Raw genomic sequence first — 72,089 nt, forward strand, 5'->3', positions numbered from 1 at the left:
CTGGCTATGTTATACAGTACTGCCGTGGTTGCGAGGGGACATTCTGGGGCTGTGGAATTGTTTGTGGTGGGAAAAGGGGTATATTTTTATAGATGTGTGTGTATGTGACATGTGTGTGCTACTCGATGTATAATCAGTCACATTCCGGTAAGTAAACATGAGCGTTTGTGTATGTTTGTAAGAATGTGTGTGCATATGTACTTGTGTGACTGTGTATGTGTGTGCGTGTGCACCCTTGTGGACGTGTGTGTGTGTGTGTCCACCACTACTGTACCTGCTGCCATGTGGATGAGGATGCTCTGTCCGGCTCTGACGTTGGCCATCTCAAAAGCATAATGTAGGCCGTCAGGTAGTTGATGGGGAGGGCCGCCGCTCTCCCTCGAAGCTCATTGACTCAGGCATGATGATGTTAGGGCTAGCAGGCACAAACCACCACCTCCTGCCACAGACCGTGACGACTCAACACAACACAACGGTCACCCACCTGTGAGAGAGGACATTTCAAGAGTGGGTCATAAGTCACAACACACTTAAACACCTGGAGAAGCCTAGCAAACCGCTATTTGTTGAAGGGCGGCAAACGGTTGTGGGATGAAATAGAATTGTGGTGGTTGCCAACTGGAAGTTTCCTTTCTACGGTCCATGTGAATATTATGAACGAGAGGAGGAGATGTCTTTATTGAGATGCACTCCTGCAATAGCTGAATCTCCCATGTCAGGAGAGCACTGCTGACTTACTTGCCTGGGCCCAGATCAATTGTTGCGGTCTTGCCCGACTCCTACGGTCATTGTCTAACTGATCTGGGACCAGGCAAGCCGTAGACTTTTTATTTGTGTTTCGAAAGAGGCCAAGAGGCGGAAGACGCAGGAAAGTCGCCCAATCGGTCTCTGAATATTCTAACATTTCCTGTATGTAATTCCTCAAGATGTGCGGGCTGCTTCTCTTCCTGCTGCACACAAACACATGACATAAAGTACTCATGACTCACAGATCACATTGCCGCATTGCATTTTATGCAGTCAGTGACCTCAAAGTCTGCACAAAGGGTGCATGACCAACTGAGACCTAAGAGAACCTGTATGAAACTTCTATTTGAAAATGTACCATTGTTGAGGAATATTCTGTGGAAGTGGTGGTTGAGTATTTCAAAGAACCAGTCAATAACACATACCAGGAAAGAATGAATAAAAAGAAAAACAAGAGAACATGGAAAAAAAACAAACGCCATGGAGGAAAAGGTTAAAATATGGGTGGGGCTTTATGCTCGAAAAGTGAATATGTTAACTGTTGACATCATTTGATCACCGACCAATCTGATCACATCTATCTGGTCTTTTTAGGATGGGCCAAGAGGATTCAACAAGGCTGAAGATTTTACAACAGGGTCGTATTAACAGATGAACAGATGAAAACTGACTGAACAGAGAGGGACTAATTGGATTTGTCCAGTAAGAAGCGCTCATTTCTGTTTTTTCGTTGCAAAACGTTTTAAAACATTGCAATGCTTGCCCTGATGAATACGACCCAAATCTGGTGTCTGTTTCAGCCCGGAAAATATCCCATGTGACCTCATCCGAAACAGCCACGCCCTCAGTTCACCTCTGGATAGCTTCACTGATTGGGCCAAAGCGGCCGTTCGGAACAAACGTTGATAAAACAGTGAGTTGTTGAGACCATGTTGTCCAAAAGACACAAACCTTGCTCAGCATAAACAGAAACAGGAACAGGAACAGGAACAGGTCCAAGCCTCGGCTACTCCCAAAACAGACTCTAAAGGCAGCAGCTGGGTCCTGCCTTTTTATTGTCCACAGATCGTGCAGCACTCTGACTCGAGGCTGTTGTTGTTGGTGGTGGTTAGGTGTCTTGGAACTAGAAGCACAAGCATTTCGCTACACTCGCATTAACATCTGCTAACCATGTGTTTGTGTCCAATACCATTTGATTTGATTTGTGGCCAATTGTGCAGAAAGAATGTGCTGTCCTTCTATAGGATTCTTCTTGCCATTTGTTCGGGGGAAGGGAGGGTGGAAAGGGGTGTGGCAAGGGGAGGAGAAGAAAATGAAGAGGGAGGAGAAGGAAATATCAAATGTAACTGACCATGTTTTGTGGAACAGTGAAGGGTTATGATGTACTTTACAAACAGTACTGACTATATGGGTCTGATAGACAGACAGACTCACACATAGGCTTACCTTGCACATCGGCAAACAATTGCACACAAACAGGGGGCCAAAACACACACGCACACACACACCAAGGGAAATATTGCTGATATCAAAATATTATATCAGAGCCCTTTATCAAATAGATTGGGTCATGTCATTGCAGTGTTACGCCCACATGAGTTGACAGCCCTTGGGGGAATTCTCATTTCACATCTCATCCCACTTTGGATATTCACAGTCTGGAAGTATCAGAGAGGGAACAAATGGAGACAGGGGAGAACCAAGCTCTTAACCCCAACCTCTGATGATCACTTCTCAACAGGTTCTTGGAGGAGTTATGACAAATCGAGATAGAGAGCAGGAAGGCACGTCACCTGACCACAGGATATGTGACTTTCATTGGGAAGACAGAATACGCTCACTGCTATTATAGTCGCCCAATATTTGCTACTAAAATCAAGACAATATTGCGGCCAAGGATGAAAACAACTAAAATGTTTATTATCTTGTAATAACGCTGTCATACAGACACACAATGTTGTTTCAACCTTGTGACTGCATGAATAACTAACAAAATGATATGAAGGCAGAAAGGAAGATATTAAAGAGATAAATCACGTAAAAGGAGCGCCCAAAACAGTGCTGTCATACTGTACTGTTAACCATGATTTGTGCACGGCCCCTCAATAAAATATTATAGCCTACATAACGGTTCTGTGCCTGGACAAAAAGGGCCACGTTTGATGTATTGATTGGGCGGGCCTCGCCCATGAATTTGATTTGAATCGAAATGATGAGCAAAAGGCTACCATAAAGAAAGGGAGAAAAGGCTTGAAAGAAACATGACGCTAGGTTTTTAGACTCACTTTTCTATCCGTCACCTCTTCCCCTATGGCTTCAATCACGCCCGAGCATTCCATCCCGGGCGTGACGGGCGGCGACGGCAGCAGCTCATACAACCCCTGTCTCCCCAACAACTCGGCGAAGTTCAGACCACACGCCTTGACCCGCACCAGCACCTCTGCGCTTTTCAGGCTCGGCTTTCCCTTTTTCATCTGGAGCTTCACTTTGTCATAGCCTCCATAGCCCGTTAGGAACAAAGCACGGTAGCTGAAAACTTCCTCCTCGGGCGCCACGGGCGCTTTGTCGGGGGTCGCCGCCGCAGGCTCGTCTGCTGGCTCTTCCGCGGGGGATGGCTCACCCTCTTGGGCTTCCTCCGATGAGGTTCCTCAGTAGGTGGGTTCTCTGTCTTCTCCTCTGCGGGTTCTTGCTGCTGTCGTGCCGGTGCCTCTTCGCCAGACATGATCGGAATCACAAAAATAGCCTATTTTCTTTTTTGATAGTTCTGTTTCTCAGGTTTCCCTGATTGCCTAAAAAAAACACCTTACAGAAGTTGCAGTAAAATTGTATTTTTTTCGTAAACTAGCCTATTACAGTCCACAATTCCACTGTAAAAATATAGATAGCCTATTACAACAGGTAATACCAGGAGGTGATTTTGGTGCGTGCACCCTAGCCAGGAAAGTGACAGATATTCTACTTGGCAACGGAGAGCAGTGCGCAGTCAGACGGGATGTGGCCACGGTTAAAGGGCGGAAAGTGGATTTTTAGTCAGAGGAGGGGAGCTAAAGCAAGAGGTCGGCGGAGCTCTCTTAGCAACAGGTGGCGTTGCCAACAAGGTGCATGGGGCTTACAAGCCTATGTTAACAGTGATATAGAAAGGATGCTGACCAAAATATAGCCTAGAGATAGGTATGCATTGGAAAAAAAGAAGACCAATTTTCAAGAAGCTTAAACATTTTGGTCTAGTTTTGCAATCTATTATTGATCTCCAAGACATTCTCTGGAAACAACAATAGGCCTAATGCAGCAACAGGGGCAAGTTTTAAATGACATTGTGTCAAATGACTATTAGATCCAGTGTGGAAGCATTGGCATAATGGAACCTGTGGTTGAGTGGTCCTAAAACTGCAAAGGCAGTCATGAAAGTTTTTGTGTTGTCCCAGTCTGTGAAACAGGAAGTCACTAGGTGATAAAGATGTGGCCAAGGGGGCATGGCAGGAAATGCCTGAGTTAATCGAGAGCCTGGCTCTTGCAGGACAGGGCTGCCATTTTCACTTCCTACTCCTCTTGTTTGTAGGGTCTGATTGAGGGGCAAACAAGCCACCGTAAAAAAAAAACTGAAAATTGCCAGAAAAAGTTGAACCAGCTCACCTGCTTTTACACTATGGTATGACTATTATATGTTCAATGTTTCTTTAGAAAAGATATTTTTTAAAGGAATATTTTCACCATATTAAAACGAAAATTCAGTTCACATAACAGGGTTGACCTTAAAATGAGGGACAGACATAAATTAATCACACAAAATAAACTATCTTCAGAAGTGACTTTGTCAAAGCAAGAACATAACTAGGGGTTTGCAATGAGGGTGACAACTTGGAGCCATTTTTGGATCAAGTGGGTCAAAATTCAAAAGGCACTCGCACATTTGAGCTGTCTTTGTGGCAGGTGCATAGTAACAATTGAATAACATGAGAGAGAAAATAAGAAATCGACACACTGCTCTCGCGGGTATCAAATCAAACTTTATTGGTCACATATACATTGTTAGCAGATGTCAATGGGAGTGTAGCTTAATGCTTTATGTTTATTAAGCTTGCTTTTGGACTTCAAATGAGTAACAGTTCATGGTTGGGTTTCTAGGCCAGAAACATTATTTTTGGAAAACACATGTTTAAGTTTCATTTTGGGAAAGAATTTCAACAGATCTACTTTCGTATCAAAGGGTTTGTCTGTACACGTAGAAAAGATAGGCCCTTAGGTAAGACTGAGACTTGTGCGTCAGTGACCTCTTTTTTAGAGAGGTTAATTACCGCGTGCTGCTGTAGCTCCGTGTCCATGGCCTGTGGGTAAAAAATATTCTTAGAAATCGGAAAAACATGACGAGACATGTCAAAATTCAGATTTTTGGCACTAGAGCAAAAAAATGGATTTTAAGAATGTTCTATTGAAGGGCACTTCATTTAATATAACATCAATTTAAATTTCATTATAGGTGCACCGTTTCTACTTAAAATGTGAAACGGACGCACAATGTACTCGTGGAACGACCCAGTTGCTATAGGTCAGAAAGAGTGGACAAGGCGCAACACACGCACGCACGTGAAACTGACGTCAGTGTGCTGCTAACAGTATAGCTCCTCCACTGTCCATGTCCCCATGGTGGCTCGAAGCAGTCATCCTCTGCCCGCAAATACACATGACCCCGCTCCTTCAAAACTTACAAACATTTGAGCTATCGAAAAATATCAAAATCGGTAGCTCCATCAGCGACATGTCAAGCTAGCTGTTGAGTGAGCTTTCGGTATATGCTTCACTCCTGCGCGCACGCATGCACACGCACACACCAATGACTTCATAGAAGAGTCCAATTTCTTAAGCTATGAAAACTATACAACACTAATGTAGACTACATATGAAATTAGACCCTCCCATAGGTGACCATGACATGCGTAATATTATGTGTCCATAATACCTTTGTTTTTACAGGCGTGTGGGGGGGGAGAACGACGACATACACTATATATGATATAAGGGAACCACCCTTCAAAGTCGTGCCTTCTCAGCCACACCCGTTACTGACCGGTGTATTAAATCGAGCACACAGGCATGCAATCTCCATAGACAAACATTGGCAGTAGAATGGCCTTACTGAAGTGCTCAGTGACTTTCAATGTGGCACTGTCATAGGATGCCACCTTACTAACAAGTCAGTTCGGCACATTTCTGCCCTGTTAGAGCTGCCCCGGTCAACTGTAATGCTGTTATTGTGAAGTGGAAATGTCTAGGGGCGACAAAGGCTCAGCCGTGAAGTGGTAGGCCACACAAGATCATAGAACATGACCGCTGAGTGCAGAAGGGTGTCGTACTTAAAAATCGTCTGTCCTCCGTTGCAACACTCACTACTGAGTTCCAACATCAGCACAAGAACTGTTCCTCTGGAGCTTCATGAAATGGGTTTCCGTGGCCGAGCGGCCGCACACAAGGCTAAAATCACCACGCAATGCTAAGCGTTGGATGGAGTGACGTAAAGCTTGCCGCCGTTGGACTCTGGAAAGAGTTCTCTGGAGTGATGAATACACGTCGCTAATATTGTGCACATTGCTTTGTGCATTGTCTTGTGCTGCCACCTGCAGCTGAATGGATGTCATGGCATCCTCTTTGTGCAGGATGCGCACCAACAATGGAAAGAATGGCCTTTGGAAAAAAATAGCTCCATGCAGCCTATAGCCTCTCCTCGAGTGTGATATTATAATGTCTGTCTACACGAGATGGAAAGTATTCTTATCCCTTTTCTCAAAACATATTTAACTCATGTATGCCCTGGCTTCCACGGTGTAAGCCCTAGCTACAATGTGGGACCCACGTCTGACAGTCCTGTTCTGTAATACAACACAACACTGCATTGTGAAACAGGCCCATGTGAAAATGTATGCACGCACTACTGTAAATCGCTTTGGATGTAACCGTCTGCTAAATGGCATATATAACATAATACAAAGTGGGATTTGGAGTTGGACGCTCAATATTATTTTGTGCCCTTACTCCCCAGCAGATGGCGATAGAAACCTGGTCATTGTATCAATGCAAGACCAGTGCAGACATGTTGCGTCTGATCCCGGAACCACAGAAGTAAATCTCTGCAGATGTTTGGAGAGATTGCCCTGTAGGCCAGAGGTGTCATGAAGGGAGCACTGATGAAGATAATTGTGCTGATGTTCATTTTAGAATCACAGAATACTAAACCTCTACTGGATTCAGTATGTCAGTCCTTTTTCACGGCATGGCATTTGCGTTAACCAGCTAGCACCAACCACTACTGCCAAGCATGGCAAGGCTCAGTCAACTCTTAAAAAGGGAAATCACCAGGGGATTACAGTATACGAGAGCGGGGAGAGAGAGATAAGCGTGTGTTTGTGTCTGAGAGAGAGAGAGAGAGAGAGCATAGGGGTATGTGTTCTTGTAAAGGAGGGGATTTATTTCACAAAGAGGGGGAAAAAAACTATTCTGCAGATTTGATCAAAAGGTGTTGTTGATGGATGATTATGACATTATCCCGAACAGTTGGCATGCAAATAAACGTTATCTCCTCAGTCCTTCTCATTGGTTGTTAGTGGCAGATGGGCGGGTCTAAAGAGGAAAGTGAAAACACAAACTCACGCTCTGTCAGCATCCAGCCGTGGCAAGCAGACACATTGTGGAGTAGGCTATGCAGGCGCGCTAAAGAGTTATTTATTACACTTCTAAGTCTGACAGTCAAAGCTTCGGGAAGGCACACACAACGAGGACTAAAACTGAAAACAGGGAGGAAAATCTCACCGGTATCTACTTTCTACACTTTGACTTTGGGACTATTCTGGAGTGTAGCTAAATGAAAAGAAGGCGACGCATCATAACCAAATAGACGGCACTATGGAGAGCAAGGGCAGCCGCTGTAAGATCGTGGTGGTCGGCGATACGCAATGTGGCAAAACGGCATTACTTCATGTATTCGCCAAAGACTCGTACCCAGAGGTACGTTATGGAGACTGTATTACGAAGTTTGTACGATTGTAATAAATAAGTCATTCTTTTAATTTCAAAAAAATATTCGTTTAGCGTTCGCACCATGCGCGCATCAGGCTTCTCCATAAACTGTTTTAAAACATTTAAGGATTCTAAAGTTTTAGGCTTTAGATCCTGTCTATAGCATAGGATCTATAGCCTAAATCTATGGCACATATTTTTCATTTAATGACACACATTTTGCCTTATCACTATACATTCTAGCTGGCCATGTGTGTCTTAGAATTGGCTCAGAATGAATATGGTGCCTGCCATATGCACATAGCCTACATGTGATATGTGATAGAGGAATAGGCCTACACCAGACTTTATCCGCCGAGATGAGTGGGAATGGAACATGGTATCATTTTGAATCATTGGGAAGATTTAGGTTTTCATTTTGCCATTTGAAATGTTTCTTTTCAGAATTATGTCCCGACTGTCTTCGAGAACTACACGGCAAGTTTCGAGATCGAGAAACAGAGGATTGAGCTGAACATGTGGGACACATCAGGTAAGGACTGTGGCTTCAAGCGGGACTAATTTAATAAATACATGTTGACACTTGGACTCGAAGATGTCACAACTCGCACAAGTAATGTGGACAGTGAGCCAGGTCTCTTTTAGTCTGCTAGGCTCCGCTCAAGGTGCAGACATTGGCAATGATGCGACAGTTTTGAGCATTCAGAAAAATCCAGATTTGTTCAAATTAATTATATTTATTCGGATTATAATGCTGGATTTTCCCAACAAATTACGCACAGAAATTTGTGTATTTTTGCTTACAAAACTACGCACAGAAATGACATATTTTCAAGGGAGGCTACCTTTATTGGACATTTCTTGTTAATTCCTGCTTTTGACAGTTGAGTACATATTGAATGTCAAGCCTTTAGTCCTCCTGCACAGTTGACCTGGTATTTTATTTCACCAATTTGTCTTTTTGAGGGATTGCCGCTTTCATGTCCAATCAGAGTTATCAGAAGCGCCTAGTTCCCAGTGGGAAGTTTCACTTGAATCCCAGCTAACAACAAACGTTCCCACAACTTTAGAGAAAGTTAGCTTAAGAGTCTCATTAGGTCATTAACTAACGTTTTCACAGGAATGTTCCCGTGATGGGCAAGGATTTTTTCCAAGAGACCATTCCCTTAATGTAAAATAGAATTTACCCAGAACGGTTTACCATGTTCTCAGAACTGAAAAATATGAATGTTCCAGACACGTTTCATGCGGACGTTGCAAGAACATCAATGTGTCCAGTTTTCTGTAGGTTAGGAGAAAACATGACTAGAACATGAATATCTTAAATTCTGAGAACATGGCAACCATGCTCTGTGTATGTTTGGCGGGACGTTGATGGAATATTCTCCTAACCTACAGAAAACTGGACACATTAATGTTCTAGTCATGTTTCATGGGAATGTGGCCAAAACATTTGTGTCCCCCCCAAAAACACACATCACGTTACTGATGCCAAGCCAATCAAGGCCCCTCCATTCACAGCTCTTTGTCTGTTGGCAAGGTTAGGGATACTCACAAACACTGTGCTTTTAAGACACAGTGTTTTCAATTGACATATTTGACACACTTTGACATACATGATTACATTGTGCTTGTTCAATGAATCAGTAAATATTATTCAACATGACCTCACCTGGGATTTGGACTCACAACATCTTGGTTAACGATATTCTGATCTTCCGGCTACGCCACCTTATCTGTTTAAGGTATTAATCTGACTATTCTCTCATCATTGATTTTGTTGATTTATTTCAGCAATTTAATGGCTTTCTGTATAGTTGTCTAATGTTGGTGGGGCATCTTGACCTGTTTTAATGATAATCCTGAATCACTATGATCACTAAAATATACTGAACAAAAATATAAACGCAACATGCAGCAATTTCAAAGATTTGACTGAGTTATAGTTCATATAAGGAAATCAGTCAATTGAAAGAAATTCATTAGGCCCTAATCTATGGATTTCACATGAATGGGCAGGGGTGCAGCCATGGGTAGGCATACGCCCACCCACTTGGCAGCCAGGCCCACCCACTGGGGAGCCAGGCCCAGCGAATCAGAATTAGTTTTCCCAAACAAAAGAGCTTGATTACAGACATAAATACTCATCAGCACACCCACCCCTCCTCAGACGATCCTGCAGGTGAAGAAGTCGGATGTGGAGGTCCTGGGCTGGTGTGGTTACACGTGGTCTATGTGAGGCCGGTTGGAAGTACTGCCAAATTCTCTAAAATGACGTTGGAGGCAGCTTATGGTAGAGAAATTAACATAGAATTATCAGGCAACAGCTCTGATGGACATTCTTGCAGTCAGCATGCCAATTGCACACCCCCTCAAAACTTGAGACATCTGTGGCATTGTGTTGTGTGACAAAACTGCACATTTTAAAGTGGCCTTTCATTGTCCACAGCACAAGGTGCACCTGTGTAATGATTGTGCTGTTTAATCAGCTTCTTGATGTGTCACACCTGTCAGGTGGATGAATTATCTTGGCAAAGGAGAAAAGCTCACTAACAGGGATGTAAACAAATTAGTGCACAAAATTTGAGAGAAAAATGCTTTTTGTGCGTATGGAACATTTCTGGGATTTCTTTTTCTCCAGCTGATGAAACATGGGACCAACACTTTACGTGTTTCATTTATATTTTTGTTCAGTTCATTTTCTTGAATGTACTTTTATCAGAGCTGAGATTTATTTCAAGGTTTATTCACCCTATTGCTTACATTATCAAGTTGTTTCAGATCCACACAAGGACCTAGAGAGGAGGGGGTAGAGTTTCTTCTGGACAGGGCCTAACTATACTGGCCCAATAAGCACATGCCCTAGAGATATCCCTTATTGGGACAGGGGTTAGGTTGTTTGTCATTGGTGCTTGTGGCCTGGGTTTGAGACCAGCTAGAGCAGTCACCCTACTGTCCCATTCTTAGCAATATGTGTTAATGGCATTATTTGGCAGCAGTTATATACTTATCTGATTTAATTAAAATGAATTTCTTATTAAAAGACAGGTAACAAAAACATTCTCTCTCCATAGATTAGTTAGCTTGGATGACCATCCAAGTCAGATCAATGTTAGCAAGCTTATCAAGCTAGCTAAAATCTTATTGAAGAATTGTTCTGACCAAAAAGCACATGAATGAAGCAAAGTCGTATTTCCAACATCACAACTAGGAAATAGTGAACGTGGCACTAGGCCCTGTGACTGTCCCACATTCTTCCTCTTACAGTGAGAGAAAAAAGTATTTGATCCCCTGCTGATTTTGTACGTTTGCCCACTGACAAAGAAATGATCAGTCTATAATTTGAATGGTACGTTTATTTGAACAGTGAGAGACAGAATAACAAAAAAATCCAGAAGAACGCAGGTCAAAAATGTTATAAAATGATTTGTATTTTAATGAGGGAAATAAGTATTTGACCCCTCTGCAAAACATGACTTAGTACTTGGTGGCAAAACCCTTGTTGGCAATCACAGAGGTCAGACGTTTCTTGTAGTTGGCCACCAGGTTTGCACACATCTCAGGAGGGAATTTGTCCCACTCTTTGCAGATCTTCTCCAAGTCATTAAGGTTTCGAGGCTGATGTTTGGCAACTCGAACCTTCAGCTCCCTCCACAGATTTTCTATGGGATTAAGGTCTGGAGACTGGCTAGTGTTTGACGGTGGGGATGGTGTTCTTGGGGTCATAGGCAGCATTCCTCCTCCAAACACGGCGAGTTGAGTTGATGCCAAAGAGCTCCATTTTGGTCTCATTTGACCACAACACTTTCACCCAGTTGTCCTCTGAATCATTCAGATGTTCATTGGCAAACTTCAGACGTGCATGTATATGGGCTTTCTTGAGCAGGGGGACCTTGCAGGCACTGCAGGATTTCAGTCCTTCACGGCGTAGTGTGTTACCAATTGTTTTCTTGGTGACTATGGTCCCAGCTGCCTTGAGATCATTGACAAGATCCTCCCGTGTAGTTCTGGGCTGATTCCTCACCGTTCTCATGATCATTGCAACTCCACGAGGTGAGATCTTGCATGGAGCCCCAGGCCGAGGGAGATTGAAAGTTCTTTTGTGTTTCTTCCATTTGCGAATAATCGCACCAACTGTTGTCACCTTCTCACCAAGCTGCTTGGCAATGGTCTTGTAGCCCATTCCAGCCTTGTGTAGGTCTACAATCTTGTCCCTGACATCCTTGGAGAGCTCTTTGGTCTTGGCCATGGTGGAGAGTTTGGAATCTGATTGATTGATTGCTTCTGTGGACAGGTGTTTTTATACAGGTAACAAGCTGAGATTAGGAGCACACTCTTAAAGGGAGTGCTCCTAATCTCAGTTTGTTACCTGTATAAAAAACACCTGGGAGCCAGAAATCTTTCTGATTGAGAGGGGGTCAAATACTTATTTCCCTCATTAAAATGCAAATCAATTTATAACATTTTTGACATGCGTTGTTCTGGATTTTTTTGTTGTTATTCTGTCTCTCACTGTTCAAATAAACCTACCATTAAAATTATAGACTGATCATTTCTTTGTCAGTGGGCAAACGTACAAAATCAGCAGGGGATCAAATACTTTTTCCCCCTCACTGTATGTAACAACAATGCCTCTGAACATGTTTTCACACTCATTAGAGTGACGACAAGACGTTGACAATGAAGACAGACAGACAGACCAGCTAAAGCCTTAAGACCACGAAACCTGTGTGCTTGTTTAGATACTGCTTGGTGGTAATGGGTGTTGTTAAGATGCGGTTCAAGAGCTCACTGAAATGGGTGTTGCTGAAATGTCTAACTGCATTTCAACAACACCCATTTCAACCACCCAGGAGCTATTCGCCTGGCTTTTTGGAACACTGTCGTGGATAACAACCTGCGTTGATGGATGGCGTCAATAAGGAATTCTAGTCATCTCAGACGACTGTCTCAGTGTTTTCTCCTACCAGCGATCCTATACTGAAGCTATACTTGCCCCAAGCCTAAAAGAAAATTGCCTCAATTGGTTTGAATCACAACTTCAGAAGGTGGCCCCGGCAACTCCAGACATTTCTTCTTTCCTAGGGAGCCGCCTATACGAAACAAATCAATGGGAAACAGATGAGAGGCAGACTTGGTGAAAGTAGATGTGGCTAAGTGGATTTCTCCCAGCTATACAGAAGGAAGGTACTATATGACCGACGTCTGACCCTACCTAGCCTCCTATTAGTTGTATAAATAGATTGTTCGGAAGAGGCAGGTTCTAATCTGGGTATATCTCATTGGACAGGTGTATTTGCTCCCACTCACACTACAATAGCATAAGTCCCCTGGCACCGAACCTTTTGTTGCTAACTGGCTAAATGAGGGTTAGTTACTTGGCGCATGTAGACGGGGCAGTGTTTGTGTGCATGCGTGTGTGTGGAGCGTTGTTTCTGCTATTTTCTGCCCGGAAGTGCTTTGCCTCTTTGTGTGTGTATTGTTAGGTATCATAACAATAGGATTTGAAAGATAAACAGGATTGGTGAAATAATGTTTGTGTGTGTGTGTGTGTGTGTGTGAGACCCTGTGAGGTATGGACATGCTACCTGCAATACTCAGGAGTCTTTATTTCTATCCATTCACTCATGACTGAATTTGTTATGGAATAGATCATTTGTTTTGTGTGTGTGTGTGTGTGTGTGTGTGTGTGTGTGTGTGTGCGTGTGTGTGTGTGTGTGTGTGTGTGAGTGTGAGAGAGAGAGAGAGAGACAGCCAGCCATGTAAATGTGTATGTAAATGGATAGATGTGCTAGCCTGGCACGTAATGTGTTAGCTTTGCATGGCAGCAGGTGAGTAGATGAACCAAACCAGTGAGTGTTAACAATGACTAAGGTCGAGGAGAATGAATTAATTACAGGAGGATAGCTCACCCTGTCCTGCTCTTGCTCTCTCTCATTGTCTCTCCCCCCCCCCCCCCCCCCCCACCCCCTCACTCCCTCTCACAGCTCATTAGCCGGAGAGGCAGCTGCTGGGTGTGGCTGATAGGGCGGGGACTAGTGCAGTGAGGGAGTAGAGTAGAGGAGGAAGAGGAGGAGTGTAGAAAAAGAAGAGGAGGGGGAGAAACTGATGGCAGATGAGGAGTGGTGGCGTGAAGACCGAGGAGAGGAGGAGAAATCGAGGAGAGGACAAGTGGAGGAGAATTTAGAGTGGAGGAGGAGCAGAGAAGTAGAGGGGAGACGCAGTGGAGAGGAGGAGGGAGACTAAGTGAAGACGGATGAGAGGAGTGGAGGAGAGGAGAAGTCAAGCAGAGAGACTAAGGGGTGGGACTTGAAGGAGACAGACACACGGAGGGGAGGCTAGAGTGGCCAGCCATTCCACTGGAGCCCGAGCTAGTCGCCTGCTTGCTGACAGAAACAGAGTGGCAGTAATTAACCATACACTTATCCCCACGCTCGCTCAGTGACCAAACACTTGCCCCCTGTCTCTCCCTCTTTCCCTCCCACCCACCCACCCTCTTTTTCATCACCTTCTCCCTCTCTCCCTTCGTCATATTCTTTTTTCCCACCTCCTGATTGGTCTCTCGCTCTCTTTCTCTCTCTTTAAAAAAAATAAAAAATCTTCCTCTCGCTCAGTCTAAACAAGGTCAGGACTCCCACTCTGTTGCGCTAATGCCCCTTATGATCATTGCGCTTGATTAGCCTAGCATCTCCGCTAACCCCTCTCCCCTCTTGATCCTCTATCCTCGCAGCGGTGTAGATAGCAGAGATAGCTGATCCACACTCTCTCTATCACGCCACATCAGCCATATAAGGCTCAACAAAATCTGTTTATGCAGTGTGACAAAAGAGCAACACATAAAAAAAAAAACACAGGCGGATGAACTAACGAATGAGTGGGGGGGATTTGGATGGGATTGAGATAGAGTGTGTGTGTGTGTGTGTTGTTGTTTTGGGAGGGAGGCTCAGGGATTTTATCCTAATTCTGTTAATAGCCAACCACTCCAGTGTTTGGTTATATTTCAAAAGTAGCACATAGAATTCAAATCATCAGTTTGTTTCTCATCAGATGTCCCAAAATAACAGTATACAATACCAGAATAAGTAAATAAGTTAAGTACAGAAGAGGTACAGGATGCACTAGCACAATGCTAGGCTTACATCTCTTTTTTCTAAGTGTTAGCTCTAGCTTTTAGCTGTTCTCAGTCTCGGCCAGGGTATTCAAATCTGACCGTCAAGGTCTTGTAGTTGATGTATTGGTTAATGCCATTCGTTATTGAGAGAGTCCACTAACCGGGCTTGTCCCAGGTCTGAATCCGTCGCTGTAGAGGGAAATATTAAAAAGATGAAAAGTAGTAGCAGCGCTGTGGAGCTTCAGGCCTGTATAAGTCTGCTCTAGGCCAAACCTAATGCATCAAACAACTTGCCTGCTTCAAAGTCAACTGTGTGAAAGGTAAGAGTCCATAGAAACCTGCTCAACCTGCCGTGTCACATACACACAAAACAGCGTAACACCAAGAAGGAACTCGACTGGGAGGTGCGCCTGAAGTCTGTCCCTCAGGCAACTTCCTGCTCAGGAAGACTTTGGCGCAGGTTTGATCTCAGCTCAGTGAAACTTATCTAGAGCCCTGATTTTATTCTCTCCCTCCCTCCCTCCCTCCCTCCCTCCCTCCCTCCCTCCCTCCCTCCCATCCTTACACCCATCCTTACACCCATCCTTACACAACCACACAGTATATAGTATAGATCTCCCCTCTCCACGCTCCCTGTTGCATTTCTCTTAGACTGAAATGGAGTCCCACTCTGGTATTGGCACAGCAGGCTCTCATTAATTAATGAGGAGATTTTATGACCTCTATCAGATGTTGGCTCGCCCAGATGAGATGAGAGACAGAGAGAGAGAGAGAGAGAGAGAGAGAGAGAGAGAGAGGGCAAAAGAGAGGGACACCTAGCTCGGGTTCATGCTCAAGTCTAAAAGTGAGCGAGAGTAGTTTGAGTTAAAAAGTAACAAATGAAACTCAAAAGCGCTATGTAGTCGGTGTGAGTGGGTGTGTGTCTGGTTGGCTTGATCTAGTCCTGGTCATGGTGCCCATTAAAAGCACAGGGAACATTGAAAATCAATGGCCTAGATGCTTCTCCACCTCATCCCCATGGGAAACGCATCCATCTCCTCCAAACTCACTTGCTTTCACTGACAGACCTCAGACTGTTCAGTAACCCATTCCTAGAACGTGTGCACACACACACACACACACACACACACACACACACACACACACACACACACACACACACACACACACACACACACACACACACACACACACCAAAGAGGGTCATGCAAGGATCCATTCATCTACCCCCTATGCCAATTCTACCCCTCATTTATAATTCAAGACATTTGCTATGACCGCACCGGTCTTTCCTCACAATAGCCAACCATTATTGAGTGAGGAGCGACCCCATGTCTTCCATGATGTTGTCCAACTGGAAATGAAGTGTCCCTGTTTCAAAGTTCCTCGTTCCTGTGTTCAGTGTGAATTACCTCTACACTGTATGACTGTAGGACTAGGGATGTAGTGGAGGGTATTTATTTAAAGCTCTACATAGCGAGGTGAATCATTGAGAACACATTTTATTTTACAAGCAGTGCTTTCACAAGCGCTGTGTGCTCTCTTTCAGTGTTGCAAATAGCGTTGATGCACCTACTACGCTAAAGTAGCACTTATGCCGAGCGCCACCGTATCCCGATCGCCTTTCAGCATTTACCTTTATATTCACCAACACTTCCCAGAGTAAAGCCTTGGGACATGACGTCTTACCAGCTGTAAACTGTATCAGCTGAATATTTAAAAAGTGTTCAATTCAATAGAACGACGGAAACAGCAATGACAAGTGAAAACTTTTGTATTGCTCAAGTGCAAAATCATAATTGTGATTACCCAAAAATAGAGAGAAAAATATATAATGTCATGTTGCTCAACGATGTTTCCTCATTGAGATCAATCCACACCCGACTATCAGAGCGCAGTGGTGCCTGTACTTGCGGTGCCTGCTCTCTTTTTACTGGCCTTTGGTGATCTTCACTTTGACCTGATTGGTGTTCACAGCAGCGACAGCGACTGCATCAGGAGCTCCAGTGTTTCCCTTATGGGTGTTCTTCAGGCGGGGTTGACTGTCCATGTCCATCTCCTGAAGGATCTCTGGCCTGGTGAAGCATTGGAAGCATCTGTGATTTCTCCTGGCTCATCTGAATGTAAACCGGTATGGTTATTTGGATGATGATGCTCATATTTATGCAGTGGTGATTTTAGCATGTAAATCTTGGTGGGGCAAAACAAATAAATGTTTCAGGTGTATGCCAGCAAAACCACTACACAACACTAAACAATACATTAATTGCACTATAACGGTGACAAACGGTGCCCATAAACTGTTAGGACCTACATAAAGTTGTCCCAATGGCAAAGTCCCAACAACTTACCACTGATACACCTGGCTATCATCGGAGTCTTGTCTGGTAGAGAAACAGCTCATTCAGCCTAATTAAAAAAAAACGTAGCTGATATGGCTGACTTGCTTAAACAAATGTGGTTTCTACTGACAATTGAGATGTACAAACTATGGCATAAGGGGACGACGAGCGGATAACAGGCAATCCGTAATTCCGATTAAGACATTAATGAGCAAGCTAGGACAGACATAGTTGATATAACTATTTGTTCATCACTTTTGAAATGTACAGTACAGAATTCAGAACATGGGCCGTTCTTACAGTATTCTCCCTGTACACCAAGGATAAATTAAGGGGGCATATAAGCAGACAATGAAAGCTCTTACAATATTTGATAATGACATTTCTCTAAAACAGGCAATAGGCTACATCTGCAACACCAAGATCACAGTAGGCTATATTATGAGGGGAAAAGGGACCAAATTATTAGGGTGAGGCACATGAGCTACTAACAGCTTACTACACAACATAAACTTAGTCTTACTTTCTTAGCGACAGTATACATATCTCCCTAGCATATTACATAATTTATGCAGCACCATACAAAACATTTTTGGACTCACCTTGTTGTGCTATGCTCACTTAAACAGGAAGGTGGCGCGACGTTCCTTCATGGGCAAATTTTGTTATCAAATTTTTGTCATCAAAGTCTGGCATTCTCAGGATTTATGGTGCTTTCAAGACAACTGGGAACTCTGAAAAAAACAAGGTTGAATCATGATGTCAGTGATCTTCAGTTCAGAGTTCCGAGTACCTGACTTGCAATTTCGAGTTGGATGACCGTTCAAAACGTATTTTCCCAGTCAGAGCTCATTTTTGTCAGAGTTCCCAGTTGTTTTGAACTCACTGAAGTCTGAGATTTCCCAGTTTTCAGTTGTTTTGAGTGCGGGAGCAGTCATGTTGGATTGACAGCATGGCCAATGTTGAATGTTTATCCTTTTAAGCTTGGAAAAGAGACCCTTAAACCCAGACTTAGACCACACACCCATTCCACTGAATAGTAGGCTAGTGATTGCTTTGCAATGCTTGCAGCCACCGATTCCTTCCAAACCACTCATTGTTGAATTTGCAATTTCCAACTTGTTGTGTAATGTTTATGTCCAATAATGTTTTATCTGTTTATAATTTATCTTCATATGACAAGGATTGAAAGGGATTTGCCAGTAGATTGTCAACTTGATTCATGATGATGACTGTTAGCTAAGAGTTTGAAAGTATGATGTTGACACGATCAGTCCAATCAAAGCTACGCTAGATATAACGTGATTTCGACGTCATTTTATCAGTGGCCAATGACTTTAAGCCTTCTTGGATGGGCACTTCTAATGTAACTCTATGGCAGCACCCAAGGGGCTCGGATTTTCGATCTCTCCCCGTAGATTTTGTGGTGACGTAGTGTTCCCATGAGTGACAGAACACTGAGCCAATCACGGGGCAACTAGAGAACATTACCAACCCCTACGCGCCGTATTTTCCGCTGGCCACCCCACCACCACAGAAAGCACTGAGCTAGGCTGAAACACCTGCATTTTGGAGCTGTGTCACTCAAGAAAGCATAAAAAGAGACCAAGTTTGTATGCAGTTTTATTGACTCAATACATTTTTTTGCTAAACAGGTGTGGCTCTGCACCACCTGCCCTGAATGATGGGTCACCATTGCATCTATGATGCTCACATCTATGCTCACAAAAAAAAATGTGGCATTAAAACCAGTTAAGGGACAGTTTGCAAAATGTATCCATAGAAATAAATTAATTAATAAATTATTACTGAATAAATACAATGAAGAGCAGGTTACAGAATTGTTGATTGTCCACTGTCAACATTCTAGAACTGGTGACGTCATAATCAATTCTTCTATTACATCATGTTGGGTCCATATCTTGTGTATGTTTGACAGTGAACAGTAGACCCAATTCACTTTTGCAAAGCATAGCTAGCTAGCTAACTAGTAGTTTGACTTGTAATTTGTACTGCCTACCTTTGAAAGACGATTTCATTTCTTTCATAAAAATGGCACAGCTCTCCCAGAAGATGTTATTTTTGGCTGTTATTTTCTGTCTCATATCCCCTGTTCCTGCAAATGTGTTGGCGTCTTCGGAGTACAAGACTTTGATGCCAGTGAAGGACCACTCTGTTCGGAACAACCCTGACGCTACAAAAGAGACCAATTTTAAGACATTGCTGGAACAACTTGAGAGTTTACGGGTGAAAGACGATTCTTCTCCAGGTAATGTGGGCCAGTTGACAAAAGGATATTCCTCCAAAATTGCCAAGTACCCCTCGGAGCTTGTGGAGCCCCTGATTTCTGTTCCAGAGCACAAGCCTTTGATGCCAGTGAAGGACCACCCTGTTCAGGACATCCCCAATGTTGCAAAACTGACCAAAATGGTGCAAGTGGACCAGATGCTGGAACAACTTGAGAGGGTGAAAGATGATACTTTCCCAGGTAAAGCTAAAGTCCCCCAGAAGATTGTGGAGAAACTTATTCCTTATCTACTGGCTTACAAGCAAACAGCATTACATGGTGACGATGACGTCTTCAAAGAAAATGTTCAGGCTTCAGCTCCAAAAGCTCAGAAGAGCACCCTGAAGATCAAACCCAGAGTCAACATATTGACCGACCCTTCTTACTCCGAGCCACTTGTGAAGGTGAACCTGATTTTGGGGCTCTTTTTCTATGGCTTCATCGTAATAGTGGTTCTCTATGATGCTGTGAGAATCTCCAAGGAGGCTAGAAGGAGATCTGATGCTATGGCCGCTGCCTGGCTGAAGAAAAGACAACCAGCCACCGATGAACCACAGACACTGGTGTCCAGAGTTCGGGAGAGCATATCTTCACACTTTGGTTTGAAACAGGCATCATCCACACCACAGTGTGCCCACATTTCTGACATGTCGGCAAAAGAGTTGCACAAGTCAAAGGAGTCAATCTCCACCAAGGACAAATCTGAAACGGTAAAGAGACCCGGAAAGAGTGCCGTCAGCCTGAGAGAGTGTGAGCCACCTCTGCCTAGCATCCCAGAGAACTTTCTTGTGCCTGACTCTGAGCCTGCCATCCAGGTGGCATTGAACCCATTCGACACCAAGCTAGCCGAAGTTGTATCTCACAATACTGAGGCATCCAACTACGAGGCAACCAAGAAGCCCTGCTACACACATTCCGGACTCACTGAGGTTTGTGTCGATTAAGACCGAGGACTACTTCTTAAACCAAGTGACATTGAATAAAAGCAGCAGATATTGAATCACCAAATGAGATCACATGGAGACTGCCACCTTTGAAGACTTATTTTTTCTGTTTGTAATTGAATATAATTACTTTAGAATAGTAATAAAAATATATTGCATTTAAAATGTATGTTTAAAGTCATTTTTGGGTATTTTGATTTGTTGTTGTACATGAATAAGAAACATTATTTAATTGATAAAATAGATTTTTCGGAGAAAAAAATGGTTTAACAAATGATTCTTCTGTACTGTTGTATAGTTTTTTGCCAGTAGTTCTGAATATAGCCCTCACAAGCCCAAAGTGTCCCTGAAAATGTTGTGCTATGTCAGATATGTGCAGATACAGTGCCTTCAGAATGTATTCATACCACTTGACTCAATTCACATTTTGTTGTGTTACAGCCTGAATTCAAAATGGATTAAATATTTTTTTATCTCACCCATCTACACATAAGACCCCATAATGATAATATGAAAACATGTTTTTTTGACATTTTTGCACATTTATTGAAAATAAAATATACAATATCTAATTTACATAAGTATTCACACCCCTAAGTCAATACATGTTATAATCCCCTTTGGCAGCAATTACAGCTGTGAGTCTTTCTGGGTAAGCCTCTCAGAGTTTTGTACACCTCGATTGTACGATATTTGCCCATTATTCTAAAAGAAAATCTTCAAGCTCTGTCAAATTAATTGTTGATCATTGCTAGACAACCATTGTGAAGTCTTGCCATATATTTTTTGTATTCTTTTTTTAAAAAATTTACCCATGTCATAGTGGTTTATAAGTCAGTATTTGTGAATCGGGTTGTGTTTTTCTGTGGATTCATGTTTATTGTATTGCTATTGAACTTTGACCATTGAAATCTGAGAGACCCTCAGATTAAGATAGAGTTAGGTGCACCCTAGTAAACTATAGGCAGGATATATGGCCGGTATCTAAGTCTATTGTACTATTGATGTATTTCATTCATATTGAGCTCATTGTACAAATTTCACATATCAATATTTCCTCAAGGTGATTCATTTTTTTGTAAGTATTTTTATTTACAAAATACAAGCCGGCATTCTTTTTCTAAATTATTCAGTTGTGTGGTTTTCATTTCTCCCTACTGCTCCAGTAGTGAACCTAACTGGTCCAATAGAGTTTAAGCTTAAACATAGTGTTTAGCAATTGTTACATAAGCAACTCCAGTATAGATTTGGCCTTGTGTTGTAGGTTATTGTCCTGCTGAAAGGTGAATTAATCTCCCAGTGTCTAACGGAACCAGGTTTTTCTCTAGGATGTTGCCTGTGCTTAGCTCCATTCCCTTTCTTTTTTATCCTGAAAAACTCCCCAGTCCTTAACTATTACAAGCATACCCATAACATGATGCAGCCACCACTATGCTTGAAAATATGGAGCGTGGTACTCAGTAATGTGCTGTATTGGATTTGCCCCAAATATAACGCTTGTTTTAAGGACAAAAAGTTAATTGCTTTGCCACATTTTTTGCAGTATTACTTTAGTGCCTTGTTGCAAACAGGATGCATGTTTTGGAATATTTTTTATTCTGTACTGTCTTCCTTCTTTTCACTCTGTCAATTAGGTTAGTATTGTGGAGTAACTACAATGTTGTTGATCCATCCTCCATCACAGCCATTCAACTCTGTAACTGTTTTAAAGTCACCATTGGCCTCATGGTGAAATTCCTGAGCAGTTTACTTCCTCTCCAGCAGTGGTGTAAAGTAGTTAAGTAAAAACACTTTAAAGTACTACTTAAGGAGTTTTTGTGCGTATCTGTACATTACTATTGATATTTTTGAAACTTTTACTTTTACTTCACTACATTCCTAAAGAAGATAATGTACTTTTTACTCCATACATTTTCCCTGACAGCCAAAAGTACTTCTTACATTTTGTCAGGAAAATGGTACAATTCACACACTTATCAAGAGAACATCCCTGGTCATCCCTACAGCCTCTGATCTAGCGGACTCACTAAACACAAATGCTTTGTTTGTAAATTAATGTCAGAGTGTTGTAGTGTGCTCCTGGCTATCCGCAAATAAAACAATAAAATATAAATTGTGCTGGCTGGTTTGCATAATAAGGAATTTGAAATGATTAATACTTTTACTTTTTATACTTAAGTACATTTGAGCAATTCCATTTACTTTTGAAACTTAAGTATATTTTAAACCAAATACTTTTAGACTTTTGCTCATGTAGTATTTTACTGGGTGACTTTCAGTTTTACTTGAGTCATTTTCTATTAAGGTATCTTTACTTTTACTCATGTATGACGTTTCAGTACTTTTTCCACCACTGCTCTCATTTACATTTTACATTTACATAATTTAGCAGATGCTCTTTTCCAGAGCGACTTACAAATTGGTGCATTCTCCTCATGATATCCAGTGGAACAACCACTTTACAATAGTACATCTATATCTTTTTTTGGGGGGGGGGGTTAGAAGGATTACTTTATCCTATCCCAGGTATTCCTTGAAGAGGTGGGGCTTCAGGTGTCTCCGGAAGGTGGTGATTGACTCCGCTGTCCTGGCGTCATAAGGGAGCTTGTTCCACCATTGGGGTGCCAGAGCAGCGAACAGTTTTGACTGGGCTGAGTGGGAACTGTGCTTCCGCAGAGGTAGGGAGGCGAGCAGGCCAGAGGTGGATGAACGCAGTGCCCTTCTTTGGGTGTAGGGACTGATCAGAGCCTGAAGGTACGGAGGTGCTGTTCCCCTCACAGCTCCGTAGGCAAGCACCATGGTCTTGTAGCAGATGCGAGCTTCAACTGGAAGCCAGTGGAGTGTGCGGAGGAGCGGGGTGACGTGAGAGAACTTGGGAAGGTTGAACACCAGACGGGCTGCGGCATTCTGGATGAGTTGTAGGGGTTTAATGGCACAGGCATTCCTGTGTAAGGCAGGGTCGTACTCTGCGAATGTTGTAGAGAATGAACCTACAGGATCGGGTCACCGCCTTGATGTTAGCGGAGAACAACAGGGTGTTGTCCAGGGTCACACCAAGGCTCTTAGCACTCTGGGAGGAGGACACAATGGAGTTGTCAACCATGATGGCGAGATCATGGAACGGGCAGTCCTTCCCCGGGAGGAAGAGCAGCTCCGTCTTGCTGAGGTTCAGCTTGAGGTGGTGATCCGTCATCCACACTGATATGTCTGCCAGACATGCAGAGATGTGATTCGCCACCTGGTTATCAGAAGGGGGAAAGGAGAAGATTAATTGTGTGTCGTCTGCATAGCAATGATAGGAGAGACCATGTGAGGATATGACAGAGCCAAGTGACTTGGTGTATAGTAAGAATAGGAGAGGGCCTAGAACAGAGCCCTGGGGGACACCAGTGGTGAGAGCACGTGGTGCGGAAACAGATTCTCGCCACGCCACCTGGTAGGTGCGACCTGTCAGGTAGGACGCAATCCAAGCGTGGGCCGCGCCGGAGATGCCCAACTCGGAGAGGGTGGAGAGGAGGATCTGATGGTTCACAGTATCAAAGGCAGCAGATAGGTCTAGAAGGATGAGAGCAGAGGAGAGAGAGTTAGCTTTAGCAGTGCGGAAAGCCTCCGTGACACAGAGAAGAGCAGTCTCAGTTGAATGACCAGTCTATAAATTTCTCACTAATTTCTCTCTCTCTCTGCTGTGTCCTCTGAGCTGTTTGCCCTGCAACCTCATTGGATAAAGCTGGGCAGGCCTCTTGCTAGCTGTCATTCAAATGTGAGGGGCTGAAGCTCATTGGCTAGAATTCTAATTGCTAGGGAGCTGGCCCACATGGATGTAAATGTGGAGGTAAATGTAGGGAAAATGGTGTGGTACAGCTTCAAGAAAACAGTCGCTTTCAAACTAGGGATTTTGTGGCTAATTGAGGTAAGACAGTAATTCTTCTCTCAGATTATGCATGTATGAACTAGATATTGATGCATCCAGCTAGAGCGAGGAGGTTTAAAAAATACTTTCATCGTGACCAAAGTATCAGAGCTTGTTTTTAAACATTTGGTTTCCAAGGGGGGCGGTGCGGGCCATGAGGAAGGCCCAAAAGTGTCTCACTCCCTTGGTCAGAAAGCTCATAATTAGCTGGGTCATCACAAGCACCAGCGTAGATATCATGATCTGGTAGTATACGAGGAGCTGTAGGTTACAGGGGCATTTGCCAAAGTTGTCAGAGAAAGCCGTTAAGGGACAGGGACTGTACGTCAAACAAATTGCCAAATGTCTCCAAAGAGATGAATTAATTATCTGAATTAATGAATAAAATGAAGAGCAGGTTACAGAGTTGTTGATTGTCCACTGTCAACATTCTGGAACTCTTGATGTCATAATCGACTCTTCTATTACATCATGTTGGGTCCATTTCTTATGTATCTTTGACAGTGAACAGTAAACCCAAATCACTTTTACAAAGCACAGCTGACCAGTTAGTAGTTTGACTTGTAATTTGTACTGCCTACTTTTGAAAGACAATTTCTTTCATCAAAATGGCACAGCTCGCCCAGAAAGGTGGGCTGTGCAACATGAAGATGTTATTTTTGGCTGTTATTTTCTGTCTCCTATCGCCTGCTGCTACAAATGTGTTGGCTTCTTCGTCTTCAGACCAGAAGACTTTGATGCCAGTGAAGGACCACTCTGTTCGGAACAACCCTGACGCTACAAAAGAGACCAATTTTAAGACATTGCTGGAACAACTTGAGAGTTTACGGGTGAAAGATGATTCTTCTCCAGGTAATGTGGGCCAGTTGACAAAAGGATATTCCTCCAAAATTGCCAAGTACCCCTCGGAGCTTGTGGAGCCCCTGATTTCTGTTCCAGAGCACAAGCCTTTGATGCCAGTGAAGGACCACCCTGTTCAGGACATCCCCAATGTTGCAAAACTGACCAAAATGGTGCAAGTGGACCAGATGCTGGAACAACTTGAGAGGGTGAAAGATGATACTTTCCCAGGTAAAGCTAAAGTCCCCCAGAAGATTGTGGAGAAACTTATTCCTTATCTACTGGCTTACAAGCAAACAGCATTACATGGTGACGATGACGTCTTCAAAGAAAATGTTCAGGCTTCAGCTCCAAAAGCTCAGAAGAGCACCCTGAAGATCAAACCCAGAGTCAACATATTGACCGACCCTTCTTACTCCGAGCCACTTGTGAAGGTGAACCTGATTTTGGGGCTCTTTTTCTATGGCTTCATCGTAATAGTGGTTCTCTATGATGCTGTGAGAATCTCCAAGGAGGCTAGAAGGAGATCTGATGCTATGGCCGCTGCCAGGCTGAAGAAAAGACAACCAGCCACCGATGAACCACAGACACTGGTGTCCAGAGTTCGGGAGAGCATATCTTCACACTTTGGTTTGAAACAGGCATCATCCACACCACAGTGTGCCCACATTTCTGACATGTCGGCAAAAGAGTTGCACAAGTCAAAGGAGTCAATCTCCACCAAGGACAAATCTGAAACGGTAAAGAGACCCGGAAAGAGTGCCGTCAGCCTGAGAGAGTGTGAGCCACCTCTGCCTAGCATCCCAGAGAACTTTCTTGTGCCTGACTCTGAGCCTGCCATCCAGGTGGCATTGAACCCATTCGACACCAAGCTAGCCGAAGTTGTATCTCACAATACTGAGGCATCCAACTACGAGGCAACCGAGAAGCCCTGCTACACACATTCCGCACTCACTGAGGTTTGTGTCGATTAAGACCGAGGACTACTTCTTAAACCAAGTGACATTGAATAAAAGCAGCAGATATTGAATCACCAAATGAGATCACATGGAGACTGCCACCTTTGAAGACTTATTTTTTTATGTTTTTAATTGAATATAATTACTTTAGAATAGTAATAAAAATATATTGCATTTAAAATGTATGTTTAAAGTCATTTTTGGGTATTTTGATTTGTTGTTGTACTGTTGTGTTGTAAATGAATAAGAACCATTATTTAATTGATAAAATAAATTTTTCGGAGAAAAAAATAGTTTAACAAATGATTCTTCTGTACTGTTGTATAGTTTTTTGCCAGTAGTTCTGAATATAGCCCTCACAAGCCCAAAGTGTCCCTGAAAATGTTGTGCTATGTCAGATATGTGCAGATACAGTGCCTTCAGAATGTATTCATACCACTTGACTCAATTCACATTTTGTTGTGTTACAGCCTGAATTCAAAATTGATTAAATATATTTTTTCTCACTCATCTACACATAAGACCCCATAATGATAATGTGAAAACATGTTTTTTTGAAATTTTTGCACATTTATTGAAAATAAAATATACAATATCACATTTACATAAGTATTCACACCTCTAAGTCAATACATGTTATAATCCCCTTTGGCAGCAATTACAGCTGTGAGTCTTTCTGGGTAAGCCTCTCAGAGTTTTGTACACCTCGATTGTACGATATTTGCCCATTATTATAAAAAAAAATCTTCAAGCTCTGTCAAATTGATTGTTGATCATTGATAGACAACCATTGTGAAGTCTTGCCATATATTTTTTTTATTCTTTTTTTTTATTTGACCCATGTCATAGTGGTTTATAAGTCAGTATTTGTGAATTGGGTTGTGTTTTTCTGTGGATTCATGTTTATTGTATTGCTATTGAACACCCTAGTAAACTATAGGCAGGATATATGGCCGGTATCTAAGTGTATTGTACTATTGATGTATTTCATTCATATTGAGCTCATTGTACAAATTTCACATATCAATATTTCCTCAAGGTGATTCATTTTTTTTGTAAGTATTTTTGTATACAAAATACAAGCCGGCATTCTTTTTCTAAATTATTCAGTTATGTGGTTTTCATTTCTCCCTACTGCTCCAGTAGTGAACCTAACTGGTCCAATAGAGTTTAAGCTTAAACATAGTGTTTAGCAATTGTTACATAAGCAACTCCAGCATAGATTTGGCCTTGTGTTGTAGGTTATTGTCCTGCTGAAAGGTGAATTAATCTCCCAGTGTCTAACGGAACCAGGTTTTTCTCTAGGATGTTGCCTGTGCTTAGCTCCATTCCCTTTCTTTTTTATCCTGAAAAACTCCCCAGTCCTTAACTATTACAAGCATACCCATAACATGATGCAGCCACCACTATGCTTGAAAATATGGAGCGTGGTACTCAGTAATGTGCTGTATTGGATTTGCCCCAAATATAACGCTTGTATTAGGGACAAAAAGTGAATTGCTTTGCCACATTTTTTGCAGTATTACTTCAGTGCCTTGTTGCAAACAGGATGCATGTTCTGGAATATTTTTTATTCTGTACTGTCTTCCTTCTTTTCACTCTGTCAATTAGGTTAGTATTGTGGAGTAACTACAATGTTGTTGATCCATCCTCCATCACAGCCATTCAACTCTGTAACTGTTTTAAAGTCACCATTGGCCTCATGGTGAAATTCCTGAGCAGTTTACTTACTCTCCAGCAGTGGTGTAAAGTAGTTAAGTAAAACTACTTTAAAGTACTACTTAAGGAGTTTTTGTGGGTATCTGTACATTACTATTGATATTTTTGAAACTTTTACTTTTACTTCACTACATTCCTAAAGAAAATAATGTACTTTTTACTCCATACATTTTCCCTGACAGCCAAAAGTACTACTTACAATTTGTCAGGAAAATGGTCCAATTCACGCACTTATCAAGAGAACATCCCTGGTCATCCCTACAGCCTCTGATCTAGTGGACTCACTAAACACAAATGCTTTGTTTGTAAATTAATGTCAGAGTGTTGTAGTGTGCTCCTGGCTATCCGTAAATAAAACAATAAAATATAAATTGTGCTGGCTGGTTTGCATAATATAAGGAATTTGAAATTATTAATACTTTTACTTTTTATACTTAAGTACATTTGAGCAATTCCATTTACTTTTGAAACTTAAGTATATTTTAAACCAAATACTTTTAGACTTTTACTCATGTAGTATTTTACTGGGTGACTTTCAGTTTTACTTGAGTCATTTTCTATTTAGGTATCTTTACTTTTACTCAAGTATGACGTTTCAGTACTTTTCCCACACTGCTCTCCAGCAACTAAGTTAGGAAGGACGCCTGTATTTTGTAGTGACGGTGTATTGATACACCATCTAAAGTGTCATTAATAACTTCACCATGCTCAAAGGAATATTCAATGTCTGCTTTTTCTATTTTTACCAAACTAACAATAGGTGCCCTTCTTTGCGAGGCATTGGAAAAGCTCCCTGGTCTTTGTGGTTGAATTTGTGCTTGAAATTCACTGCTCGACTGAGGGACCTTACAGATAATTGTATGTGTGGGGTACAGAGATGAGGTAGTAATTAAAAAATCATGTTAAACATTATTATTTCAAACACAGTCCAATGAACTTATTATATGGCTTGTTAAGCAAACTTTACTCCTGAACTTATTTAGGATTGTCATAACAAAGGCGTTGAATACTTATTGACTGAAGACATTTCATTTTAAATTAATTTGTAAAAATTTCAAAAAACAGAACTCCACTTTTGACATTATGAGGTATTGTGTATAGGCCAGTTATACAAAATCTCAATTTAATCAATTTTAAATTCAGGCTGTAACACAACAAAATGTGGCAAAAGTCAAGGGGTGTGAATACTTTCTGAAGGCACTGTATGTGCACCAAGTAATTCCTCTCTCTCGTGCTCTCTCTCTCTCTGCTGTGTCCTCTGAGCTGTTAGCCCTGCAACCTCATTGGATAAAGCTGGGCAGACCTCTTGCTAGCTGTTACTCAGTTGTGAGGGGCTGAAGCTCATTGGCTAGAATTCTAATTGCTAGGGAGCTGGCCCACATGGAAGTAAATGTGGAGGTAAATGTAGGGAAAATGGTGTGGTACAGCTTCAAGAAAACAGTCGCTTTCAAAATAGGCATTTCATGGCTAATTGAGGTAAGACAGTAATTCTTCTCTCAGATTATGCGTGTATGAGCTAGATATTGATGCATCCAGCTAGAGCGAGGAGGTTTAAAAAAATACTTTCATCGTGACCAAAGTATCAGAGCTTGTTTTTAAACATTTGGTTTCCAAGGGGGGCGGTGCGGGCCATGAGGAAGGCCCAAAAGTGTCTCACTCCCTTGGTCAGAAAGCTCATAATTAGCTGGGTCATCGCAAGCGCCAGCGTAGATATCATGATCTGGTAGTATACGAGGAGCTGTAGGTCACAGGGGCATTTGCCAAAGTTGTCAGAGAAAGCCGTTAAGGGACAGGGAGTGCACGTCAAACAAATTGCCAAATGTCTCCAAAGAGATGAATTAATTATCTGAATTAATGAATAAAATGACGAGCAGGTTACAGAGTTGTTGATTGTCCACTGTCAACATTCTGGAACTCTTGATGTCATAATCGACTCTTCTATTACATCATGTTGGGTCCATATCTTATGTATCTTTGACAGTGAACAGTAAACCCAAATCACTTTTACAAAGCACAGCTGACCAGTTAGTAGTTTGACTTGTAATTTGTACTGCCTACTTTTGAAAGACAATTTCTTTCATGAAAATGGCACAGCTCGCCCAGAAAGGTGGGCTGTGCAACATGAAGATGTTCTTTTTGGCTGTTATTTTCTGTCTCCTATCGCCTGCTGCTACAAATGTGTTGGCTTCTTCGTCTTCGGACCAGAAGACTTTGATGCCAGTGAAGGACCACTCTATTCGGAACAACACTGATGCTACAAAAGAGACCAATTTTAAGACATTGCTGGAACAACTTGAGAGTTTACGGGTGAAAGACGATTCTTCTCCAGGTAATGTGGGCCAGTTGACAAAAGGATATTCCTCCAAAATTGCCAAGTACCCCTCGGAGCTTGTGGAGCCCCTGATTTCTGTTCCAGAGCACAAGCCTTTGATGCCAGTGAAGGACCACCCTGTTCAGGACATCCCCAATGTTGCAAAACTGACCAAAATTGTGCAAGTGGACCAGATGCTGGAACAACTTGAGAGGGTGAAAGATGATACTTTCCCAGGTAAAGCTAAAGTCCCCCAGAAGATTGTGGAGAAACTTATTCCTTATCTACTGGCTTACAAGCAAACAGCATTACATGGTGACGATGACGTCTTCAAAGAAAATGTTCAGGCTTCAGCTCCAAAAGCTCAGAAGAGCACCCTGAAGATCAAACCCAGAGTCAACATATTGACCGACCCTTCTTACTCCGAGCCACTTGTGAAGGTGAACCTGATTTTGGGGCTCTTTTTCTATGGCTTCATCGTAATAGTGGTTCTCTATGATGCTGTGAGAATCTCCAAGGAGGCTAGAAGGAGATCTGATGCTATGGCCGCTGCCAGGCTGAAGAAAAGACAACCAGCCACCGATGAACCACAGACACTGGTGTCCAGAGTTCGGGAGAGCATATCTTCACACTTTGGTTTGAAACAGGCATCATCCACACCACAGTGTGCCCACATTTCTGACAATGTCGGCAAAAGAGTTGCACAAGTCAAAGGAGTCAATCCTCCACCAAGGACAAATCTGAAACGGTAAAGAGACCCGGAAAGAGTGCCGTCAGCCTGAGAGAGTGTGAGCCACCTCTGCCTAGCATCCCAGAGAACTTTCTTGTGCCTGACTCTGAGCCTGCCATCCAGGTGGCATTGAACCCATTCGACACCAAGCTAGCCGAAGTTGTATCTCACAATACTGAGGCATCCAACTACGAGGCAACCGAGAAGCCCTGCTACACACATTCCGGACTCACTGAGGTTTGTGTCGATTAAGACCGAGGACTACTTCTTAAACCAAGTGACATTGAATAAAAGCAGCAGATATTGAATCACCAAATGAGATCACATAGAGACTGCCACCTTTGAAGACTTATTTTTTTTATTTTGTAATTTAAGTCAAATACTATAGAATATTAATAAAAAATATCTTGTATTCAAAATGAACGTTTTTTTGTTGGTATATGTGACCAGCCGGCTCGATCTTATGTAGCAACATTTGAAATTGTGTTTGTTTTTTTACATTGGATAAAAATAAAGACTCAGAGCTAGAAAATGGTATATCATACACTACAGTTGAGGAACAATAGTAAAGTAATTCTACTTTGAAGGTAATTCTGCTTTGAAAATAAGCTTGTAACCCCACTTTTGAGAAAATAGACCTTTTGGTACACCTACTGGAGAGCTCTTCTTTGTTTCACACCCTCTTAAGCCTTAGCCACACCCATCTCTTTAAGGATTCACATGTGAGGCCATGTGCAATACAGAGTGGGTACGGCAGTGTACTAAACAACCAAAGATTTCAACACTGAAGGCTGGTTTATACTACGCCCATCGACATTGTCTGTAGACAGTTGTCGCGGTGACATCATTCTATTGTCGTCCGACAATAAACTTGTCGTTGTCGCTTAAAATAAATTATAAAACACAAAAACGACAGCAGCCTGGTGGTCCAAAATAGCAAAAGTGGTGTATTTTAATACCAATAAACCCATCCATTTAAAAATAAATGTAGTATGTGTCAATCTAGCAAACCAGGCAACTAAAAGCAGCTTTCTAAATAATGATTTGGTTAGTTTCTAGCTCGTTAGCTAGCTAATGACCATATCAAAATCAAATCCAATTTTATTTGTCACATGCGCCGAATACAACAGGTGTAGACCTTACTTACAAGCCCTTAACCAACAATGCAGTTTTAAGAAAATACAAAATAAAAAGTAAGAGATAAGAAAAACAAAGCAGTCAATGTGCGGGGGCACCGGTGTCGAGGTAATTGAGGTAATTATGTACATGCAGGTAGGGTTATTAAAGTGGCTATGCATAGATAATAACATAGTAGCAGCAACGTGTGGGGGGGGGGGGGTGCCAATAGTCTGGGTAGCCATTTGATTAGGTGTTCAGGAGTCTTATGGCTTGGGGGTAGAAGCTGTTTAGAAGCCTCTTTGACCTAGACTTTGCTCTCCGGCACCGCTTGCCGTGCAGCAGCAGAGAGAACAGTCTATGACTAGGGAGGCTGGAGTCTTTGACAATTTTTAGGGCCTTCCTCTAACACCGCCTGGTATAGAGGTCCTGGATGAAGCTTGGCCCTGGTGATGTACTGGGCCGTATGCACTACCGTCTGTAGTGCCTTGCGGTCGGAGGCCGAGCAGTTGCCATACCAGGCAGTGATGCAACCCGTCAGGATGCTCTTGATGGTGCAGCTGTAAAACCTTTTGAGGATCTGAGAACCCATGCCAAATCTTTTCAGTCTCCTTAAGGAGGAATATGTTTTGTTGTGCATGTATATTGTATAACCTGTATATTGTTATTTTAATTTATTGTTGTACAGTTTTGTTGTAAATACAACAGGCAACATTATTTAATTGATAAAATATTCAATGTATGATTAAAACAACTTCACATTTAACATTTGGTTTCCAAATAAAAATGTATTCTATAACATCATGTTGAGTTTGTGGTTCACAATTCCATTGGTGTACCTTGCGTGTGCTGAACTTAAGGTTACACATCACAAGTTGCTGTTTTTAAAATAAGTAAAAGGATCTGTTCATTCTACAACATTATATTAGCACAAAAACATCAACATTTACAAACCTTGGCGCTAATTTAGCTTACATAGGGCATATACTGTATAATGCTTATTGTGCATGGCCACATTGAAGTAGCATACACATAACAAGAGAGGGTGGACTGGTGCCATGGGAGATGCCCAGATGCCAGTCATTGCCCTCTGTCGTTAATCAGAGGAGATTCTGCAGGGGCATTGCTTATGCCAAGAGAAAGTTGTGCTCGTTGGCAGTGCCCTCCCCCTGTGCCCAGGGGTCATTAAGAACGTTCCAATAACGTTCTAAGAACTAAACACTCAGCATTTCTCAAGTAAACAACCAGAGATGTGATTAGTAACTGGAGTGCTTAAAAACGAAGATTGGGAAATTGTCGGTGTCGGCACTTTATTTTAGGTGTTTAACTCTTTCTCTTAACTTTAATTCGCTTTTTTTGGTTTAAACCTTTATGGTTTATTCTCTCTATTTGGCTACCTGCTTTGTAATTACATGCAGTAACTTAACTAATCCTACTGTACTTCTAGAAAAATAACTACTCCTACAACAACATATATCATAGCATATCTCACAATATATAAAACAAATATATAGCTGGTATTTGCACTAGTAAAATGTAAGTTATGCTGATATTGTTCCAAGCAAGTATTATAAATCACCACTCAATTAAAATGTCAGGGTTCTGATGATGCCTTGTATTATGTGTGTCCATAGTTAATGTTGTGTGAATACCAGATCCGCTGACCATTTCATCCTCACTCCCTCCATGTCATCGCCATGTAGTCCTGTGTGCCTGGAATATAAATCAATAGCAAAAAGGACCTTCAAAGAGTTATATTACTAACACCTCAATGGGATTTTCACATTTTAATCATGCAGGCTACAAATGGAAAATATGAAACAGGAGAGGGGAACAAGATATCAGACATGGCACTTTACATATTAAAGGGAGAAAAAAAAAAAAAGAGGACTGAGAATTGGAATTAACTCTGGACCGGGGTCAGGGAGTGTGCACGTGTGCATCCTGTGCTCGTACGTGCCCCACAGGGTGTATGAGAGAGTATTGCCTGCTTTGTGTGAGTGTGGCATACTCTGTGTGTGAGAATATGCGTGTGAATGTGTGCCTGTGTCCTGTGATAGAACGTGCCCTGCAGGGTGTGTGAGAGAGTGTGTCCTGCTGTGTGTACGTGTCCTGTGTGACTGTGTGTGTATTAACCATTGTATCCTGTGTGTGTGGATCCTTGAGGGTGTGTGTAGCCAGTGAGCGAAACCTATTACAGTATGTTAATCGCGTCTGTGCAATGTGTGAATTAACGCTCGTGTCTCTAAGCAGTATCTCTCTTTGTTGGCCAGGTTCGGCGCCCACATCTCCTTTTTGCATTATCTTCTGTTATAGCCGGAGCAAAGGAAAGGGCGTCTAGATCGCTGGAGCCCGGAGGGTGATAGTAATCCGATTAGGAATAATCACTCTAGGTGAAGAAGAAATCCATGGATTAATGGAATAGTTATGTTATCCCCCCCCCCCCACAAAAAAGTATACAGGAAGAACTGAAGAAAAAATACAGGCAGTAAGGAAGTAGGGATTAGGCAGAGGGTCATAACGTATAATCGTGACAACATATGCTTTTTTTTACATTGACGTGTATGAAATTAAATGTTTGCTTTAATATCTACATCTACCTAAAGGGCTTCGATTTAAATGAAACCACACAAAAATAGACCTGGTCTTCGTAAAGATGAGTGCGAATGTAACATACAAATCGAGGCGAGATTGGGATTTTTTTAGGGGAATAATTTCTCCCATCACATTAATTTTTCATAAAAAAAGGAAACCACACCTTACTGTGCATATTTACCGCCATTTCATCACTACAGTTTGAAATTAGAGTGGGAGACAGATGGAGAGGATGAACAGTTAAGAAAGTGGTGGCCACGGGGATTTAATCCCATGTCGTTGGAGAATACCATTACGCGTGGTACGGAGTCTGCTGTGTTGACCACTTGGCCAAACTCTGGCACTGTCAGAGTGAATATTACAGATGATAAAAAGTGGCATGATAATACATATACGCTACTGTTTCATGGATGTCAATCACATGGGATTATGAGGAGTTCAGTACAGTATGTACTGTTAATCCCTGCTCTCAACTGTCTGTATGGTAAACAGTTGTTAGGCCATAGGCCTAAACCTGACCTCATACCTCACCTGTTAGTTAGCTCCTAGTTTGAACAGCCTGGGGCAAGTTACTACCAAGAAAATAATCAGGTGGTTAAAACACGTACAGGAAATACCAGTCGGACGCCGCCAAATATTCACACGGCAAGTTTAATACATACAGATGACTCATTTTTCATATGCCTCAAGTGTAAGAATTGTCCCACCCACACAATGTGTAGGCTACATTCATGCAGCATGTCCCCCAAAAATGTATTGTTGCATCCTCTTTTTGCAGTTTATAGGAGCTCTGCTGTAAATAATAATCGAATCACTCTCAATTCTACCAAGCCTTATAAGGAAGACAAAGCACCCAATGCGAGACCAAACAAACAAACACCAAATACAGAGCTAGACTCCTCTTGAACACGGCATTAAACGGGATTAAACAAGAAGACACCGGAACACCACATGCTGCAAAAGTGGAGTACAATGCCTGCCAACATTTAGAGGATAAAAAAAAGCAAGTAAAAAGAAGAAAGAAACCCCTTGTTCGAATCAGACATCAAATGCTTGGCAACCCCATGCGGAGTCACAGCGTGGCATGGCAGTTTCTGCTGCGTTGCACTTTCCCATGTGTTGTTGCGTAAAAACTCTATATAATCTACCTGTATGTATGGAGCCCTGCAACAGGCTAGCTAGTTAGCACAAGCAGTTAGGAAGTGCTTACTGTTGTACAATAATAATTTTGGACACAGGTTTGGACACAGCTACTCATTCCAGGGTTTTTGTTTATTTTTTACTATTTTCTACATTGTAGAATAATATTGAAGACATTAAAACTATGACATAACCAAAAAAAGTGTTAAACACATTTTCAAAGTAGCCACACTTTGCCTTGATGACAGCTTTGCACACTCTTGGCATTCTCTCAACCAGCATGCTTTTCAAACAGTCTTGAAGGAGTTCCCACATATGCTGGTCCAACTCATCCCAAACCATCTCAATTGGGTTGAGGTCGGGTGATTGTGGAGGGCAGGTCATCTGATGCAGCACCATCACTCTCCTTCTGGGTCAAATAGCCCTTACACAGCCTGGAGGTGTGTTTTGGGTCATTGTTCTGTTGAAAAACAAATGATAGTCCCACTAAGCGCAAACCAGATGGGATGGCGTATCACTGCAGAATGCTGTGGTAGCCATGCTGGTTAAGTGTGCTTTGAATTCTAAATAAATCACTGACAGTGTTACCAGCAAAGCACCCCCACACCATCACACCTCCTCCTCCAGCACACTTCACAGTGGGAACCACACATGCGGAGATCATCCGTTCACCTACTCTGCGTCTCACAAAGACACAGCTGTTGGAACCATAAATCTCAAATTTGGACTCATCAGAACAAAGGACAGATTTCCAACGGTCTAATGTCCATTGCTCATGTTTCTTGGCCCAAGCAAGTCTCTTCTTATTGTTGTTCTTTAGTAGTGGTTTCTTTGCAGCAATTCGACCATGAAGGCCTGATTCATGCAGTCCCCTCTGAACAGTTGATGTTGAGATGTGTCTGTTACTTGAATTCTGTGAAGCATTTATTTGGGCTGCAATCTGAGGTGCAGTTAACTTATGAACTTATCCTCTGCAGCAGAGGTAACTCTGGATCTTCCTTTCCTGTGATGGTCCTCCTGAGAGCCAGTTTCATCATAGCGCTTGATGGTTTTTGCGACTGCACTTGAAGAAACTTTCAAAGTTCTTGACATTTTCCAGATTGACTGACCTTCATGTCTTAAAGTAATGATGGACTGTTGTTTCTCTGCTTATTTGAGCTGTTCTTTCCATAATATGGACTTTGTCTTTTACCAAATAGGGCTATCTTCTGTATACCACCCCTACCTTGTCACAACTGATTGGCTCAAACGCATTAAGAAGGAAAGAAATTCCACAAATTAACTTTTAACAAGGCACACCTGTTAATTGAAATGCATTCCAGTGTGCAAAGCTGTCATCAAGGCAAAGGGTGGCTACTTTGAAGAACTTCAAATATAAAATCTTTTTTGATTTGTTTAACACTTTTTGGGGGGGTTACAACATGATTCCATATGTGTTTTTTCATAATTTTGATGTCTTCACTATTATTCTATAATGTAGAAAATAGTAAAAATAATGAAAAACCCTGGAATGAGTAGCTGTTTTTAAACGTTTGACTGGTACTGTTTATCTGAGCAAGTCTGACAAATGATGAATTCATAATATGGATGCCGTAGATAAGTGCTATGTAATTGCGTACTAGCTGATACAAGGTAATGGGATTGATTCTTCCCTGGAATTATGGTGTTGTAATGTAAGTGTGGCCGTACTGTAGCTAGCTAATAGTGAGAACGATGGACCATAGACAGATGGACTGCATTTTCTCCATGATGTGCCTCAACAGCAGGATTTATCCCAAGTGGTCCTGGTACTACAGGTCCCTGAGAGGGTCAGAAAGCACAGGGATCAATAAACATTAGCTTCTTCTCTGTTGAGGAACATGGATCAGGTCATGCCATGCCATCTAGCGACTGGAGATCGCGTTTCTGATCGGACTGTGTGTGTGTGTGTGTGTGTGTGTGTGTGTGTGTGTGTGCGTAATGTTACAAGACTGTGTTCCCATGGCTACACTCCCTCCACTTTTCTCACTCTTAACACTCCTCTATGGAACTGGAAGTGACACTGTGCTAATGTGGAAGAAAGTAGAGTCATGTATACTTTCGCTTATAAGAACCTACCTGGCCTTCAATGAAAACATGTAAACACTTGAACTACAGAACCATTTCCCGTTCCTGTCCGTTGAGTTTCCACATAAACTCATGGAACACCAGAAACGCCCTCCTCCACCCAGCCTGTCCAACTTTCGTGCCCATCTATTCACATTGACACAAAGACACCCATTTTCTAGTTTTCAGGTTGCTACGATACTGCCAACCCAACCTGAAATTTCTACAGCTCTCAGCAATAAAACACATTGCTGTTAGTAGTAAAATGAATCAAAAGCAGATAAACAGAGACAGATAAATGTCCTTTTCCCAGGAGGCCACTGCGGTGAATAAGAATCACACTCAGATTTAACGAGGCTGGTAGCTGTTATTTTAGGCTGATTCTCTGCCGTCTTGCTATTGTCCAGAGGCTAATGCGGCCATTTTGTTTTGGCTATCTTGTAAATGTACTCTGACTTTAAAATGGGGGGCATACCTCCATTATTTCTGGTTGGAAACAAACAACAAGAGAGAAGGTATAAACTTTTTTCAAACTACATAATGGTATAATGGAATTTCATCAAGTTATTATTCAGCTCTGCTAGTCTTATTTTCTGGAAAAATAGTGCATCCTGGGAAAAGTCAGGGTGAAACTCTTTTTAATTGGCGCTCTCTGAAACATGGCTCTTTCAGAGCACAGGAGGCTGCTGAGGGGAGCACAGCTCATAATAATGTCTGGAACGGTATGAATGGAAAGGCATCAAACACATGGAAACCATGTGTTTGATACGATTCTACTCCAGCCATAACCATGAGCCCATGCTCCCCAATTAAGGTGCCACCGACCTCCTGTGCTTCAGAGGACCCAAAAAAAGTGCTCCTCAAAGCAAACCTGGCAGATCATTGCCTACTCGACATCTTATAGAAATCTTTCCGTTTACGGCGTCAGTTGTTTTTCAGTGGTTTTGTCGCAAAATGTTTACCACTCGTTGAGGTAATATTGGCAGTTGGGATGTCGATAATGATTAGAAATGACCTTTTCAGTCTCTGCCTCAATCTATTGAATGGTGGACAACACAGCTTTACAAGGTTCTACTGTTTCTCACATCAATTATTTTCTACAGAATCAATTACACACATTGTTCAGTGGAGTATTTTCCTTCTATCTTCCCCCCCAAAACCCTGCTCCACCTGCCCATTCAATAATTCACCTTAGCTGCTACGCCTTAGATACTGCTGTAGATCTGAGGGGATTGGATAGGTGTAAGGGGAGCCATATACTGTCTAAACACACACTGAGTGCACAAAACATTAAGAACACCTTCCTAATATTGAGTTGCACCCCCTTTTCGTCAGTTGAATGGACTCTACAAGGTGTCAAGTGTTCCACAGCGATGCTGGCCCATGTTTACTCCAATGCTTCCCACAGTTGTGTCAAGTTGCCTGGATGTCCTTTGGGTGGTGGACCATTCTTGATACACACGGGAAACAGTTGAGTGTGATGAACCCAGCAGCGTTGCAGTTCTTGAGACACTCAAACCGGTGCACCTGGCACCTAATTACCATACCCTGTTCAAAGGCACTTCAATCTTTTGTCTTGCCCATTCACCCTCTGAATGGCACACAATCCATGTCTCAATTGTCTCAAGGCTTAAAAATCCTTATTTGACCTGTCTCCTCCCCTTCATCTACACTGATTGAAGTGGATTTAACTGGTGACACCAATAAGGAATCATAGCTTTCACCTGGATTTACCTGGTCAGTCTACGTCATGGAAAGAGTAGGTGTTCCTAATGTTTTGAAACACTCAGTATACATCTCTATATATGGCTGTAAGCAATGGTGAAAGTTACCAGCCAGCATCATCAGAAGGCAAGGAGACGTTAGGTTAACCCTATCATGTATTTTCAGATCTACATTACATGTGCCTAAAAGGAGTAGGGGCTAGGGGTCAATTTGGAATTCACAAAGAGAGTTTTCCATACTCCCCAGGCCTCTGTCTATTTCTTTTGTCTCTCAACTGGCTGGGGGCCGTCACAGAGCCCTATTGGCTGTCACTACCATCATGTGTGACCAATTAGAAATATTCCTGTGGAAAACAATAGTCATGGCTTCTGGTGCCAGGGACATTTGAAGTGAACGGCATCTGCACAAATTAGGGCTGACTACCTGAGGTAGTACTCTGTGTATAGGGGTTTCTAAACTTGGGTTGCTGGGGAAACTGCTTGCCAAGCAGCCCTGCAAATAAATTATTTCTACTTTTAGTGTGTGGCTCGACGTTGCATCTGAATGGGTTCAGCACAATTTCCGAGATAGCTTTACATGGCAACAGGTAGGTAGAAAGGTTTCCACTTTCCAGACACAATTATCTCGCTTTCTTTTTCTCTCTCTTTTTCTCTTCCTTCTGTCTGAAACACAAACAGAAATGATGGGTTTGGAGGCTGAAACAGAAATGATGGGTTTGGAGGCTGGTTGACGGTAACTTTTGTTGACTTCAGACCGTGCATTTTTCATTGATGTTTGAACGGCGCGTCTCACACTGGCACAACGTTATTAACGAAAAACAATGTTTGGGACGATATTAAAGAAAGAACCCACTCAGTACATACTATTGTTTTTCCTTCCCCTTCCCAAAAGATAGATTGAATTTAATGAAATTAGATCTCTACTGAAAAGCACAAAGTGTACCATTGTCTTTCTTGAGCAACAAATCTTGAAATCCATCATCTTGGCATCTTCAAATCCAGAGCCAAAAACAAACAAACAGTCTTGTTTTCTCAGGTGCCAGTAACATAAAATGACCATTACGCATTATGGGGACCTAGAGTGCGTCCCAAATGGCATCCTATTCCCTATGAAGGGCACTACTTTTGACCAGCGCCCATAGGACTTTGATCAAAAGTAGTGCACTTTATAGGGAATAGGGTGCCATTTGAGATGAATCACTAGTATACTACAACAGTTTTGAGCTATTAAGAGCAGTAAAAAACAGTTAAGATTAGCGACACACCCAAAAAAAGCCAACTTAACCAAATGCTTAATCAGCATTATTCTGTGAGTTGAGTGGACTTCAAAAGGACAAGAATTTAAGCTAATGTGTTTATTTACTCAACAAAGTCTGCTTGAAGTTAGCTGAATTTGAATAAGCTTGTTGAGTAAAATTTGCTCAAAACCACACCCATCATTATCATATTTCCCAGCATGCTCTATTGCAGGTGGATTTGTTTTTTTCCAATACTGGTGTTTTTGGATGTACATTGATTGGTTGATCAATCTTATGCTACACAAACATAAATAACATACACTACCATTCAAAAGTTAGGGGTCACTTAGAAATATCCTTGATTTTGATAGAAAAGCACATTTCTTGTCAATTAAAATAACGTCAAATTGATCAGAAATACAGTGTAAACATTGTTAATGTTGTAAATGACTATTGTAGCTGGAAACGACTGCTTTTGAATGGAATATCTACATAGGCGTACAGAGGCCAATTATCAGCAACCTTGCAAGTGGCCACTCGATAAAGAGCTAGGGGCCACGTGTCCAGTTTGAGATTCAACCTATGACTGTAGTATATAGAAATTCATTGCCCCATAGCGGTCAGCGCAATAGGACCATATTCTGTATTGTGAATTTAAGTTGAATTTTATGAATTTTTCTTATAGTTTTAACAGAAAACGGACGTAAAAAAAATGGCACATCCTGTGTGTGCGCGCGCGCACGCTTCTGCTTCCGTGCGTGTGTGTGTTCCAATACCCAGGTGTGTGTGTGTGTGTGTGTGTGCTCGATACGTGTGGCAGTGTGTGTATGGACAGAAAAGGTCAGACTAAAGGCCGTACCCTTTCTCTCCTCTTGTCTCTCTCTCTGACTAACTCCTGCTCCCGGGTTTCAGAATGAGAAAGCAGTCTGGAGAGGAAAAGATGAGGAATGTAGGAGGGTGGAGGGAGACTCTCCTCCCTCTTTGCCCTCCTTCCTCCCTCCTTTTCTCAACACTCTCTCTAAATCAGATCTCTTCAGGACCCATCAGTGCCAGTAGGGGATAAGCCAGAGTGTTCCTCTCCTAACACACTTGGGCTCTCCCATAAGGCACTCATTAGACACACAGCAGAGGCCCGGGCCCCTATTGGCCCCTTACCATCCCCATAAACCCCCCTTGTCCCAGTCCCCACAAACCACAGCCCCATGCACCATCCTCCCTCACCAGCTGCAGCACAGCTTCTCACTGTACCAGCTTGCCTGGCAGATGACAAGACTAGGCTACAGGAAAACTAAAATCAACTTCACTATAGTGTAGTTTTGTTGTTGTTTTCAACGGTTTTATCTAAATTACACTGTAAAAAAATACATGATTTTATGTATAATTGCTGCTGGATTGTGAGTTTACTCAACATTTGGACATATAGTTGAATTGAATTGTTTACAAAATTTTAGGTTGAGAATTTATTCTACCTTATTTACATATTTCTCAGTGTGCCTTGCATTTCCAGTGAATTGTAATTACCATCCATGACTGTATTTGTTAGTGACAGATCCATGGTTATTGTATTAAAAGGTGAAAGCTACAGGGCTGAAAGCCAAGTGAGTGTCTAAGTGAATATTTTATCTTTAAAACAAAAAAAAATTGACAACACATTACATATATCATAAAAGGCCTTTCTTTGAGGGCCTAGTTAGACCCTAACACAGTGGTCTGAAACCCCTGGTTTACAGGCTGCATCAAGCCTGCAAGTCACTTTAGGCTGCATTTAGACAGGCATCCCAATTCTGATATTTTTTTCCACTAATTGGTCTTTAACCAATCACATCAGATCTTTTCATATCAAATATTTTTCAGAGCTGATCTGATTGGTCAAAAGACTAATTACTGAAAGAAAATATCAGAATTGGGCTGCCTGTGTAAACGCAGCCATAGTGATGTGTCATTTCTATTGGAATCCAGTCAGAATAAAGATATCCAACAATTGTAACTTTTAATCAACCGCAACCTGCATTGAGAATGACTGCCGGGGTAGTTAAGATTATATGATTTAGGTAGTCTGAATAATCAAACTCGAAAAATTTAGTTAGTTTAGAAAAAAGTACACTACCATTCAAAAGTTTGTGGTCACTTTCTTTTTATTGGCCAGTCTGAGATTTTTCTTTGCAACTCTGCCTAGAAGGCCAGCATCCCGGAGTCGCCTCTTCACTGTTGACGTTGAGACTGGTATTTTGCGGGTACTATTTAATGAAGCTGCCAGTTGGGGACTTGTGAGGCGTCTTTTTTCTCAAACTAGACACTCTAATGTACTTGTCCTCTTGCTCAGTTGTGCACCGGGGCCTCCCACTTCTCTTTCTATTCTGGTTAGAGCCAGTTTGTGCTGTTCTGTGAAGGGAGTAGTACACAGCTTTGTACGAGATCTTAAGTTTCTTGGCAATAATTCGCATAGAATAGCCTTCATTTCTCAGAACAAGAATAGACTGACGAGTTTCAGAAGAAAGTACTTTGTTTCTGGCCATTTTGAGCCTGTAATCGAACCCACAAATGCTGATGCTCCAGATACTCAACTAGTCTAAAGGCCAGTTTTATTGCTTCTTTAATCAGAACAACACTTTTCAGCTGTGCTAACATAATTGCAAAAGGGTTTTCTAATGATCAATTAACCTTTTAAAATGATAAACTTGGATTAGCTAACACAACGTGCCATTGGAATACAGGAGTGATGGTTGCTGATAATGGGCCTATGTAGATATTCCATTAAAAATCAGTCGTTTCCAGCAACAATAGTCATTTACAACATTAACAATGTCTACACTGTATTTCTGATCAATTTGATGTTATTTTATTGGAAAAAAATGTGCTTTTCTTTCAAAAACAAGGACATTTCTAAGTGACCCCAAACTTTTGAACGGTAGCGTATGTGCGGAAAGAAAATCTATTTAATACATTTTGAATTCAGGCTGTAACACAACAAAATGTGGAATAAGTCAAAGGGTATGAATACTTTCTGAAGGCACCATATATTATTATGATGATCATTGCATTGTTGGGAAAGAGCTCTGAAGGTATGAATTTCACTGTACTGTTTTACACCTGTTGGACATGGCGAATAAACTTTGAAACTTGAAACACACACACACACACACACACCGGTCACAATGGTCAGTTCAGAGAGAGCCCCCTGACAAACACCATACCGAAATACAGGGTGTCAATTCTGTTGAACGCTCCATCAAAAAGGAGTGTTTACACAGTTGTAACCATAAACTAAAGCCTTGACATTAGATCTGGGAGTTGTCAGGTCTTGAGCAAGGTTACACATAAGTGCAGCGAGCCACCCCCACTACATAACAAACGTCTGAAGCAGCCATGATAGTGAAGTTGTTTTTTAGGTGGGTCCAAAACAACATTATTTCACATAGCAATGTGTAAGCTAAACATGCATAGCTTGCTTACCTAAAAATATTTATGTTCCATGATATACGTCTTTTCATATTTGACCAATTTGGATATTCAAAAGGAATGACGTGTTGTGTGTTGTCATTTGTCCACAGGCTCGTCCTACTACAACAATGTGCGGCCGCTAGCCTATCCCGACGCTGACGCTGTGCTCATCTGTTTCGACATCAGCCGCCCCGAGACATTGGACAGTGTGCTGAAGAAGGTCAGTGAGCTACGAAGCAAAGCCACGTGTCTGTGCTTCAGTTCAATAAAATATTTATAAAACAGGGTTCGCCAACTGGCGGCCCGAATTTGGCCAGTGGGTGGTTTTAATTGGCCCCCCAATGTTTCAGAGCATTGAATTTTTTTCCCCTCTTCATTGTTGGACATAAAAGACTGTAAAAACAACAGGAAATCAGCTCCAAGTGATTTTAATTTTGGAAATCTACTCCGACAGGTGATTGTATACAAATGTTAGCAAGATTTGAAATGATTGAGATTATTATTATTGTTTTACGTTTTCGGCTCCGGTAACCTTTCGGTTACTGGCCCAAAGCTCTAACCTCGAGGCTACCTAGTTGATGATCCCTTATCTCAAATTATCCTAGAGCTCCTTTTAGAACAGTAAGGACTACATATAAAAAGACACCGCTTGTGAGAACAACCTAGCCGGGACAGAAATGAACAAATATATATATATATACTTTTTTTTAAAGCATGCAGGCTTATCACAGACCCTAAGGTAATGTTCTACCAAAGGTTAGAAGCTAACGTTATGGCCTTTGTGAGGTCATTTTCTCACAAAATGAACACAAAATGAGGTGTAATCCATCCATTGTCCCAGCCTTCTTCAAAAATAATATGCATTTACTTAATAAGAAGGAGAAGTTTGGCATTGTTTCCCAAAGTCCTAGCCTCGGTGGTCTCTAATTGATGGATCTCTCTGTTGGAAGTCTTTCTTTGGGCCACAATGCCACACCATTTGGGACCTACAGGTCTACACGTTTTGTTTGAATGATAAAGACTTGTTGTTTATAGTGTATAGCGAATATCAGTTGTGTGGGCAAGGAATGCCTTTGACTGGGTGGAGTGGACATTCCTAATGTCAAGCCCATCGCTCACCCATGACATCATCAGCATCGCCATTCAGAGATAACATTCCCCACTCTTTGAGTCACGAGACAAAACCGAAGGAGGGGGCGGGGGTACCCCAAATTCTGATAGAGGTCCACTTGGGGCTCTTGAGGGCTCACTTGACCTGTGACCCTAAATAGATGCCTTGCTAATCTCTTACCAACAGGCCAAGGGTGGGCGTTGAATACACCCCTCTCACAATAGTCCTCCAGAATTGGGCTCTTGACCCCCGGTGATATTTCAAGTGCCAAGTGCTTCTATTTGACATAGGGGTCAAATCTTTCATACCACTGAAGCCAGACAAAAGCTGACCCCACAATAAATTCCACTCAAGTGTTAAAGGAAAACTATGATGCAAAATGCATCACACCGGCTGTGTTTCTGTAAAGTTATACATCTTGAAAACTTGATTGCTGGCATGCAAATGCTTTTGTGACTATATCAACAATGGACTAATGAAGCAAATTCCAAAATATCGTTTTTTTCGATAGAATTTTTGGATAGAATTTTCCTTTAAGTATTAAAATATAAAGAAATGTTTTGGTACTTTTGTATACTTTTTAGCCAGTAGTTCTGAAAGTAGCACTCACAAGCCAAAACTGGTCCCCGAAAATTGCGTACTACGTTACATATGTGCACCACGTCCTTGCTCTCTCGCTCTCGCTCTCTGCTGTGTCCACTGAGCCTTTGGGCCCGCCCTGCAACCTCATTGGATAACGCTGGGCAGGCCTCTTGCTAGCTGTCACTCAAATGCAACAGTGGCTTTCAAACTAGGGATTTCGTGGCTAATTGAGGTGAAACAGTAATTCTGCTCATAGATTATGCCTGTATGAACTTCACATTGACACATCCAGCTCAAAGCAGGAGGTTTAGAAAATACTTTCTTAGTCGCCAAAGTACCAGAGCATGTCTAAGTGACGAGTAGTTAAGTGAGGACACATGGTATCAGTGATTTTGTATTACTAATCAGTCACTGTATAGCTTCCTGCTTTCTTCATCACAGCATTTCTGTGTGACCTCAAGCCTTCCTCTGTATCTGGCAACATCCTTCTATCTCTTCACCTCTTTCTTTCCTCTCCTTAACTCTACCCCCTTGTCCTCCATGTCCTCCCTCCCTCCCTCCCTGTGGGATCCTATGATGGGATCGGTTTTCCCAGGGTGAAAACGGAGCCCAATTCCCATTCTGTTCCCTTCTCCCCGAAGTGTGCCCTTAAAACCTCTCTGGCGCATGTGGGACGATTTCGTCCCACCTACGTAACAGCCACTTCAATCCAGTGGCGCGATTTTTGAATTGTTTTAAATACTATTACTTCAATTTCTCAAACATATGACTATTTTACAGCTATTTAAAGACAAGAATCTCGTTAATCTAACCACACTGTCCGATTTCAAAAAGGCTTTACAACGAAAGCAAAACATTAGATTATGTCAGGAGAGTGCCCAGCCAGAAATAATCAGACACCCATTTTTCAAGCTAGCATATTATGTCACATAAACCCAAACCACAGCTCAATGCAGCACTAACCTTTTATGATCTTCATCAGATGACACACCTAGGACATTATGTTATACAATACATGCATGTCTGTTCAATCAAGTTCATATTTATATCAAAAAACAGCTTTTTACATTAGCATGTGACGTTCAGAAAAAGCATACCCCCCGCAAACTTCCGGGGAATTTACTAACAGTTTGCTAAATTACTCACGATAAACGTTCACAAAAAGCATAACAATTATTTTAAGAATTATAGATACAGAACTCCTCTATGCACTCGATATGTCCGATTTTAAAATAGCTTTTCGGATGAAGCACATTTTGCAATATTATAAGTACATAGCCCGGCATCACGGGCTAGCTATTTAGACACCCACCCAGTTCAGCCTTCACCAAAATCACATTTCCTATAAGAAAAATGTTATTACCTTTCCTGTTCTTCGTCAGAATGCAGTCCCAGGGCTTCTACTTCAATAACAAATGTAGGTTTGGTCCCAAATAATCCATCGTTATGTTCCAACAGCGACGTTTTGTTCGTGAGTTCTAGACACTATCAGAATGCTACATCACGGTCACGAGCATGGCGCGTGGCGTGACAAAAAATGTCTAAATATTCCATTACCGTACTTCGAAGCATGTCAACCGCTGTTTAAAACCAATTTTTATGCCATTTATCTCGTAGAAAAGCGAAAATATTCCGACCGGGAATCTGCAATGATCCTAAACAGCCGAATGAAATTTCTCCACGGGGGCGAATCGTGCACGCGCCTCATTCAATGGTCCCCTGATGCGACACTTACCAAAGGCGATAATCTGTTTCAACCAGAGGCCGCCTCGTCATCCTTCATGTTTTTCCCGGGTTCTGAGAACCTATTGGAGCCCTGGGAATTGTCACGTTACAGCTAAGATCCTTACTTTTCAATAAACAGATGCAAGACGCACGACTCCTTGTCAGACAGGCCACTTCCTGCATGAAACCTTGTCAGGTTTTTGCCTGCCATAGGAGTTCTGTTATACTCACAGACACCATTCAAACAGTTTTAGAAACTTTAGGGTGTTTTCTATCCAAACCTGAACAATAATATGCATATTCTAGCTTCTGAGTTGGTATAGGAGGCAGTTAAAAATGGGCACATATTTTTTCCAAAATTCTCAATGCTGCCCCCTAGCCCCAACAGGTTTTAATGTCCCCTCACTAATCTAATGCTTTTGTATCTTTGAGAGGGGGGACGGGGGACTGAACATTTTGGGTGAGAAGGGGAAGAATTGAAAAAGCAACTGGAGACTCTTGAGAGTATGATGTGGCAGCTGTCGCACCCAGTCCTCGGGCTTCCTCCCAGACCTCAGTACAGTACAGATCATCTTGTATATCCCATAGTCACACAGACAGACAGACAGACAGACAGACAGACAGACAGACAGACAGACAGACAGACAGACAGACAGACAGACAGACAGACAGACAGACAGACAGACAGGCACACACACCACTCGGGGGCTAGAAACAAAGACTATATCTAACTAGCATGTCTAATACATGCTGCTTATGTAATAGACCTGTTGGCTGTGTGTGCTGTAATCTCCTGTTTGACCAACCAGTGGCTCAGCTGTACTACTACCGGGAATCAGAGAATGTTATTGAAGCAGAGCATAGGCCTAGATTTGATTTAAATGGTATTGAAGCAAAGAACACATGTTAAGAGTAATAATGTAATACATGGAATGAGATACACACTGGTCAGACATTTTCCTACTGGCCTTGGGAACATGTCCTAATAGTTACGTAATAAGGAAATACTTCCTACGTTTCTGTTTTCAGGCAAAACATTTACTGGAATGAGGAAGTGAAACTACCGTTAGAGGGGCTTTAAGTACAATTTGTAAAATGCTATCTTCAGTACATATCATTGTTGCGCATCACCAATAATTTCTGTCATTAACCATTCTCATCCTTCGAAATGAAAATGGACAATTCACTCTGCTCTTTGTCTGTTATTCACTCTGTTGTTTGGCTTTGCCTAACCTTATATACTGAACAACAATATAAACGCAACTTGTAAAGTGTTGGTCCCATGTTTCATGACCTGAAATAAAAGATCCCAGAAAATGTCCATATGCACAAAAAGCTAATTTCTCTCAAATTTTGTGCACAAATGTGTTTACATCCCTGTTAGTGAGCAATTCTCCTTTTCCAAGATAATCCATCCACCTGACAGGTGTAGGATATCAAGAAGCTGATTAAACAGCATGATCATTAAACAGATGCACCTTGTGCTGGGGACAATAAAAGGCCACTTTAAAATGTGCAGTTTTGTCACACAACACAATGCTTGCAATTGACATTTTGACAGCAGAATTGTCCACCAGAGCTGTTGCCAGAGAATTGAATGTTAATTTCTCCACCATAAGCCGCCTCCAACATTGTTTTAGAGAATTTGGCAGTACGTCCAACTGGCCTCACAACCGCAGACCACGTGGATGCCTTTGTGTGGGAGAGCGGTTTGCTGATGTCAATGTTGTGAGCAGAGTGCCCCATGGTGGGGTTATGGTATAGGCAGGCATAAGCTACGGACTATGAAAAAAATAGCATTTTATCGATGGCAATTTGAATGCACAAAAATATCGTGACAAGATCATGAGGCCCATTTCTATTATGGCATCTGTGACCAACGGATGTATATCTGTATTGCCAGTCATGTGAAATCCATAGATTGGGGCCTAATGAATTTATTTCAATGGACTAATTTCCTCATATGAACTGCAACTCAGTAAGATCAATTCAATTGCTGCACGTTGCGTTTATATGTCTATTCAGTATATAAACACAATGACCCTGCCTCTTGGCCCTTGTGACTTGTCTAGGTCACGTTCATTGATTCACCAGTACGTCTTCAACAGAAAGCCCTTTTCCAAGACAACAGCACATGATGACTAACACTAATGAACAGAGCCCATAATCACGTGGACGGTCGTCTACAAGAAAGGCATTGTAAACGTAGACGTACGTCTACAAGAAAGGCATTGTTTGTATTGAGTAGAAATAGAGAGGTATCATTCAGCAGATAATGTGAAGCGATATTGTAAGCAGTCAGAGATATAGGGTGAGTGAGACGGAGAGACAGACCAGCACAGACAGTAGGGAGAATGGCTACCCAGTACAGAGTGTGACATGTCGACATTGAGACTTGTCTATAGACTTGGAGTTCAAATGAGTATTGTCTGTTTCATAATGGGTGTTGTTATTCTTTCTGATGGAACTCTGAGGGAGTGTTGTCTGGGTGTGGTTGTGGTTACTGTAGCTGTGAGCTCATAGCGGACAGAACTCGTGCTCCGTTCAATTCTTCAGTTGTCATTTGACAACTTGTTTCAATGGACAGTGTGTTATTTCAATGGCCATTGAGTTACTGTAGTGATAATATATCCATACAATGTAAATAACATTAACTGAAAGAGATAAACATAGATTTTCTCCAGGTTTCATATATTTAAAAAAGATATGTTTTGGATATTGGTCCTCACCTGTTACGCTCGGTTCTGACTAGTTTCTTCCTCTTCTTCCTCAGTGGCAGGGGGAGACGCAGGAGTTCTGTCCTAACGCCAAGGTGGTATTGGTGGGCTGTAAGATGGACATGCGGACGGACCTCAACGTGCTGAGAGAGCTATCCAAACTCCGACTCATCCCCGTCACTCATGAACAGGTCAGGACTGACTGTTTCTCACTACTGAGCCAATCCATGCCAAGCTGTACTGTGCTGGTCTGGTAACGCATCCATTGTAGTCCCTGGAACTGTGCTGGAAGGACAATGTAAAGGGAAAACATCATAGCAAGCAGTACGCTTTAGCCTAGTGTGTTATGAAAAATGTATGGCAATGCCAGTAGCTGTTTACTTGTAAACTGTGATGGCATAACACCTTCAGAACATTGTCATAAGCATAATAACACCTGTCAAAACAGGTCAAATAAAACGTGAGGCTATTTCTAGGCTGAACTTTAGCTATGAACTATGCGTACGTTGGGGACAATGTCATCCCAAATGGGGTCCCTATGGGTCCTGATAAAAAGGGAATAGGGTGCCATTTGGGATGTAGCCAATGTGACACACTGTTCTGGAAACATTCCTCTACTTTTGTATTTCAAAAAATATATTTTTGTTCACTGCTCTTACATACATTATGCCTGTTGTTGCTCTCCTTTTTGGGTTGGTCGTCAGTAAAGTCGTAGAGCTGTTCTCAGGTGTGTTCCCAGTGTAAGCAGATAAATACACCTGGCATGATCAGCCAAACAGGTTAAAGCACAAAACAGACATACTTCTACGGTATAAACTTTGTTGATATGTACCTGTCCACCCTGTGTAAACATGTGTGCACAACTGCTCTTTCACAGCCCACACACATGCAAGAGCTCGCGCACGCACGAAGCTACGGCACAGACATTTGCATCTGTGATGCCCTAATGCAGACATTCCATTAGCGAGAGCAAAACACCTAAAAGCACATAAACTCAGCAAAAAAAGAAATGCCCTCTCACTGTCAACTGCGTTCATTTTCAGCAAACTTAACATGTGTAAATATTTGTATGAACATAAGATTCAACAACTGAGACATAAACTGAACAAGTTCCACAGACATGTGACTAACAGAAATGGAATAATGTGTCCCTGAACAAAGGGGGGGTCAAAATCAAAAGTAACAGTCAGTATCTGGTGTGGCCACCAGCTGCATTAAGTACTGCAGTGCATCTCCTCCTCATGGACTGCACCAGATTTGCCAGTTCCTGCTGTGAGATGTTACCCCACTCTTCCATCAAGGCACCTGCAATTTCCTGGACATTTCTGGGGGGAATGGCCCTAGCCCTCACCCTCCGATCCAACAGGTCCCAGACATGCTCAATGGGATTGAGATCCGGGCTCTTTGCTGGCCATGGCAGAACACTGACATTCCTGTCTTCCAGGAAATCACGCACAGAACGAGCAGTATGGCTGGTGGCATTGTCATGCTGGAGGGTCATGTCAGGATGAGCCTGCAGGGAGGGTACCACATGAGGGAGGAGGATGTCTTCCCTGTAACGCACAGCATTGAGATTGCCTGCAATGACAACAAGCTCAGCCCGATGATGCTGTGACACACTGCCCCAGACCATGACGGACCCTCCACCCCCAAATCGATCCCGCTCCAGAGTACAGGCCTCGGTGTAACGCTCATTCCTTCGACAATAAACACGAATCCGACCATCACCCCTGGTGAGACAAAACCGCGACTCGTCAGTGAAGAGCACTTTTTGCCAGTCCTGTCTGGTCCAGCGACGGTGGGTTTGTGCCCATAGGCGACGTTGTTGCCGGTGATGTCTGGTGAGGACCTGCCTTACAACAGGCCTACAAGCACTCAGTCCAGCCTCTCTCAGCCTATTGCGGACAGTCTGGGCACTGATGGAGGGATTGTGCGTTCCTGGTGTAACTCGGGCAGTTGTTGTTGCCATCCTGTACCTGTCCCGTAGGTGTGATGTTCAGATGTACCGATCCTGTGCAGGTGTTGTTACACGTGATCTGCCACTGTGAGGATGATCAGCTGTCTGTCCTGTCTCCCTGTAGCGCTGTCTTAGGCGTCTCACAGTACAGACATTGCAATTTATTGCCCTGGCCACATCTGCAGTCCTCATGCCTCCTTGCAGCATGCCTAAGGCACGTTCACGCATATGAGCAGGGACCCTGGGCATCTTTCTTTTGGTGTTTTTCAGAGTCAGTAGAAAGGCCTCTTTAGTGTCCTAACTTTTCATAACTGTGACCTTAATTACCTACCGTCTGTAAGCTGTTAGTGTCTTAACGACCGTTCCACAGGTGCATGTTCATTAATTGTTTATGGTTCATTGAACAAGCATGGGAAACAGTGTTTAAACCTTTTACAATGAAGATCTGTGACGTTATTTGGATTTTTACGAATTATCTTTGAAAGACAGGGTCCTGAAAAAGGGACGTTTCTTTTTTTGCTGAGTTTAGCTGGAACACACTGAATATTTCACGTGCCCAGACAGGGAACAGCATGTTAAGGTACTTCTTCACTCCTGTTGGCTCACTTCTACTAGCTACTGTTCTCAGCGTTCATGTAATGTAGCATTAACATTCTGATATGTTCCAATACATAAAACTCTAACTCGGCATAGAGGTAATCTAAAACACACTTTTTTTTGTACTGAGGGCACCTACTGTGTATTAATGTACACAGTATTCCAGTTCTGAAAATGCCATTTAGTTCAAATAGTTTCTCAAATACGAAAGCATACAGTACAGAGCCTAAAAGAGTTGGAACCAGGGAGTGAGACAAACACTAAGTGGAACAATTTAATTGTTTTGTTTCAATGTCCTCAGGCAATAACAGAGAGAGACGGACTGACGGACTCGGGAGGCTGTGAATTTTAATGGCCTATTTTCATGTTAATGTTATTTACGAGTTGACAATTCTTTAAACACTAAGTCACATCCCTATTTTCTCCAGAGAGGAGCTTAGGAAGAAATGTCCTTGGCATGCCAGTCAATTACAGCAGAGCAGACACACGACAGGAAACAGTAACAACGCAGACAAAAAAAGAACCGATATTAAGATCATCAAACTGCTTATGAAACCGTTACTAAGATAATGAAAAAAAAAAACTGAAAAAAATAACAAATGTAATCATGAAACCAATTTCATTGAGCAAACCCAATTGAGTTGCCAATCAGGAGGGACCGGTTATCAGGTTACGTTAATGTCACTTTGCTCGATTTCCTCCGTCTTAACTGACGCTCCTCAAAACACTCTGAGCTCAGAACTCGCTCGCTGTCCTCAAAGAGCCTCGATCAAAGGGCACCGCTGCCTGTAATGCAAATCAACTGCCAGCAATTTAAGACTTACAACTTGCTGTCCAATTCAATCCCAAAGGAATCCGCTCGTCACAAGGGTGAATCGCGGATGAACCCGACGACTTCTGCCATAATCTGCTTAGGGTCAAAACAGAGACTTAAATGTTGCCCGTTTCCTTCTGTATGAATGAATTCTCACAACGGACTCATAGTAGGACATATTGCAGAGATATAATAATCACAATAATGCTGTGTATCTGGCTGGGGATTATTCCCTCACTGAATGGAACATGGCATGTATTCTACCAAGTGACGTGATGACTTGGAGAGGATCTGTGTCTGCACCACGTACTCTCATTACTGGTGTCCCACAGGGCTAAGGTCTAGGCCCTCTCCTCTTCTCTCTATACACCAAGTGACTCAGCTCTGTCATAGCCAGCAGCATACCACCCTGCATCCCACTGCTGGCTTGCTTCTGAAGCTAAGCAGGGTTGGTCCTGGTCAGTCCCTGGATGGGAGACCAGATGCTGCTGGAAGTGGTGTTCGAGGGCCAGTAGGAGGCACTCTTTCCTCTAGTCTAAAACAAATATCCCAATGCCCCAGGATATCCCAATGCTGTGATTGGAGACACTGCCCTGTGTAGGGTGCTGTCTTTTGGATGGGATGTTAAATGGGTGTCCTGACTCTCTGAGGTCATTAAAGAGCCCATTGCACTTATTGTAAGAGTAGGGGTGTTAACCCTGGTGTCCTGGCTACATTCCCAATCTGGCCCTCATACTGTCACGGCCACCTAATCATCCCCAGCTACCTGCCACCCTCATTCATCCCCCTCCTCTCCCCTGAAAATATTCCCCAGGTTGTTGCTGTAAATGAGAATGTGTTCTCAGTCAACTTTCCTGGTAAAATAACGATACAAATAAATGTCCTCACAAGGGTCTCTCCTATCATTGTTAAGCCGATGACACTCAACTACTTTTCTCCTTCCCCCTTCTGACACCCAGGTGGCGACGCGCATCTTTGCGTGCCTGGCAAGTATCTCAGCTTGGAATGTCGGCCCATCACCTCAAACTCAACAAGACAGAGCTGCTCTTCCTCACGTGGAAAGCCTGCCCGCTCCAAGACCTCTCCATCATGGTTGTCAACTACACGGTGTCCCCCTCCCAGAGTGCAAAGAACCTTGGCATGACCTGGGACAACACTCTGTCATCCTCTGCAAACATCAAAGCACTGACTCGCTCCTGCAGGTTCATCCTTACAACATCCGTAGAGTACGACCCTACCTCACACAGGAAGTGGCACAGGTCTTAATCCAGGCACTTGTCATTTCCCGTCTGGACTACAGCAACTCGCTGTTGGCTGGTCTCCCCATTTGTGCCATCAAACCCCTACAACTTATCCAGAACACTGCAGCCTACCAAGTTCTCCCATGTCACCTCGCTCATCCGGACATTCCACTGGCTTCCAGTTGAAGCGCGCACCCACTACAAGACCATGGTACTTGCCTATGGAGCAGCAAGAGGAACTGCCCCTCCCTACCTTCAAGCTATGCTGAAACCCTACACCCCAGCTCCCGAGTGGCACAGCGGTCTAAGGCACTGCATCTCAGTGCAAGAGGCGTCACTACAGTCCCTGGTTTGAATCCAGGCTGTATCACATCCGGCCGTGATTGGGAGTCCCATAGGGCGGCGCACATTTGGCCCAGCACATCAACAGAGTCCCAATTGGCCCAGCACAACAACAGAGTCCCTGCCCATCTTCCGAAAACATCTGAAACCCTACCTCTTCAAGAAGCCTTTCATGAACTAACACTCGCAATTGACATTTTCCCCCTCACTAGCTCTGACTTTGCTTAATGGCTCCTTAATTGAGGAAAAATGTGCTTACTATGACTGTGATATGTGGTTGTCCTACCTAGCTATCCTAACCACTAGGCTACCTGCCACCCTTAAAATAAGCCATGAAATAAGCCCTGTGTGTTTGAATCCACATACTCTCTCTACCTCATATTAATTCACTCTCTCTTCCTATAAACCTCCACTCTCTGTGTTCTCACCCTTGTCAAAAGTGTAAATTCTAATTTCTTAACGTGACTCTTCATCTCTCTCCATCTCCAGGGCACTACCCTGGCGAGGCAGATCGGCGCCGTGGCCTACACAGAGTGCACGTCCAAGTACTCGGAGAACAGCGTCCGCGATGTCTTCCACGTCACCACCCTGACCTCGGTAACGCGCCTCCACCGGCCCCAGCTAAAACGCAGCGGCTCGCGCCGCGGCCTCAAGCGGGTCTCCCAGCAACCGCCCCGGACTGAGGTTCTGGAGCATCCCCCCGCCATGAGAAAGAACCGGGCCAAGAGCTGTGTGCTCATGTAGGGGTCGGACTGTCCAGACTGTACCAACTGACCCAAACGATGTACAAAAGAGACAATGTATATTAAATTGACTTTATTTATTGGTTAAAAAAAAAATTGCGCTGCAAATGAATGCAGGTCATTGCAGCGAGGATGCCGATTTTCCTTTTTAAACCATCAACCTGTGGAGAAAGAACAACGGAGAAACATGGACAAAAACATGGATTTGTTGGCTATAGGAATAGAGTGAGAGAGAACATATGAGGGGATGGGGGGGATGAATGAGGTAATGAAAAAAGAATGAAGCGGTTGGGAAAACTCAGACGAGCCAATTGTAACGAGATTGTTCTGGAATTATTTTCTATTCTGTAGTGTCCTGTCCTGAGATGGCATTCTATTTAAGTGTTTGACTAAATGAAGCACAAAAAGACGCGCACAAAGTGTACCGACTTAAATGTCAGGGAATTCTATTATTATTCCATCTGAGACAACGAGATGAAGCTTAACAAACCAAGGTTTCGTGCCCAGAGCGACAAAATACTAACAATGGGCCAACGTGACACAAATTTTCTAAACCCGCAAGTGCTTTGGAGGGGAAAAAACGTAACAAATCACTGACACCACATAACATTGATGTGTTACTGAAAATTAACATTTCGTATTTGAACAATTACATTTGAGGGAAATCTCAGAAGGAAAACGGTTATAACACAGTTTTTGCTATATGTCTTGCTGTATGTGTGATGCTGAAATAAAAGTCACTTTCTCTGCTAAATGAAGAGAATTTAACTCTGGTTTTATTATCCAGCTCCCTCAGGATCCAAAGACACAGAGACCAGAAACATACATTGTTTTGAATAAGTGAGATAAAGAATTAGATTTGGTACCATGAAAATACACCTTAATGTTAATTTCAAGTTGTTGGCCTTAACATGCTATTGCTACATAGCCGGCCATGTATAAACCACATGACAATCTTTTATTTTCTCACAGTAGCTGATACACAGGTAACTGCCAAAATAAAGAAAACACCAACATAGTGCCTTAATAGGCCGTTGGGCCACCACGAGCCGCCAGAACAGCTTCAATAATTCTACAAGTGTCTGGAACTCTATTGGAGGGATGTGAGACCATTCTTCCATGAGAAATTCCATCATTTTGTGTTTTGTTGATGGTGGTGGAAAACACTATCTCAGGCGCCTCTCCAGAATCTCCTATAAGTGTTCAATTGGGTTGAGATCTGGTGACTGACACACACAATGCTCATTTGAGACCCCTCTTTCAAACCCCTTGAGATCACTTCTAGCCATGGTAGCCAAAATAATGGACAACTGGCATTTTTGTAAGAGTACATGACCCTAAGCATGATGGGATGTTAATTGATTAATTAACTCAAGAACCACACCTGTGTGGAAGCATTTGCTTTCAATATATGTTGTATCCTTCGTTTACTCACGTGTTTCCTTTATTTTGGCAGTTACTGATTCAGTCAACCAGAACTGAAATACTAGAATTCCAGCTTTGAAACGTTGAGTTACTCTCAAAGTCAAAAAGCCTTGTTCTGAAAAGTAGGCTAACAACAGTAGAGCACATCCAGTTAAGTTCTAGTGCTTCAATCTAAACTAGTTCTAGTGTTCTATCGTAACACTACACATATAGACTGGTGCCTAGTCGGTAGACTTGAGCCCTCTAGTGTGACATTTTCTAGTGCTCACAGCTCACCACAGTCCCCCCCCCCCCCCCCCCAGCAAGTTACCGCCTCTGTGAGCAGTGTCATTTCACAAAGTGACAGTTCACAGCGTCACCGCGATGTCTCCATGCGGCTTGGAGTGCGAGGTCGCGCGGTGTGCCCAAGGCAAGGCCAGTGTTGGCCTCCAGTCACAGAGACTTACTCTGGTATTGCAAGCCATGGTCTTGTATCACGGTCTAAGCATTCACTAGAGCTTTTAATAAACCCATTTTGGTCCACACTTGTGCATATATAGTATTTTATTGATCCTTTTTAATGTATTTGTCATTGGAGTGAGCGCAGTGTTTGGCAAGTGGCTTTAGACACAAAGATATTTCTGTTTTCGTGACTACATTCTACCCCATAACCTAAAGCTAGTCAATCAACTACAACACACTGTCCACTCTGCAACCCAGAACTAGTCAGCTCCAACACATTCTACTCCCTAACGCAGTACTAGTAGGTTCTAATTCTTCACCCTCGAGCTAATGTGTAGACTAATACAGTCATCAACCCCTTGCCTGAGCCTTCTGCAAACATTCAGATGACAAACTTCCATTCTGTCTGCCCTCACCTTGTCGTCTTGTCCCTTTCCTTTAACCCAAGGCTAGTGGCCATGTTTAGCAAACACTCACCCCATCTCCTCTTGTCCTCTATGTGACTCTACTTGAACCGCCTGAAGCAGCTAGTGTTCCTACAGCGTGGACCACAGTCTGTTCACAATTGTGCCATTGGGGTCAATGCCATCCGAATTCCAGTCACTACAGCAACAGCATTGCACTCATCTAGGTCAGGCTTAGGAGAGAAAACGGAAGAAAATGGTCCGAAACTGAGCGGAACAAGGTTTCTGAACTTGTGCAATAATAACTAAATGCTTTGCTTTCATTTTACGCTGCGAAATGTTTTGCTACAGTGCACCCAAATGAACACCACCCTGGGTGAAATGTGTGTAACATAGGCCAACTGGTTTGCATGAGTTTGTTGAATCACCTGCCAGCTCTGTCTAATATGCGGGGGATCAACCTCCAGTCTGTGACCCTCATTAGGATGCGTTTGTTCACTGGCTTAGAAACAGCTCTTTGGCCGGCTTACCTTGGTTAGGGCCTTGTGGCTCGCACCTCTAGCGTGCCTCTCGTTGGTCTCAGCTTCGACACACTCACCCACAAACCACGAGGCCAATTCAGTTCTACCTCCTCTGTCACCTCCATCCTGTGAATCACTGTCCATGTACAGACAAAAAAAAAAAAAATGTATATGAGGCACAGACATTGGGCCAGTAACCGAAAGGTTGCTGGATCGAATCCCCGAGCTGACAAGGTAAAAATCTGTCGTTCTGCACCTGAACAAGGAAGTTAACCCACTGTTCCCCCAGGCTGCTGAAGACGTGGATGTCGATTAAGGCAGCCCCCCCCCCCATGCACCTCTCTGATTCAGAGGGGTTGGGTTAAATGCGGAAGACACATTTCAGTTGTAGCCCTTTCCCATAATGCCTTATGATACACTTTTAGTGCATTTGCTATAAACTGTTAGAAAGTAGTTACAAGAGTCCTATAATACATTCAATGTTACTGAGAATTTTTGACAGATATTATAAAGGCTTATTTTATTATAAAGCAAAGAAAGCCACACAATATATTGAATAAATGGGTCGTTCCACGATTAGATTTCGAAAATGTTTCACTTATTTAACGTGATTAGTAATTCATTTGCATTTGTCCCTCAGGTTTAAAAGTCAACCCTGTAACGTGAACTGAACGCTCGTTTTAATAGTTGAACTATTCCTTTTGAAATCATTTCTAAAGAAACATTGAACATCTAATAGTTACCCATACTGTAGATAGACTAGAAATGTTTTAAACCTATCAGTCCCAAGTCAGATCAGCCTATGAGTCCGATTTTGTCACTAATTTCATGTATCTGCTTGGCAAGCCTTCATATTTAGCCCCACATTGAAGCGTGTTACTGTTTTCTTTTCAGGACAAGCAGGGCTACAGGTAAAATGTAAACCAATTTGACATAAAAAGTTAAATTCACGAGTTTTATTGACAAATGTCACTATAACAATGAGATCCGCCAAACAAAAACCTTATAAAAAAGGCATTCATAAGAATACTGTAAGCATAAACACGAGACTCAGAACCAGTGATGGTGGATAAATGAAGATGTCTTACTCGGGCCGTTTACCATTGGGGAAAAAACAGTCACACACACATCAAGTCAAAGCAGTTCTCCCCTGGAGCAGATTCACACACACACACACACACACATTATGATATGTCACCTGTTGTCAACATGCCCCACAGGACTGAGCACCAGACTGTGTGTCTGTGTACGTACACACAGTCGGATGCTAGAGGGAGGAAGGGGTGTATTGTCTATCTATATACTATATGAAATGTTAAATACACAGAGGCCCATAGAGCCTCCAGTTTATATCATTAGCTCCACACACGCACACAATTTAGAGAGGGGGTCCATCTTTCCTTTTAATCCCACCATAAATATGCATGATTAGTGGCCCTCCCTGACCAGACCCTCCTGCATCTTTAATGGTGGCTCCCGCTTGCATTGTGTCAGCTGCCATAAAACTTCGGAATAGAAGTTAGCCTTAGGTACAGATCTAGGATCAGCCCCCCCCCCCTCCCCAATGCCTAACATTAACTATTAGGGGAGAAAATGTCAAACTGACTGTAAATCAGTGCTAAGGGCCCATAAAACCGCTTTGTAATACGTCGCTCCAAACAGAAGTTACCCTTGGGCACGGATCTAGGATCAACTCACCCTCCCCGATGCCTTACCTTAACCATTATGGGGGAACAAAGCAAAACTGACTTCAGATCAGTGTAACGTCATCCTACTCCAGTAACGCAAGCCATTATGACAATGCGATGGTTACGGCTGCCATGTCTGTGGCGAGAGTGAGGCATTAACAATGCATGACTCATTTAAACAGCATGTAAAATTGAGCAGGTAAAACATATTTGCAGCCTGTGTCCGCGAGGGCTCGAACTCTCCTCCTGCTCTCCACACAGCAGTTGGAGACAACCAGCGCAGGGCTCCAGGACTGACAGGTAACTCCTTTCCACACCCACACGCAGCGTGATAAACACATATACACACACACCAGGGTGACACACACAAGTGTGTTTACGACAATGTAACTACGGAGTGTGTGTGTGTGTGGAGATGACAGGGGCCTCTGACTCCTGTGAGGTAATAGCGATGTTTGCACTGCAGCAGTGTGTGTGTGTGTGTGTGTGTGTGTGTGTGTGTGAGAGAGTCCGTTTGTGTGTCTCGGTGTGTGTGTGTGTAAGGGATGTAAGGGATGTTCCAAAACGGTTGCTGAAACGTTACCTCTGCTGCTAGAGAGAGCGGGGTAATCGTGAGAGAGCAAACCGGCTCATCACAGACAGCTGCACTCTATTCACAGTGGCGAGACTACGGAACGTTGACGACACACACACACGCAGACACACCCTCATATGAACATCCCAGACATCACTTATAGTGAACAAAAATATGAATGCAACATGCAACAATTTCAAAGATTTTTACTGAGTTTCCTTCTATGAACTGTAATCAGTCAATTGAAATACATTCATTAGGCCCTAATCTATGGATTTCACATGACTGGGCAGGGGCACAGCCATGGGTGGGCCTGGGAGGGTATAGGCCCACCCACTTTGGAGCCAGGTCCACCCACTGGGTGAGTTTTCCCCCACAAAAGGACTTTATTGCATATAACAACAAAAAAATACTCCTCAGCACCCCACTCCCCTTCTTCAGACGATCACTCAGTGAAGAAGCCTAGGCTGTCGTGGTTACACGTCGTCTGTGGTTGTGAGGCCGGTTGGACGTACTGCCAAATTCTTTAAAACAACGTTGGAGGCGGTTTATCGTAGAGAAAATAACATTAAATTATCTGGCAACAGCTCTGGTGGACATTCCTGCAGTCAACATGTAAATTGCACGCTCCCTCAAAACTTGTGTTTTGTGTTGTGACAAAACTGCACATTTTAGAGTGGCTTTTTATTGTTCCCAGCACAAGGTGCACCTGTGTTATGATCATGCCGTTTAATCAGCTTCTTGATATGCCACACCTGTCAGGTGGATGGATTATATTTGCAAAGGAGAAATGCTCACTAACAGGGATGTAAACAAATTTATGCACAGAATTTGACAGAAATAAGCTTTTTGTGCGTATGGACATTTTCTGGGATCTTTTATTTCAGGTCATGAAACATGGGACCAACACTTTACATGTTGCATTTATATTTTTGTTCAGTATATAAGGTTAGGCAACACCAAACAACAGAGTGAATAACAGACAAAGAGCACAGTGAATTGTCCATTTTCATTTCGAAGGATTATTTTATATTTTTATATTTTTGTTCATTGTAGATACTGTATCTGTTTGCATTGCTGAAGAATTGAATTTTTGGGAAAACAACATCAGCTGCAGATATACCACTAAGTATGGCCTAGATGCATGGTAAAGAACATTAGATTCAAATCACCTCAAAGACAGCCACTTAGCCTAGCAAGTAGGATGGCTAACTGTTCACCCAGGTGGTAAACAAGCTGTCTTCAGGTCTCCGCCTGGTCATGGTGATCAAGCCAACCAGTCTATGACGTCTCATCCACACACATACATAAAAACATTCTACCAGCACACACGTACTACGTAATACATACAAATCTAACACACAAACATCACGCCAGATGGCCTCACAGATTGCTTAGTGCTAATTTCCCCTGTGATATATTTCAACAGCAGCAGCATCATTCACAAAGGGATGCTGCCTAGCCTGCAGTCCAGGCTTAGCTCTTCATACCATTCCCTCCACATCCATATTTTAACAATCGGTCCACATTTCTTTCCACACAGATCCGTATGTCAGATGAATGATTTTTTTTATGCCCACTTTTGCTTAGTACAGATGTGTGATTGCTAGGTTACAAAGCTCCTTTATGTAGAGCCATTATCAAGTCGATGGCGTCTTCCCAAATGACACCCTATTCCCTATATAGTGCCCTACTTCACACACGGGCCCGTAGGGCTCAGGGGCTTCATTTATAACCGTTGCGTAAATGTCACACCTGCGCCATTTCTGAAAGGGATAGGTAAGTCAAAAAATATTGAGCTTTATAAACGTGGCACACCCCATACATAAGCATGTTTCCCATTATAAACCAGACCTGTAATAAAACTGTCCACAGGTGAACAGCATTAAATCTCCGCCCGGAAAACGCTCTCTTTATTTGCTGTATAATTTGGCACTATTGGAATTAGGACACGGCAATATGTGAAAGAAAGAGCAATAGCATATTTGATCACATATCTGTAAAGGCGTGGGCAGAATGTTTTGATATTTTGCAGTGATTCTTTTCAAGCTAAACATGCACGCTGCCTACAGCGAGTGCTTGTCCGTGAATTCTGCAAGATTGATTGTATACACACACACACACACACACACACACACACACACACATCCTCATATGAACATCCCAGACACAGACAGCACTTAAATACCCCAGGCCTACCTACAGTAACCACGTTTCCATTCAGTTTTTATGTGAGTAAAGTCATACCATATAAAAACCAATCACGAAAGCTGTGATGGAAACAGGGCGTTTCGGTACAATTTCATAAATGCCGACAGATAATTTGTTAGTTCGACATGGTGGGATGTTTTTGTGTCGATAAAATTAATTACGCGACAAATGGCGGTAGAAACACCTTAATGAGCAAATATTGATATAATAACCATCTTATCTAAGTAAACTTGGAGTCAGTCGGTGATATGGTTAGTGTGCGGTCCTCCCACTACAACTCAGGAAACCGTGCAGTTTATCAGGCTACAGCTGAAATGACTTGTGAACTTCACAGGGTGGTGAAAGTGCAAGGTGATGAGCTTGATGCTCCTTTCCAATAAATATCATGAGTCTTATTCTGGTGACATGATGCTTTACTGCTGTTTGGCAAATAATATGAATCTCTTATCCATAATAATCTCATCATGTAGACAAGCCTACCTGCATTGTATCTGCCAGCTGTTGGCTAGAGTGAAAGTACCAAGACCAGAGTAGGCACATTTGCTATTTAACGCAACAGTTTGTGACAAAGCTATCAGTGGAAATGTGATGGAAACACATTGAACTTCAGATTTTTCTTCGGTACATGAAAACTTAAGAGAAAAATGTATTGTGTGCACTACCTCATCACACACTGACTTTTATCCGTACCACGTCTATTTGGTGGAAACACACCCCTGGTGAGAAAATGCGCATATTTTCATTATGCAGATTTTTAAATATTCGCATGAAAATCTGTCACCAATTAGATGGAAACCTACCTGGAGAGAGAAAATATTTATGTGAAGAACTCTCCATGAATATCTTAATTTGAGCTTCCCTGGCAGCGGGTGTACAGGTCTCTTTAAATAGATACTGAACCATGAAACAGCACACTGTAGTGACTGAGGCTGTCATTCACCAACAAAAATACTGAACAAAATCAACCTGATATCTGTTCACACGGCTGCAGAATATCATTTTGAAGGAAAACAACATTTGCTCCAGATATACCAGTAAGTAGGGCCTAGGTGAATAGGAAAGCACAGATTCAAATCACCTCAAAAGGCAGTCATCCTTGCTAGGCTAAGTGGCTAACTGTTCACCCAGGTGGCAAACAAGTTGTCTTCAGGTTTCAAGGCAACCAGTCTATGATGTCTCATCTCCCCTACACACATACAATCATGTTAAAGCATGCTACAAGCACATGCAGAGTATATAGCAGGGGCGCAACTTTCACTGGGGACAGGGGGGACATGTCCTCCCCACACTCTTAAATATAATTTTTGTCCCTCCCAGTTTTATAATTGGAATGTGATACAAAACAAGGCACCGGTGTGCTTTAGGACCATGCGGACGCCTCTGAGGGGGTCGGGTAGGCTGTTTGGAGTCTCCCCTACACACATCACTTCTAAAACCAAAGTTGTGCCCCTGGTATATAGTACATACAAATCTCACACACAAGCAGTCACGCCAGATGGCCTCACAGACTGTTTAGAGCTAATTTCCCTTGTAATACATTTCAACAGCAGCAGCAGCATCATTCACAAAGGGATGCTGCCTAGCCTGCAGTCCAGGCTTAGCTCTTCCTACCATTCCCTCCACATCAATATTTCAACAAATCTGTCCACCTTTCTTTCCACATGTCAGCTGAATAATTTTGTTCAATGCACACTTAATTGTTTGGTACAAAATGTCTGATCACTAGGTTACAACGCTCCTTTATGTAGAGCTATTAACAAGACAATGGTTTAGTACCAAATGACACCCTATTCCCTGTATATTGCCCTACTTTTGACCCGGGCCCATAGGGCTCATGGCCTTCTCGTACATTTCACATGAAATATCTGCGTGCGCCATTTCTGAAAATAATATGTCGAAAAATATTGAGAAATATAAACTTCGCGCACGCCATGCATACCCATGTTTCCCATCATAAATTAGACCTGTAGTAAAATTGTGCACGAGGTGAACGGCATTAAAACTCATGCCTGGAAATACACCCTCCGTTCACCTTTTTATGGTGTCAGTAACGCCCTTTATTTGCTGTATAATTTGGCACTATTGGAATTAAGCCAAGCGTAGCTTGTAAAAGAAGGAGCAATGTCATATTTGATCACATTTCTGTAGAGGTGTGGGCAGATTGAAAAAGACACTGGATAATATCAAAACAAACTAAACATGAACGCTGCCTGTAGCGAGTGCATGTCCGCACATTCTGTAAGATTGATTTTATATTGGAAACAATTTTAAAAGGCTACAACCCACACTTCTATGGAAAGGATGAATTGTTTGTCAATATGTTGTTTATAGATTATAGTGTTTCTATATCCTGCCTTGGTATAGGCTCTGAGATTAAATAGATTTACGATGTTATGCTACTTTTACTTAGAAATACTGTAGCCTACCCATACAGTCAATCATTTTACATAAGCTGGTCTACTTACTGTGTTGAAAGAATGTTTTCATTTTTTGCAGTAATTTATGTAATTTGGCAAAAGACTGCTTTATCTTACAGAAACTCAAACTATTGCAAATTGTTGTGGACCTTTCAGCTGAACATTTGAATTCAACAATGTTTTGCATCAACTTTTCCCCCAACCTAAATATGCTGAACTGCCCGTGAATTCTGTAACATTGTCTAGAGCCTCTTAGATGTTAAGCCCCATATGGGGGACTTTGAGCGGTTCTGGACTGGTTCCGATTGACATTTTGTTTTACAAAGCGCCCTGTGAACATCGTAGGGCCTTATAGTGTCAGAAAGCCCCATTTGTCTGCTCTCCACTACCATATTTTCAGCGGAAAGGTGAACATCTAGCAAATCCAACAGTTGACATTTCATCTCGCTGTGACATTCTCAGCCGTATTTAGATGTCACAACATAAAAAAACTAAATACTAAATTATTTCATAGAATTGAAACATGTCCACTTTCTCTTGGTCACAGACAGGATGAAGTCACTTTGTGCTTAAAGCTGAAGTTGTAATGAATCTGCACACAATTGAATCGTGTGCCTGCACCGCTCAGTGGACATTTAGGAGAAAATTATTTGTCAGTTAAAGGAAATATTGTACTGTTACTAAGTTTGATCACATTTATTTTAGAGTTATAAGAAAGGCTAAATGTTATGTTGTTTATAATTTGATTGTTACTATATTTAGAAAGCATTTCAGTCATTTCAAGCCCTATTGCCCCACTGTGATAAAATAAATCTAATAAAGCAAATAAGCCATTCAAACTCTTGACCTCCATGCAAAAACTCCTTGCTTGGTGTGCAAAGGAATGGAAAACGGCACCTGCTGGAGAAGACAGTTTTTTTGGCCCAGTTAACCATCTGGCTTTGCCGGTTTAGACCAGAGATGGGCAACTCTGTACTGCACCGCTGTGCACCTCCCACATTTTGTAACAATGCGGAGGGCTCAATATACCTACGTATAGCTCCACACTGATTGGTTGATGGTAAGTGGGGGGCAGCAGGTCCTGTAAAAACACCAACTGCCTTCCCGACGGCTCTGCGCTACTCCACAAGGCGCAAGTAGTATGGCGGTCTCCATACACTTACAACAAATGCCTTGTTGGCTAAGTTTGCTGTACTATACATTGCTCTCCGTTAAATATTTTTTTTGTATCGGCATTAGTACAGTATACATCATCCTCATTTTTATCTCCAAGATGTGGCCAATTTGAAAACAAAATGGAAAAAAAAGTACATATTGCCGATATATTGGTGCATTGAACCAAGTTGATCACAATTTAAAAACTCAGTAGATAGTGCTAAAGCCATAGAAACAGAATGAATAGAATGGGATGCCCCATTCAAGTCAATGATTGCATAATGGGTGGACTGACAGCCATTGGTATACTTGCATAGGAGCAAAGCAGGACATCAACACATCAATATGTGCTGTGATTTGTTGATTCAACTCAAATAGGCATTACAAAAACACATTCCATTGAATGAACCACATCAGGTAACATCATTTCAATGAACATTCTACATCACCATGGAAATTAGTGCGTCACAATATCAGACAGCCATTGCGAGTGAACCCATGAGTATACCAGTCAAATTGACAGGGTTAGAGGTTCCAAGCCTGTTCTGTTCATTTTATTTCTATGGCTAAAACAATGACATCATACTATATTTGAATTCCGACATCTTTATGCACATTGGCCATTGTCTATTGAGCCATTTGAATATGTCCATTGTTGTTTGGCCCTTAAAAATCACTCTCGTAAAACAGTGCTGATGTGCTGTGTTTGGGACAGAGAAACAATGTCACATTGAGACAAGTACTGAAAGAGCTGAGGCCTAATTCAGTGTTTTTTTCTTGTCTCCAATAAAATGCATGCTATTGTCAAAGACAGTTAAGCTGAATCCATACTCCAACGTTTCTCTGTGACTTTGGGGGAAATGCTGAAAACAGCATTCAGGGCTCCGTCACACCAAAGTGCACATCTGGCATTTGAAAGGCCCGCAAGTCAGAATTGTGACAATTTTTTCTTCTTCTATTGTTCGGCCATGATGGAGTCAACAACCGCCTTGTTCAAGTTGGAGAGTTGTAATGAGGACACTGGCATTTTGGTTTGTTTTGAATGCAAGATTTCAGAGTGCTTTCAGCTGAATTCTCACAGCTATACTTGGTCGTCAATGGTATGTCCGAAGCGTGCACTTCTTTCTTTAAACTGAAGGTTCATGAATAATTATGAAATTGTAGATGTTCCAAAAGGGGGGTTAAGACAGTTTTGTATTAGGCAACTTGAGTCTAGAACTTGATTTTCATGACTTGGAACTTCCAGCACCAAGTCGTTCTTCGCCCCCGCCATAGCCCCAAATGCAATACACTAATAGACTGTACATGGGATACATATTGGCTTGTAGAGAACTTTTATACATTTCTCGGCTAAAGTGGGGTGGGAAATACTCAGTAAGGTCTCTACTAACCAATACAAGCATAATATCCCGCTGCTAGGAGAACGGTAATGTAAAGGACTCGGACGCTAAGTACTTCAGACCAGACAATATTAGACATTAGCCAAGAACATTTGACCCGACTTCATGGTGACGCAACAAAACTCAATCAAATCAACATATTACATTTATATATGAAATGCTCAAAGACAAATATACTACACGGCCAAAAGTATGCAGACACCTGCACGTCGAGCATCTCATTCCAAAACCATGGGCATTAATATGGAGTTGGTTCCCCCTGTGCTGCTATAACAACTCTTCTGGGAAGGCTTTCCACTAGATGTTGGAACATTGCTGCAGGGACTTGCTCTGTGCAGGCCAGTCAAGTTCTTCCACACCAATCAGTTTGGAGAAGGGTCTTTCCTGTTTCAGCATGACAAAGCTCCCATGCAGGAAAGAGCCTTCTCCAAACTGTTGCCACAACGTTGGAAGCACACAATTGTCTAGAATGTCATTGTAGCATTAAGATTTCCCTTCACTGGAACTTAAGGGTCTAGCCCGAACAATGAAAAACAGCCCCAGACCATTATTCCCCTTCCACTAAACTTTACAGTTGGCACTATGTACTCGGGCAGGTAGCGTTCTTCTGGCATCCGCCAAACCCAGATTCGTCCGTTGGACTGCCAGATAGTGAAGTGTGACTGATCACTCCAGAGAACGCATTTCCACTGCTCCAGAGTCCAATGGTGTCGAGCTTTACACCAGTCCAGCAGACGCTTGGCATTACGCATAATGATCTTAGGCTTGTGTGCGGCTGCTCGGCCATGGAAACCCATTTCATGAAGTTCCCGACTAACAGTTCATGTGCCGACGTTGCCTCCAGAGGCAGTTTGGAACTCGGTAGTGAGTGTTGCAACCGAGGAGACAATTATTACGCTTCGGTGCTTCAGCACTCCGTGGCCCGTTCTGTGAGCTTGTGTGGCCTACCACTTTGCGGCTGAGCCATTGTTGCTCCTAAAAGTTTCTACAATAACAGCACTTACAGTTAACCTGGGGCAGCTCTAGCAAGGCAGAAATTTGACGAACTGACTTGTTGGAAAGGTGGCATCCTATGACGGTGACACGTTGAAAGTCATTTTTTAATTTCTTTTACTTTGACCTGTTTTTCTCCCAATTGGTAGTTACAGTCTTGTCCCATCGCTGCAACTCCCTTACAGACACGGTAGAGGCGAAGGTCGAGAGCAATACTTCCTCTAGAACACGACAATGCCAAGCCGCACTGCTTCTTGACACACCAATGTGTCGGAGGAAACACCAATTGGCCAGCTGGCGACCGAAGTCAGCTTGCAGGCGCCCGGCCCAACCACAAGGAGTCCCTAAAGCGCGATGGGACAAGGAAATCCCAGCCGGCCAAACCCTACCCTAACCCGGACGACGCTGGGCCAATTGTGCTCCGCCTCATGGGTCTCCCGGTCACGGCCGACTGTGACAAAGCCTGAGATTGAACCAAGGTCTGTAGTGACGCCTCAAGGACTGCGATGCAGTGCCTTAGACCGCTCCGCCACCCGGGAGGCCCCAGTAAGGAGATTTTACTGCCAACGTCTGTCTATGGAGATTTCATGGCTGCATGCTCAGTTTTATACACCTGTCAGCAATGGGTGTGGCTGAAATAGCCAAATACACTAATTTGAAGGGGTGTCCACATACTTTTGTATATATAGCATATATGTGCATAAGACTCAATTTAAAACAATGCATGCGTGTGCATACATGCATAATATCATCCCGTCTAATTCACGACTTCTTGATGAAAACCTTTCCAGATTCCCTCAGCAGGTGATAATGTATAAAACAGCAGACGATAAAGTAGTATAGCAGGCCCTGTGGGCACCGCCAATCAATAAACCAGCGGCAGGCGAAACACTTCCAGGAGCTCAGGCAAAGTCTCTGTCGATATTTATAACCCAACTTCTACCTGGTCGGCTGCGGTCTACAGGGTAGGACTCCGTGAAGAGGGGAGAGACGTCACTCTTCCTTCAGTACGGTCTACCATAAAAGTACAACCCTATATAGGGATATTCTTACAAGCTTTATAACTGGGAATCAGGACTAACTTTCCATCTTGTGATAGCAGACCAACAGACATATAACATTGCCAAACATATGGTATAGCATTAAGCATATCAATGTTTTTGTCTTGCATACATTTGGCTGGTTTCAATACATTATTTAGACGGTGCTTTTTCCATATATGATCGTTAAGAGATATTGTCACCCTTTGGGGTCCAATTATAGTCAAGACAGACATGAGGCCTTCTGTCTCTCACAGCAGGAACGGTGCTCCATTACAACACGCCACACAACTGCCCTTTGTTCCTATGCATGGGTTCCAACTATCAAGATTCTCATTGACCTGATGCATCCATAGCATACGGCGCCTTGAGAGTGAAAAAAATAAATGTTTAAGTTCAAATTCATTATTTCTCTCCATTCTATAGGAGGGTGAACTTACAGTATGACAGCTAAAATCAGAGAAAAGTTAGTCCCTTCCCACTACCATTGAGGTTAGTACCCAAATGTGTTATTGAGTAAAGATTATTATTTATTTTTTTTAAATTCATTATCGATTAAATTGTCCGAAGCACATGTGGAATGTTATTTTGGTATTTAATACCCTGGATACATACAAATGAGTTTGGATGAACAGTCCCCCTTGGGTTCTACATTACCACATGCCGCTAACCGTGCTAGTGTGCTACAAAGTCTTTCATAGCACAATATTTAGGACACCACCAACATTGTCTATCAGGAACAACCTCCCAGGCTTATGTGACCAACCAGGTATGCAACCCGGATAACCTGCCCGCCACAAGACTGTGTTAGCCTGTTGAGCAAAACCTAGGCATCAGCTCAGGGAGCTAACTCAAGTCTTCAGGTCTCAAACAATGTCAGGCTACCCTAGGTTACTTACAGTCACAGAATTGCAACAGGCTCTCAATTTATGGACGAGGGCCATCCTTGGCGCCCTTAATGTGGTTGTGGTCCTCTCAATCTCTACCCTCGCTATCTTCCTTTCTATCCCCGCCTGTTCAATAATTCAGTAGAACGCTTGCTACTGGCAGAGCATATTCCTGCTCCCCCCACGCCCCCTCTCTACACACTGGTCTTGTTTAGGATATCTAGTGAACAGGGGTCTGAAAGCCTTGTAGGATACACATAGTGGGCTTTAATGAACCAGGAGTAAAAAGCTTCAACATTAAAATGCATGAGACCTTGAGAGAATAGAACGGCGTACCGGGAAGTCAAGGTAAATAAATACTAATAGGTTTTTCTGAAATGAAAAACACTCAGATGACGCTGGCGCTAAACAACAAGTGTGTCTGATAAAAGGTTTTAAGCCAGTTGGAGCTCCCGGGCCTCAAACAAAGGTATTTTTTCCTACCCCATAGAACAGTTTTGTGCTTGGCCCCCTCTTGCAATATGCTACTGATTCACTGAGAGATGCTTTGGCCTGAAGCACAGTTAGTGTATAATGTCAAATACTGGAGAACATTTAATAACAGGCCCGTGAGCCCCACAAGCGTCCCCTTTTTCGGTGTTGTTTTCAGGGTATGCCAGGGTTTTCGGAGGAAACAGAGGGGGAGGGAGAACGAGGCAAAAGACGACAATGTTGTACCACCCTATTAAGATTCCTGTTCGCTTTCCCTGTGTGTTTGTACGAACACGTGCGCATGCGTATGTATGCGTGCATATATAACAAAACACCAGCCTCTGGCTCTCTTCAGGTCATTGGTTTCTCATTCTCACAGGGTACAA

General features: G+C 42.6%; 1 protein-coding gene across 1 annotated transcript; it reads left to right on the forward strand.

The window, feature by feature from the left end:
* Positions 1-7,369: 7,369 nt before the first annotated feature.
* LOC115160715 (rho-related GTP-binding protein RhoN) lies at positions 7,370-56,839 on the forward strand. Its single transcript, XM_029711033.1, has 5 exons — positions 7,370-7,743; positions 8,200-8,287; positions 44,358-44,467; positions 50,439-50,573; positions 55,823-56,839. Exons 1-5 carry the CDS (start codon positions 7,642-7,644, stop codon positions 56,075-56,077), a joined length of 690 nt encoding a protein of 229 aa, XP_029566893.1. The 5' UTR covers positions 7,370-7,641; the 3' UTR covers positions 56,078-56,839.
* The last annotated feature ends 15,250 nt before the right edge of the window (positions 56,840-72,089 follow it).

The sequence above is a fragment of the Salmo trutta genome, chromosome 2, assembly GCF_901001165.1.
Source record: "Salmo trutta chromosome 2, fSalTru1.1, whole genome shotgun sequence".
Taxonomy (NCBI): Eukaryota; Metazoa; Chordata; class Actinopteri; order Salmoniformes; family Salmonidae; genus Salmo; species Salmo trutta.

Bases quoted from the DNA above. Each gene is read 5' to 3' on its own strand.
- LOC115160715 (XM_029711033.1), top strand. From the start codon at position 7,642: ATGGAGAGCAAGGGCAGCCGCTGTAAGATCGTGGTGGTCGGCGATACG. The intron at 7,744-8,199 runs GTACGTTATGGA...GTTTCTTTTCAG, and splicing joins CCAAAGACTCGTACCCAGAG to AATTATGTCCCGACTGTCTT. The intron at 50,574-55,822 runs GTCAGGACTGAC...CTCCATCTCCAG, and splicing joins TCCCCGTCACTCATGAACAG to GGCACTACCCTGGCGAGGCA.